General features: G+C 44.9%; 1 protein-coding gene across 1 annotated transcript; it reads right to left on the bottom strand.

Annotated features, from left to right (window-relative positions):
* Positions 1 to 38,366: 38,366 nt before the first annotated feature.
* LOC146784152 (E3 SUMO-protein ligase KIAA1586-like) lies at positions 38,367 to 62,541 on the bottom strand. Its single transcript, XM_085632909.1, is given in 4 exon segments — positions 38,367 to 39,259; positions 42,218 to 43,716; positions 58,144 to 58,457; positions 61,573 to 62,541. Coding segments are annotated over 4 exon segments (3,675 nt in total).
* Between the last annotated feature and the right edge of the window lie 9,548 nt (positions 62,542 to 72,089).

Below are 72,089 nucleotides of genomic sequence, written 5' to 3'. Positions count from 1 at the left end.
CCGCACTGGGAATCATTCCCCACACGTCCCCGGGTCGGAAAATGTGTCCGACACGTCCTCGGACGATTTACCTTACAAACGTGAAAAACCAAGTCCGACCTAGGAATCACGATCCATCCCGTGCGTCCGAGGTTACAACCGTATGGAAAAAACACCGTCCGCACCGAACTCCTACAGCAACCATGGAGACATGTGCCCGCATACGCGCCCAACACTCCCCCCAGCCCCCGTACGTCCGACACGTACCCCCCGTATATGTATACCCCCACCCGTCTAGGTACACCCCAGTACGTTCCAGTCGAACCCCCACCCCAGGACGTGTCATAGCCCCGTCTACCCACACCCCAGTACGTTACAGTCGTACCCCCACCCCAGTACGTGTCGTACCACCGTCAATGTACACCCCCCCACCCCAGTACGTGTCGTACCACCGTCCATGTACACCCCCCCCCTGTACGTGTCGTACCCCCCGTGTACCTACACCCCAGTACGTGCGAGCCACACCCCCACCCCAGGACGTGTCATAGCCCCGTCCACCCACACCCCAGTACGTTCCAGTCGTACCCCCACCCCAGTACGTGTCGTACCCCCCGTGTACCTACACCCCAGTACGTGCGAGCCACACCACCACCCCAGGACGTGTCATAGCCCCGTCTACCCACACCCCAGTACGTTCCAGTCGTACCCCCACCCCAGTACGTGTCGTACCACCGTCAATGTACACCCCCCCACCCCAATACGTGTCGTACCACCGTCCATGTACACCCCCCCCCCTGTACGTGTCGTACCCCCCGTGTACCTACACCCCAGTACGTGCGAGCCACACCCCCACCCCAGGACGTGTCATAGCCCTGTCCACCCACACCCCAGTACGTTCCAGTCGTACCCCCACCCCAGTACGTGTCGTACCACCGTCAATGTACACCCCCCCACCCCAGTACGTGTCGTACCACCCGTGTACCTACACCCCAGTACGTGCGAGCCACACCCCCACCCCAGGACGTGTCATAGCCCCGTCTACCCACACCCCAGTACGTTCCAGTCGTACCCCCACCCCAGTACGTGTCGTACCCCCCGTGTACCTACACCCCAGTACGTGCGAGCCACACCCCCACCCCAGGACGTGTCATAGCCCCGTCTACCCACACCCCAGTACGTTCCAGTCGTACCCCCACCCCAGTACGTGTCGTACCACCGTCAATGTACACCCCCCCACCCCAGTACGTGTCGTACCACCGTCCATGTACACCCCCCCCCCCTGTACGTGTCGTACCCCCCGTGTACCTACACCCCAGTACGTGCGAGCCACACCCCCACCCCAGGACGTGTCATAGCCCCGTCCACCCACACCCCAGTACGTTCCAGTCGTACCCCCACCCCAGTACGTGTCGTACCCCCCGTGTACCTACACCCCAGTACGTGCGAGCCATACCACCACCCCAGGACGTGTCATAGCCCCGTCTACCCACACCCCAGTACGTTCCAGTCGTACCCCCACCCCAGTACGTGTCGTACCCCCCATGTACCTACACCCCAGTACGTGCGAGCCACACCCCCACCCCAGGACGTGTCATAGCCCCGTCTACCCACACCCCAGTACGTTCCAGTTGTACCCCCACCCCAGTACGTGTCGTACCACCGTCAATGTACACCCCCCCACCCCAGTACGTGTCGTACCATCGTCCATGGACACCCCCCCACCCCTGTACGTGTCGTACCCCCCGTGTACCTACACCCCAGTACGTGCGAGCCACACCCCCACCCCAGGACGTGTCATAGCCCCGTCCACCCACACCCCAGTACGTTCCAGTCGTACCCCCACCCCAGTACGTGTCGTACCACCGTCAATGTACACCCCCCCACCCCAGTACGTGTCGTACCACCCGTGTACCTACACCCCAGTACGTGCAAGCCACACCCCCACCCCAGGACGTGTCATAGCCCCGTCTACCCACACCCCAGTACGTTCCAGTCGTACCCCCACCCCAGTACGTGTCGTACCCCCCGTGTACCTACACCCCAGTACGTGCGAGCCACACCCCCACCCCAGGACGTGTCATAGCCCCGTCTACCCACACCCCAGTACGTTCCAGTCGTACCCCCACCCCAGTACGTGTCGTACCCCCCGTGTACCTACACCCCAGTACGTGCGAGCCACACCACCACCCCAGGACGTGTCATAGCCCCGTCTACCCACACCCCAGTACGTTCCTGTTGTACCCCCACCCCAGTACGTGTCGTACCACCGTCAATGTACACCCCCCACCCCAGTACGTGTCGTACCATCGTCCATGGACACCCCCCCACCCCTGTACGTGTCGTACCCCCCGTGTACCTACACCCCAGTACGTGCGAGCCACACCCCCACCCCAGGACGTGTCATAGCCCCGTCTACCCACACCCCAGTACGTTCCAGTCGTACCCACACCCCAGTACGTTCCAGTCGTACCCCCACCCCAGTACGTTCCTGGCGCACCCCCAACACAACCTCCTAAGTACGGAGCGCACCCCATGCCCCAACATCACAACCGCATGTACGAGTCGTACAAAGCCACACACAAGGACCAAATCGTACAACCAAATGGCCCATGTACACACCGTACACACGCTCAAAACGCACGTACACAACAAGGACAAAACAAAACAACTCAACAATACACCATTCGAAAGGCACACAGCCACTAAACATGGCCAACAACCACTAAAATAACACAATCACTGACCTGCAACTGTCAAAAACAAACAGAGGCCCAATACACCACCACTCCTTATAACACACCCACCCAAAATTCAAACACTGCCACACCCACCCATGGACCAATGAAAAGGGCCCACACACACAAACCATGAGCCTTTGCAACAGACCCACTGCTGCCAGACACCACAGAACCAGACTACAAGTGACACCACATCTTACACTTGCACACCTTCACACGACCACCCTCACAAACACCCTCTCATCACATTCACACACACACACACACCCATCCACACCCCCCCCAACATCCACACACCCCCCACACCCACACCATCCCCACCCACACCCCTCACCATGCCCACTACCAAGAATCCAAAGTTCAGTCACCGAGAGTTGGAGGTCCTTGTTGATCAAATCCTCAGAGTCGAGCCACAGATCTTTGGAACATTGGTCAGAAGCACCAGCCAGGCAGCCAAAACAGCCATGTGGCAGACCATCGTCGATGCTGTGAATGCTGTTGCGGACACCAGGAGGACCAAGCAGGATTGCCAGAACAGGTGGTACGATCTGCGGAGGAGGGTCAGAGCCAAGAGACAGGAGGAACACGACCAGGCCAACGCCACCGGAGGAGGGCCCTCCCGCAGAGCCGTACAGTACCATCCCTGGGAGGAGAGGGTGATGGCCATACTGCCGGTGGAGGCAGTTGAAGGAGTAGAAGGACTCCGAGACCCGGGTGAGTACACAAACAACGCACCTCACATGGGGGGAACTGCAACCACAACCAAAATTAATAACAGGCACGCAACCACCACAAGCCATCGCATTACTCAACCACACTCCATGAGCAGGCACATGCCACTGCTGCCACCATGCCCCATGCACCCAGCTGGACAATGTCAAGTCACAGGCCACAGAAGACAACAACACATGACACGGTAACCCAGATGTCGGGAGGCTGGGCACCAAGAATCACATAGTGCGACTCCAAAGCAGACAACAATGCCCTCTGCCCATATGGCCTAGGTCACAGGCAGACAAACACTGTGTCCCAACACAGGAATGACTTGCCAGCAAATGGCGGACGCCTTGCATCAACACATGGGGGTGAAGGCACTGTTTTGCACATGCCAGCAGCTAATGAACAGCCAACAGTGTGAAAGAGTGGCAGCACACACCACCACAGCAGCAGCGCACAGACACACAGCAGACAAAATGGGTGCCTGGAGATCAGAAACAAACTCACATCAACAGGCCAAGGGCCACTCAAAGATCTGCTAACAGTGTGTGCCCAGGAAGCTGGGCCAAGGTGACAGAGGGTGACACACGGAGGGAGGGAGAGGGGGACACAGAGGGAGGGAGAGGGGGACTGAGAGGGAGGGAGACGGACAGAGGGAGGAGGCTGACACACAGAGGGAGGGAGAGGGGGACAGAGAGGGAGGGAGAGGGGGACAGAGAGGGAGGGAGACACAGGAAGATGGACAGAGGGAGGAGGCTGACACACAGAGGGAGGGAGAGGGGGACAGAGAGGGAGGGAGAGGGGGACACAGAGGGAGGGAGAGGGGGACTGAGAGGGAGGGAGACGGACAGAGGGAGGAGGCTGACACACAGAGGGAGGGAGAGGGGGACAGAGAGGGAGGGAGAGGGAGACAGAGAGGGAGGGAGACACAGGAAGATGGACAGAGGGAGGAGGCTGACACACAGAGGGAGGGAGAGGGGGACAGAGAGGGAGGGAGAGGGGGACAGAGAAGGAGGGAGACACAGGGAGAGCAAATCAGTCCTGTGGTGTGTGGGAATGTCTGCTCGTCAGCAGGTGGACTGCGTGCATGTAGACAAGGGTGGCCAGTGCCAGAACCCCCCCTCTTCATCATGGCAAAACACAGGGCCATGTCACAACCTGTACACGAGCACAAGGACAGCCACCTGCATCATATAAGTGTGTGGATCCACTCCATGTGCACATGTACAGTGCTACAAGGAAGGCGCAAATGCATAGCTCGGCACACATGCACACTCCACTGCTGACTGCAGTCACACTTGATGCAGCAAGTAAGACTGTGCCACACATAGTTAAAGGGGCCAAATTGGTGCCCAAGGGACACACACATGCACAAGTGCACTGTGAGTGGAATGCAAGACAGATCCTAATTCCAAGAGGAAATGTGCCAACTTTGTAACGGATGAAACATGGATGTTGCATGGATCCAAATTAACATTTTCTCTCTCACACACAGGTCAACGTCGTGCTGCACCCCCCAACACTGGGGGGGAACACTCACAGGACCCGGATCTGCAGGAGACCGATCCCACCGGCAGCGACCACTCTCACCACTCTGCGGACGACCCCGACCGACCTGGCCCCTCTGGTGTCCAACCACCTGCAGCACCTGCGTCAGGTACAACTGTGCCAACCGCCACCCCCACTCCTGCCACATCCCAAGAGACACCCAGGATCCCTGCCCCAACACCACAATGCAGCCAGGCTCGCCAGGAGGGACACGGTGTCCCGGGCACCCAGGAGGAGGCAGGCGACAACGCCAATGCCACCCCTCAGGGGTCCCGGAGACCCGATGTGCCCACAAGTGCAGGCCAGACGCAAGTGGGCAGGGGTGGTGGGAGTGGAGGACGGCGGAGGCGCGAGCCTGACCAGTTGGCTGGGGATCCGGTATTTTCCCATGTCCGTAACATCCTGGACTCATACCGGCAGGACACCACGGGCATGGCCCAGGTTGTGTCCGTCCTCGAGGGGATCAAGGTCCAGCAGGCCCAGCAACATGCGGAGCTAATAGCCTGTCTACAGCTACACCAACGGAGGATGGAGGACAGACAGGCTGAGCAAGTGACGGCGTCCCAGGGGATTCACGCTGAACTCCGTCGGATGGCCGACACCATGGCCGACCCTCCCTGTGCCAGAAGGCGGAGAACATCACCACCCACAGGGAGGGATCATGAGGAGGAGGAGGAAACATCCGACGGAGCATCCCAGACGTCGTCACGGCCTGCTGCTGAGGTTCCCCGCAGGAAGCCGGGTCGTCCACGGAAAGGACCGTGAGGGTGGCTGCTACATCACCATCTCCCAGGACACCTGGCCTGGCACCTGGCCCACTGGAGCAACAGCATCACAGCATCAAGAGACATTCTCTGCCACATGGCCCTGCTGGTCACTGGCTGACCAATGTTGACAAAGACTGTGGCATGGACTCTGAGGATTTCCAATGGCAAGGACACCAACTCCCCTACTGAACTTTGGATTCCCTAATCCCGGAAAGCCCCTCACTTTGTCCCCCCCCCCCCCCAATAATAAATCACACTATTAAGAGTAGATGCCTGCTGGTAGCATTATTACCTAACATGTGTCTTGTACAGTCTAAACATGCCTGAGTCATCTGTTCACTTCAACCATCCACACCCTGGGGCCTGAGTCTGGCACAGGACACATGGGTCACAGTTTATTAGGCAAGACAGACATGGAGCACCATACACACCCGTGATGGTCAGAACCAGCTGAGGGGGTGGCCGAACAACCGTGCTGACAGACACATTGAGTACAGCAACAGTCATGCGCAGAGGTCAGGGATCCTGGCCCGTGTCCTGGGGGGCACCCAGGTACGTGTAGACAGGTGGCAGAACCATGTCCTGCAAGCTTGAGTCCGGTGGATGCAGAGAATGGGGGCCTGGACAACGTTGGATGCATGGGGATGGCACATGTCACACTACCCACACAGTCATGGACATCATGCCCAATACACAGTCTCAGCACACACACACAGCTTGCATCTTGCCACTCGACACATTGACACATAGCCACAATCAGGGAATACCATGCCAGACATGCAGGATGCACCGTGCCAACACACCAGCATTGACTGAGAAGAGGCACCTTGGAGGCATAGGGACACCTTTAATAGTCATGTTTTTGGGATTGCAGAGGCAACTTGAAGTACACATGAACACATCATGTGGAGTAACATGTGGGTCCAACACTGGCACCCTCCTTCTGCAGCACAAATGCGTGATAGCCATGGAACTGGCACACAAGTGTCGGCTAACAGCTAAATACCCACAGCTGCTCACGGAGAGACTGCCATACACCATACATCCGCTGATGTGGAAGTCCCACGCCATGTCAAGACAATGTTAACCGTATGTGTCCGAGGGCAGTGTCACACACATTGATGCCTTCATCACAATCCACTATCCCATCACTGATGACTGACAACCAGGCAGCCCATCTATTCAGGTGTACCCAGCTGCATGTTGTGTCCCATGGGGATGCCACATGTCTGCAGAGGAACCAAACCCCGACCGGGGCAGTGTGCACACATCGTGAACAACTGCCACACCCAATACACCCCAGATGCATCCCTTACCCCATGGAGACTTCCAAACGTGTCCGTGCCTGTAACGCTGAGTCAGCCCACGATGCCATGTCCATGAGGAATAGCAGTGCCACAACAATGCAACCAGAAGACGGCATGCGCAGGTACCTGGGGAAGAGAGACACACAAGAAGTCAGCCACAAAAAGCACAGCCACTTGCATGTGCATTGACTCGACACATGTATGGATGAAAAAATGCTAGGTCACAATTATGAGTGGGGAAATACTACCATCACTGCCACCATCACTCCAGTGACACACCCACGCACACCTCTGACTCACGTGCCATACATGCAGGTGGAGACACGCATCACAACACATGCCACACGGGGACCAAGGCGTGCACACTCAGACACTGGTACTCACCACTAAGCAAAGAAGTCGCGTATGAGCCGAGTCCGGATGTCCTCTTGCGGCTCCACATCCTCCACATCACTAGCCCCATTGCCAAGCCCTTCGTCCTCCACGGGTGGATGGTCCTCGTCATGTTGATTCAGGATGAGTGGCACAGCTCTTTCAACTGCCATGTTGTGCAGCATGCAGCAGACCATGAAGATCTTGCAAACCTTTGCCGGGGCATATGGGAGTGCGCCGCCGGTCTTGTGGAGGCACCGGAATCGGCTCTTCAGCATGCCAAACGTCCTCTCTATCACTCGCCTTGTCCGGCCATGGGCGGTGTTGTAGCGGAGCTGGGCCGGCGTGATGGGGTTGCGGAGAGGTGTCAGCAGCCAAGGCATGTTGGGATAGCCAGCGTCCCCTAAATGGAAAGCACATGGATATCGTTAGAACTGGCGAAGCGGTAGTGCTGCTCGGCCAAACAGAATACAGGACAGACAGACTGTACCCACCAACAACACATGCTCGTTCGTTGCGCAGCTGCATCATCATATCAGGCATCCCGCTACGCCTCATGATGTAGGCATCGTGTGCTGATCCTGGGAAACGAGCACAGACATGTGAAATCACCATGTTGGACAGACACACCACAAGGGCATTGATGGAGTGGTAGTGCTTCCGATTGCGGTATGCCACCTCCCGTGCGTGTGGTGGTACCAAACCTACATGTGTCCCATCTATGGACCCAATGACATGGGGCATCCCTCCCAGGGCATAGAAACCACGCTTGACCTCAGTCATCTGTTCAGGGGTTGGGAACTTGATGAAGTCATCCAGGTGAATCAACATGGCCTCCAAGAAATCATGCAGCACACCGCTGAACATGCTCTGGGACATGCCACCAACATGAGCTATGGTATTTTGGAAGGTACCCGTGGCAAGGAAATGTAGGGCAGCCATTACCTTCAGCTGGGGTGTCAGTGCCGTAGGATACCTGTGCTGCGGTTGCAGGTGTGGTGCCAGTCTCGCCGTCAGCTCCAGAATCAACGGTTGGGTGAAGCGGTAGAGCCGGATCCTGTCATTCTCCTGCATGGTGGCCAAGTCTGGAATTCTTCGGGCAACAGGAGGCGCTCTGCAGTAATTTGGAAGTGACAAGGAAGAGTGAGTGCACTACGAGAACAACTCATGTCTACTGAGCACATGTAAATCTGGCAATACACACATGCCACATAGGGAGTCAGGCATGTGCTACATGCCCAGGACACGTATGGATGCAAGGTGACACTCCTTCCAAGACCCAGCTACACACGGTGATTGAGAACCTCCCCATGCCACGCCATGGAAATAGCTGTGTCCCAGTGCAAGTGCACTGCCCGACGCAAGACAGGAGTGACATACACCCACACATCAGCAGAAGTGTGATGCCGATTGCAGAGACTGGCAGCGGAACACTTGAGCCACAGGTCACATGACATTACACTAGTCCAGCCCACACACCTTGCCATGAAGGTGCACATGTCATGACTCACCACACATTCCTTGTGAGTTTGCTGACATGGCCTTGTCACGCTACTCGTGTCCCTTGCATACATGTGCACCTCACATCCGAGAACACATGTGGCATGGTGTTGGGAACAGTGTGCAATGACAATCTACACACAGCCACATGTTGGTTGCTGCAACGGCTGCAGCTTTTGAGGGTGCTACAACATCAACCTGATGTAAATCCCGGACACATATATGGCATAGTCACATTGTGCACTGTGGGTAGTGATAAGTCATGTGTCATGACCCCTGTACCGGGCATCATGGGACACTTCCGTGTGTTGGTGTCCGTGCCATGCCAGTGACGCTCACCCCAAGTGCGCAGTCCCACATGCACACATGTCAAAGGAGTCAAGGGCATGCCTGGCACACATTGCACCCTCACACAGTACACATGTACAAATCTCATCATACATCTGGTGCCTTCTCCACTCAGGAGGCATGTTCCACATCACAGCCTGTGACACCTGTGCCCCACACATGTGGTAATGCACAGACGATGCCTTGATGTCCATTCCTGGACAAGTATGTCCATCCATGGACAAGTATGTCCGCCCTATTCCTACATGGGTGTCGCCTATCACCACAGTGATGTGTAAAATCCGCCGTACTGCTGCTGAGAGGGCCTGTGCATGTTCCCAAATCACTGTGGGAGTGCTGCCGTATGTGTACCCATCGTGATGGCGAGCGTAGATGCGAGTGTACGGTCCGTGCCACTACGGGTACGCATACGCGTGCAGACCCATAGTGATGGAGAGCGTAAATGTGAGTGTACGGTCCGTACCACTACGAGTACGCATACGCGTGCAGACCCATAGTGATAGAGAGCGTAGATGCGAGTGTACAGCCCTATCACTATGGGTCTGCACGCGTATGCGTACCCGTAGTGGTGCGGACCGTACACTCGCATCTACGCTCACTATCACTATGGGTCTGCACGCGTATGCGTACCCGTAGTGGTACGGACCGTACACTCGCATCTACGCTCACTATCACTATGGGTCTGCACGCGTATGCGTACCCGTAGTGGTACGGACCGTACACTCGCATCTACGCTCACTATCACTATGGGTCTGCACGCGTATGCGTACCCGTAGTGGTACGGACCGTACACTCGCATCTACGCTCACTATCACTATGGGTCTGCACGCGTATGCGTACCCGTAGTGGTACGGACCGTACACTCGCATCTACGCTCACTATCACTATGGGTCTGCACGCGTATGCGTACCCGTAGTGGTACGGACCGTACACTCGCATCTACGCTCACTATCACTATGGGTCTGCACGCGTATGCGTACCCGTAGTGGTACGGACCGTACACTCGCATCTACGCTCACTATCACTATGGGTCTGCACGCGTATGCGTACCCGTAGTGGTACGGACCGTACACTCGCATCTACGCTCACTATCACTACGAGTACGCATACGCGTGCAGACCCATAGTGATAGTGAGCGTAGATGCGAGTGTACGGTCCGTACCACTACGGGTACGCATACGCGTGCAGACCCATAGTGATGGAGAGCGTAGGCATGCATGTACGGGCCGTTGCCATGCATTTGGGGTGCCCTAGGGCCCCCACACGCACCGTACCTGTGTGTGATGCTCCAAATTACATAGGGGACAAGTATTAAGGCCTACATGCATGCTGGTTGTCATGGAGACCAAGTTCAAAATTCGAAATTGTTCTGGAAGGTGCACAGCAGAAGTCAGTTGGAATTCTTCTACTTTGTTGCAATGTGTTTGTGGGGCTGACATCATGCAGGAGAATGAAACCGATAGAGAACCCACAGACTGCTAGGTTTGTAGGGATTGGTGGAAACATAGGATGCAAATGTGAGTGACCAATCTCTCTGTACTCCTGTGCATGAGACTGGGCAGAAGGGCACATATAAGGCAGCCAGGTCCCATGAGGGAGCACTTGCCTGCACATCTTTGCATTCGTCGACCCAGCTGCTGCTACTGATTCCCTGGAACCATGTCAAGGGCTGTGGAGAGGACACAGCCATTCACCCTGGAGGAGAACATGGCTCTGCTGGATGTGATCCTCCCACAGTACTCCATGCTGTATGGGCGACCAGGGTATCAGGGGAGTGCATAGGCCACTGCCACAGACTGTCCCTATGTGGTGACTGTGACTTCTGCCATTGCGTCCAGGTGTATCACACATGCCATGTACTGTCGGGGGGGTCCCAGGGGGGGGGTGCCTGATGTCTCCCAGCAGTGCCCTGAGACAGGAGGGGTGGGGGCCTATCACTCACAGCAGTGCCCTGAGACAGGAGGGGTGGGGGCCTAGAACTCACAGCAGTGCCCTGAGCCAGGAGGGGTGTGTGCAGAGTCCTCCCAGCAGTGCCCTGAGACAGGAGGGGTGGGGGCCTATCACTCACAGCAGTGCCCTGAGACAGGAGGGGTGGGTGTGATGCACAGTGTGAGCCTTGATCATTGATTGTGACATTGCCATCATTCCACCTGTGTACCCACTGTGGCACGTAGTGCTTTTTCCCTCACCAGGGGATGATGTCCCTATGACAAAGGTGCAATGCGTTGGCTGCATGACATGCCTTGTTGTAACCAGCTAATTTGTACCCATATGTCTCTCTGTGACATGTGGCTGGTGTATTGATGTGGTGTCACTTGTTCCTCCTCACAGGTAGGCGCCACTGCCAAGGAGCAGATCTGGCTGACCGCCGTCAGTGCCGTGAGGGGTGTGGATGGTCGGAGGTGGAGCCTGCCCCAGGTGAGGAAACGCTGGCAGGATATCCGGTGCTGGACGCGGAGGATTGCACGGCTCCTGCTGGGGGACTCACCTGAGAGCCACAAGAACCGCGGCCGCCGCCGTCTGAGCCACCTCCACAGGCGTGTGCTGCCGGTGGTCTTTCCAGACCTGGAGAGGCGCTTACAGGCGATGCAGCAGCCGGAAGGGGGTAGGTACATGTGTGTTTGTTGTGTGTCACCGGCATTTGTAAGGGCACAGTAGCATGAATTCACTGGCAGGGTTTAAAGGTGCTGTGCAGATCCTGTTTGCCCCAGTATAGCGCTGTGCCCCTGCCACCCTTCCCCTCCTTGCAATGTGTTCCCTGGTCTGTGTGTAGTCACTCCTTCACAGGGTAATGTAGGCTGGCGCTTTGTCCACGGGAACAATGTCTGTAGCATCATGTGTGGGGGTGGGGTGTAACAGGTTGTGGGACATTGCCTGTGCACTGTCAAGTTCACTGCATGTGGGTTCCATGTCAGTTGGCACTGATGCTGACTCCAGACATTGGAGTTGGTCTCTCATGTGTCATGCCTTACAGCGCGCATGTCCCATGTAGTGGCCTGTGACATGATGTGCATGAGTGTGCGATACACATAGTGCAGGGATGGTGACGTGTGTTGCAGTCATTACCATTCAGTAGCATGTAGTTGCGTGCCCACTACTGTCCCCTGGGGCACCTTTTCCTCAGTGGTGTATGTGTCGTCATAAACGTGGCCACTGTCAGTGTCTACAGCGTAAGTTGTGCTCTGTGCCATTGTCCCCTGTCACCATGTATATAGACGTGCTATTTTGTACAGGTGTCCACTGTGCAGCCTGACCTGATTGTCCTTCTTCATACTCACAGTTGCCAGTGCCTGTGTGTCTTGTTATACTCATCTGAGGATGGGCACTGGTACCTCATTATTTGTACAGGCGCACCTTGGCTGTTTGGCGTCCAATCTTGCTTTTTGCCTGCCCCTGTGTGTATCACCCAGACTATGAGATGTTGGTGCCACCTGTGTCTCAACAATTTGCCTCGTGTAGGGTCTTGTTGGGGCGGGCAATGCCTATGTGTTAAATCCTGATTACCACTTGCTGGGTCTGGGCAGTGTGTGATGTGTCTGGACACACACGCAATGTGCAGTGACAGAGTCATGTTGTGCATGTTTTCAGCATTACCTATGCAGCATGTGTCTCAAGTTCATGGATATGGTCCCTGGTCATCGGTATTTTCGCCAACGCTGTGTGGTGCAGATGCAGTGCTGGATTGTCCCCAGGGCCTGGGTGCTATGTCAGACTCCTTTTCCTGTGTTTAGCTATTGTCTCATGCTCTCCATGGTATTTCAGTGGCATGGTGGCTCAACCAACTGTGTGTTTCATGCCCTACATCGGTACCCTGTTCAGTAGATGTTAGGGATCTTCCTTTTCAGGCCATGCAATGTTACCTATGTAGATTGGACTCATGTGACAGATGTGTACAGGTGTCTGATTAATTTCTGTCTCTCCACCCTGCCCACAGCATCGTCGGGGGACACAGAGGGAGACATGGACACAGACCAGGCGGAGGGACCGAGCACCAGTGCCAGCCGTGACATCGGGTCTGGCACATCGAGTGGTACAGAGGCGGAGGAGAGTGTGGCCGAGGACCTGTCGACTGGCACATCAGACTACGAAGCTGACAGGTCCGGGGACGATGTCTCCGAGTGGGCGGAGGCTGCACCAGCAGCTGACAGCGGAACAACACCTCGCACCGCCCCCTCAGTTTCCACCAGCCGCCTCCCACTTGCTCGTGTCCCTTCCCAGCGTGCCCGGTCACAGCATGTCTCCTTCCTGCCAGGCACCGCACCCCCTGCCCCTGTCTCCACTGCTGCCGCCAATGCAGAGTCTGTGGACATCCAGCGGCAACTGCAGGTTGGTCAGGCTGCGATCCTTAATGTCCTCCATGCCCACGGCAAAACCCTCACCAACATCGAGGCTTTCTTGGAGGGCATTCATTCATCGCAGGCTGACCAACGCAACTTGCTGAGGTCCATCGACTCCACACTGACTGCAGCAGTGGGTCTCCTGCAGCGCGACCTCCCCCCACCTACCCCTGCCCCATCCACACTTCCCACTCCCATGCCTGTCCCACGTACACCCAGACGTCGGCATGCACCCACATCAACGGACACGGGCACCACACCAGCAGGGAAGGTCCACCGCACTCCTCCTGACACGCACACACAGGGTGAGGTAGGCACACCCACTGGGTCGGGGGGCAAACGTGTGACACGCAGCCATAGTGGGAGTCCGCATTCCACCCAGTCCACTCCCTCCAAATCCCCTCCCCTCAGCTCTCCTGGCCACATCTCCCCCAAGGACTCCTTCATGGCCGCTCTGTCCCTGAGCCCCACAGTTACACCACCACGCAAGCGGTCAAGGAGGTCCCCGGTCAGGGTGGTTGAGTCTCCCCCCCTGTCTCCACCCTCCCCCGGTGGCGCTGCGACCCATCCCTCTGACCCCCCCCTCCTTGGGGCCTGAGGTCCCTTCGGGTGCAGGGGACTCCCTGGAGGACCTTGCAAAGGTGTGTAGTGCCATCCTGGCCTCCGCCTTTGGCACTGACCCACCCCCTGTGGTGGAGTCCTCCATCCCTGCACCCACAACGCCGCCCCTTTGCCCTGATGTCCCTGCGGTGCCTGTTGCTTCCCCCCCCCCTGATGCCCTCACCAGTGTGGAAGACGATGCCATTTGACTGTGCAGGCAATGTAGGGGACACGCATCCCACTGTGTCCCCCATCCAGCTGAGAATCATTGACTGCCCTATGGGCTTTGTGAAGATTGAACTGCCTGCGATCCACGGACATTGTGCTCATGCTGAATAAAGCGTAATTTTGTTTTCATTATCACACTACTGCTATGCTGGTATTGGTGTTGGTGGGGCTGCTACATGGTTTTGGGTGGTGTGTAAGGGTTTGGGTGTGTGGGATATGTAGTAGTGTACTGCTCATTGGTGGGACCCTGTGATCTGTGTGCCATCACAAGGTGTTGGCTAACTTTCTTTGTTCATGTAAGCAGTTACTGCATGGTGCACTTGTCCCAGGGTGTATTCCTTCCTCTGTGTACCCAGCTTTCTTCCCTGCAGGGTGTTCCCAATGTTTAGCGCAGAGCTGTGTCTACATGAGCTGTGTGTGTGACGGAGCCCTTCTACTTTGGCCATGCATGCAGGGCCATGTCTCCACCTGCGACAATCGTGGCATCCTTGGTGATCACTGTACTTGTGTGTGGAGTCTGTTGACATGAGTTCATGGGGACATGTTCCCTTGTAGCCAGTATGCATGTGGATAATTCTGGCCTCACACACATGTGTTACACCCCTCCTGTCTCAGGGCACTGCTGGGAGTGATGGGCACCCACCCCTCCTGTCTCAGGGCACTGCTGGGAGGACTCTGCACCCACCCCTCCTGTCTCAGGGCACTGCTGGGAGGACTCCACACCCACCCCTCCTGTGTCAGGGCACTGCTGGGAGGACTCCACACCCACCCCTCCTGTCTCAGGGCACTGCTGGGAGGACTCTGCACCCACCCCTCCTGTGTCAGGGCACTGCTGGCAGGACTCCACACCCACCCCTCCTGTCTCAGGGCACTGCTGGGAGTGATAGGCACCCACCCCTCCTGTCTCAGGGCACTGCTGGGAGGACTCCACACCCACCCCTCCTGTCTCAGGGCACTGCTGGGAGGACTCTGCACCCACCCCTCCTGTCTCAGGGCACTGCTGGGAGGACTCCACACCCACCCCTCCTGTGTCAGGGCACTGCTGGGAGGACTCCACACCCACCCCTCCTGTCTCAGGGCACTGCTGGGAGGACTCTGCACCCACCCCTCCTGTGTCAGGGCACTGCTGGGAGGACTCCACACCCACCCCTCCTGTGTCAGGGCACTGCTGGGAGGACTCCACACCCACCCCTCCTGTCTCAGGGCACTGCTGGGAGGACTCTGCACCCACCCCTCCTGTGTCAGGGCACTGCTGGGAGGACTCTGCACCCACCCCTCCTGTGTCAGGGCACTGCTGGGAGGACTCCACACCCACCCCTCCTGTCTCAGGGCACTGCTGGGAGTGATAGGCACCCACCCCTCCTGTCTCAGGGCACTGCTGGGAGGACTCCACACCCACCCCTCCTGTCTCAGGGCACTGCTGGGAGGACTCCACACCCACCCCTCCTGTCTCAGGGCACTGCTGGGAGTGATAGGCACCCACCCCTCCTGTCTCAGGGCACTGCTGGGAGGACTCCACACCCACCCCTCCTGTCTCAGGGCACTGCTGGGAGGACTCCACACCCACCCCTCCTGTCTCAGGGCACTGCTGGGAGTGATAGGCACCCACCCCTCCTGTCTCAGGGCACTGCTGGGAGGACTCCACACCCACCCCTCCTGTCTCAGGGCACTGCTGGGTGGACTCTGCACACACACCTCCGATTTCAGGATATGTGCGCTTGGCACATACACGGTGGGGGTACGCACAATGCATTCGAGGTGAGGGTACGAGTCTACTGACACTGGTGTGGTGGGGGTACGCTCCGTACGTCCGCGGGTGTGGGTACGGGTCGTACTTACACTGTTGGCATGGGGGGTACGCTCCTTGCATTCGCGGGTGGGGGTACGGGTCGTACTTACACTGTTGGGCTGGGGGGTACGCTCCTTGCATTCGCGGGTGGGGGTACGGGTCGTACTTACACTGTTGGGCTGGGGGGTACGCTCCTTGCATTTGCGGGTGGGGGTACGGGTCGTACTTGCACTGTTGGGCTGGGGGGTACGCTCCTTGCATTCGCGGGTGGGGGTACGGGTCGTACTTACACTGTTGGGCTGGGGGGTACGCTCCTTGCATTTGCGGGTGGGGGTACGGGTCGTACTTACACTGTTGGGCTGGGGGGTACGCTCCTTGCATTTGCGGGTGGGGGTACGGGTCGTACTTACACTGTTGGGCTGGGGGGTACGCTCCTTGCATACGGGGTGGGGGTAGGGTCCGTACATATCCGTCCCCACGCTATGTGATGTTTGTGCGGCCCGTACCCAGGCCTTTGCCACGTGGGTGCGATCCGTCCCGCCATTGTTGGGGTGACGTGTGTGGGCGTGGTCCGACTCGTACCCACGCTCTTCAGGCGTGGGTACGGGACGTACCTGTCTGGTTGTGTTGCCGGTTCGCGTGGTGACGGACGTCCGTTGTGGCGGTCGCTGGCTTATCAGGACACGCCCCCACCCCCTCGTGGTGACCAGGGCATGGGAGTCAGGTATGTCCAGGCCATGTGTGGTGTGTGACTTATGTGGTTGTTTTGTGGCCTGCCCTGGTCGTGCCACCCCCACCCCACCCCACTTTCCCCCCTCCCTTAGTTATTCTGACCTTCTGCGGCGTCTGCGTCGTAACCTGTAGAGGAGGTGTACTGCTATGAGGGCAGGGATGACTCGTAGGTTCGGGTCCATGTCTGTCCGTCGCGTACTGGTCCTCCTTGTTCGCGTCGTCGTCTGTCCGTCGCGTACTGGTGGTCCTTGTTCGCGTCGTCCTGATTTCCCGGCAGTTTTTGGCTGCCGCAAAATATTCACCGTGCGGGGTGACGTCGGTGCGAATCGTGATTCCTGGGTCGTGAATGGCTGGCTGCGAGCGTCCCGACGTCAGGTCGGCGCTTTCCCGGATCGCATTGGTAGGTGTTTTTTGTTCGGTCGGGCTTTTTTACGAATCGTACGGTAATGGTGTACCCGTGCGAATCGTAATTCCTTGTTTGTAAAAATTGTCGACCGGGTACGCGTCGGGCGGAGATTATGCTCCGTCCGACGGTTCGTACCCGGTTTTTGCCGGATCGTGATAGGCACCTTGATCTACCAGAGTAGTAAATGTGCTTTGAATTTGCATATCAAATTCTGTTTTCTGCTTAGAAGCACACCATGAGGCTGTGTGCGCACAGGAATTGTGGCCACAGATATAATTTGTGTTGCAGTTGTTCTGTAAAATATGCACTTGCAGGAAAGGGGCAGCTTGTTTTTTTTCAACTGTGGTGGATAGCACTGTGCACAAATTAGTAAATCACAAATGAGAGACAAATGGAAAAACATTTGAAATTAATAAAAAGTCAAAAAAAAATTTTTAAGGAATTATAATTACAAAAAGGATTTTTTTTTTAAGTTCCTTGCAGGTATTGCTGAGCAACAGTGAAAAAAATAAAAATGCCTTTAAGGACAAGAAAGAGGAAAGAAAAGCAGCAACAAGTATATCTGGACAAAACTGGGAAAAAAAAAATAGGAGGAGAAGCTGGTGATGGCAAAAAGAAAAAGTCTACTGGTAAGCAGAGCAGAGATTTCTTAAAAATGATTTTCAAAAAACAAAAAAATGGCAAAAATAACTGTAAAACAAACAGTATTTTATGTACAAAGCAACAACACAGTCAACAGCAAAAAAAAAAAGCTAATGTACAATCAGAAGTATGTCAAACTGATTTAACACGAAAATTAGATTTTAAAAACATTCGTCGAAAAATGTTTCATAGAAGAGTGATGGTAAATTTGCTAAAGGATGTGAAAAAATATAAGAAAAAAACAAAATTTATTAAGAAAAAAAAATTTATAGAAAATATTGTAAGTAAGGCTTTGGAAATAAAAAGAACTTTTTATTCTAATTTTGAATAGGATGCGTAGATTAGATAAATTAGTGAATGCAATGAAGTCACAAAGCAAAAGGAAAAGAGAAGTGAAAAAAAGTAACTATTGTAAAGTGTTCTTGGGAGAATGGAAACACAGTTCAAGTACTGAACCATTTTTTAATGAAGAGAGTTATCTTCAAAGTAATAGTTTGTTGCATGCAGTTGACACCAATGGTAGAGCATATGAAGTTAAGGATGGTTGTGTGATGGAATAAGAGAAAATGGTCCCACAAAATGAGGAAGAAGTAATGGCTGCTGAGGCTATGGGGAGACGTCCAAAAGCCCCAGTATACACTTGGAACTGTAGTAGTATTTGTACTGTGCGTCAGGAATCTATTGATAAATTACGTGACTTTCTAAGAGAATATAGTAAAAAGAGTGTAAAACAGAAGATGAAGGTGCTTCAAACACTAGATCCATGCAGAGTGTGAGAAAATACTGGTTTGCAGGGACATTCTCTGGCTTGTCTATCTAGAAAAGTGTGTAAAAGTGTTTTTCATCATTTTAGGATGCTGGCTGTTCATCATACTGAAATGAGAAAGTTTGTGAGAACATTGTATTTTGCTAAAAGTCCAGCAGTAAAGTTGAATGAGTTGAATAATGCTCTGTTCCGTGGATCTGTATCAGATGTAGTGAAGGTTACTGATGAGATTCAGTTTTGTTACTTTGGTCCAGAACAAGAAAGTGCAGAAAAGGACACAGTAAATGAGGAAAATGAGGAACAGAATGTAGAACTCATTATTACTAAAAATTTTGAGGATGAAATGACAAAATTTACTATCACCTCTAATGAAAGACCAAATATTACTTGTATTTGTTGCCGCAGAAGTCATTATAAAATTCAAACAAGGAATGTTGATCTGTATAAAAAAAGTGAAAATGAAGATAATTATAAGTGGAAGGATTTTGCAACATATATATTTCTTGAAAATTGTTTTGAATTGGGTGAAGATCAGCGTATTTGTAAATACTGTTATAACAAGTTAGAAGAAAATAGAATGCCGACCAGAGCTGTACATAATAATTTAGAATTGGATGCTATTCCTGCCGAACTTTCTGAATTAAATACATATGAGTTTATACTCATTCAATGTGTTCATCCGTTCCAGACCATAGTACGTATGGAGCCCAAAACTGGTAAATTACCTCCTTCTGATTTACTGAGAGGTTTAAAAGGAAGAGTGGTGTATTTGCCCTTGGATTTGAAAAAAAATATGGAAACTATTGATGCAGATACTTTGGAAACTGAACCATTAGTAATTCTGGTTAATGGTGTACCTACAAAGAATAAGAAGATTTGGCAGGAGCTGGTGGATGCACGAAAAGTACAAAGAGCAAATTTGTATTTGAAAAAAAATAATAAATGGTATGAATCAATTTATATAGATGAAGAAGAAGAAGATTTACAAGAAGACACAGAAACACCAACTGGTCAAATTGAAAAAGTGGACAAGTCAAAGGAAGAAGAAATTTATGAACATTTTAGCATACATCCTCTTCATTCAAAAGAAGTTATGGGAGACACTATTGATCTGTTTCAGATGAAGAAAGCAAAAGGAACTCCCGTGAGTGTATGGGAGAAGAGCTTGGAAGCTCGATGTTTTCCTCAGCTGTTTCCTACAGGAAAAGGTGGACGATACGATGAACGCCCAGAACAGATTCCTGCTTCTGAGTATCGGACTACAAGATTATATGCAGAAGATCCAAGATTTCGTCAAAGTATTCCTTATTTGTTCCATCTTTTATTTGAAAGCGACTTGTCTGCATTATCTTATGCAGTAAATCACATTTTAAAAAGTGGAGTACATTTACAAAATGTGTCTGCTAAGGATTTTATGGAGAAAGTGCAGCACCGAGATGATCATTTGGAAACACAACTGATCAATCTGATGGCTTGTCAGCGTGGGACAAATGAATATTGGTACCGACGCCATGGTGAATTAAAATGCATGTTACGGAATTTAGGAACTCCTACATGGTTTCTAACCCTAAGCTGTGCCGAGTACGCTTGGGATGATTTACTGGATTTTGTACGAGAGGCAAATTCAAACATTAAAAACATTGAATACAAGACAGCAGGAGAACTGTGCTCATTGGATCCAGTTAATGTTTGCAGATATTTCAATCATAGATTTGAGGCTATGATGTCCTTCATCTGCAATAAAAAAAATCCACCACTTGGAGAAGTTGTGGATTTCTTTTGGAGAAAAGAGTACCAGGCAAGAGGTGCTCCTCATATTCATATGCTGTTGTGGATCAAGGATGCCCCAAAGTTTGGAACAGATACTGATGAAGCAGTGTTATCTTTCATTGAAGAATATGCAACATGTGCTATACCTAAAAGCACAGAAGAGAAAAAGTTTAAAGAACAAGTTTTACGTTTCCAAAGTCATCGGTGTGGAAAATACTGTCGACGGAAGTACAAGACCAAAGATAAATTCTACACAAAGTGTCGATTTGGATTTCCTAGACCTGTTCTTTCAAAAGGAAGAGTCAACAGTTTTATGTCAGCTGTGCGACATACTATAACCAGAAATCTCCCAAAAATACCTACAACCTAAAAAGAAAAGAAGAGTCAAAATGTATAAATGACTTCAACCCAGTCATTTTATCCATGTGGAATGCTAACATGGATATTCAGTATGTCGCAGACAATTCTATTGCTGTTGCTCGGTATCACTAAATCTGAGAAAACAGAATTGAAGGAAATGTGGGAAGAGATTTCTCACGAGAAGACTGTCAGTAAGAAGCTGTACAGTTTCAGTTTAAAGATGTTATCGCATCGAGAAATTGGATCCTACGAATGCTCAGATAGGTTATCATCTGCAAGTCTTTACTCGAAATCCAGAAGAATAATTTGGGTAAGCTTAGGCCTTGCAGGAATGAGAAATCGGGTACTGAAATCTGTTGGAGAAATTGAATATTTGGCCGAGAATGACCCAGAAAGTACGGATATTTTGAAATCAAACATGTTGGACACATATTACCCAAAGAGAAGTCATCATCTTGAGAACATGTGTCTCTATGAAGTGCTGCAGAACTACATTTATTCACGAAAAGCCACAGAAGACATCAACAATGGAAAATATAAAGTCATTGGTGAGGAAGGATGTTTGGTGAAGCAAACAAAAGGAAGTTTGATAAATCACAGGAAGCTCAGTTGCGAAACTACTGACAAAAAGGAATTTTACTACTTGGCTCTTTTACAGCTGTTTAAACCATGGCGTTCAGAGGACGAACTACTGGGAGAATTTCAAAGCTATGAAGATTCTTTTAATGCTAGCAAAGACAGCATAGAATGCAGTACTTTCACAACTTATGTCTAAATGTTAAATGAAGAAAATGAACAGGAAGCAAAAATTGCGGCTGAAGTAGCTAGAGACAGTTCTCAAGACAGCCAAAGTTCAGGAACACTTAGTCAAGATCCCCTAGGACAACCAATCATAGAAAATGAAGCTGCAGTAGCCATGACTGAAGTAGAAACGGCTATGAATCAAGCACAGGAAGATTCAATCGACTTACTAAATCTGGAACAACAACTGAATGAAGAACAAAAAGAAATTTATGAAGAAGTCACCCAAAAAATTGATCATGGATTACTACATGAAAAGAAAGAGTGCTCATGCACATCATTTGAACCAATCAGGATGTATGTGAGTGGACAAGCTGGAACTGGTAAAAGTTTCTTAATAAAAGTCATCAGAAGCTACCTACAGTAAAAAACAGCTTCAAATTTGTCTTGTGTGGTAACTGCTCCAACTGGGTTAGCAGCCTATAACATAAAAGGAATTACCTTACATCGCTTGCTAATGTTACCAGTGGAGCATGAGAACAAAATAGAATACCACAAGCTAACTGGAGAAGCATGCCTCGAAGTTTCAAGAGTGTTGAAGAAGATGCAAGTTCTCATTATTGATGAGGTGAGCATGGTTTCAAATTTAATGCTTGCCTTTGTGCATTTAAGAATGCAACAAATTCTTAAGAGAGACTATGACGTGTTATTTGGAGGTAAACACGTCATAGTTTTTAGAGATCTTTTACAGCTCACTCCAGTTAAAGGACAACCAGTGTTTAATACTGTGACACATGAAGACACGAAGAAGTCATTAAGAAGCATTGGTAATGCGAATATTTGGTAATTCTTTGAGTACAAAGAACTCACTACCAATATGAGACAAGCAAACGACGAAGATTATGCAAATATTCTGAAAGATATCAGAATTGGACTACTCACAGAAGTTGGCAAAAAAGCATTACAGAGTCGGTTGCTACATAACTGATTTCCAAATGAAGAAATAGTTGCAGAGAAAATATACCAGAACATTGCAGAAAAAAATACTGTAATCTTCTTAATGCCAACACTACGTGAGTGCTCAATATTCAATGAGGAACTTTTGAAATTGGAAAAGGAAGAGATTAAGAAAATGGAAGCAGAGGACAAAATTCAGCATGAAAGAATTACTTTTACATTAACAGGCAAACTGAAAAATAAATTGGATTCACTAGAGAAGAACATTTGCAAAACAGCTGGATTAGAAAAAAATCTATATGTTTGCATGAATTGTCGAGTGATTTTAAGGAGAAATTTGGATGTAGAAAAAGGTTTAGTGAATGGAGCTATGGGAAGAGTTGTGGGTTTTATTAATTATCAGAAAAAAGAAGGAATTGAATGTTTAAAAATAAAATTTGATCAGATAGAAGAAGTTAAAGACATTTGTCGTTTTTCAGTTTGTTTCATGCTTGTGAAAGACTTGTATGTACGTAGGAAGCAGTTTCCATTTTCTCTAGCATATGCTGTAACTATTCACAAGTCTCAAGGATTGACTGTAGATAGTGCTTTTGTAAACATTGTTTCTACTGTGTTCAAAGAAGGTATGGCATATGTTGCTTTGTCACGAGTGAAAACATTATCTGGTTTACTTATGATAGACTTTGATGACTCAAAAGTTAGTGCTGATACAAACTGTGTAAAGGAGTATAATAGATTAAGAAGAACCTATGCTCCTCATTTAGGTCAGTATCCTGTGATTGAAAAACATGTTGTTTGTCGGAAAAGGAAATTTGAGAACATCTGTAATGTGGATGAACAGAACAAAAAAAAAAGGACAGTGATGTGATAGCAAGGAAAAAGAAAAAGGACAGTGTTGAAGAGGTTGTTGGTTGCCATTTTGAAAATAGCTCTGGTGTCAACTGCTATGCTGAATGTTGTATTTTATCTTGAAAAGTTGCTAGAACAGATAATAGTAAATCATGGAAAAAGATTGTGTTCTCTGCTGAGTCTCCTTTTTGAGAAGCTGAGTACTGATAAAACTGAAATAGAAAGTGCTTCTGATGTTAGAAATCTTTTAGATGTATGTTGTGGTTCTACACAGTTTAAAGAAAATGTCCAGCAAGATGCACAGGAATTCTTAATATATATTTTGAGTGTACTAGAAGATGAAGGAGTAGAAGTAGAAAACTTATTTGGTGTCTCTTACAAATGGGAACATTGCTGTGAAAACTGTATGAACACATGTAGTAGTAATGTTGATTCAGAAAGGTTCATATTTTTACCATTACCACAAAGTAAATCAGTGACTTTTAGTAAATTAGTTAAAGATGCCAATCACAACATGGAATGTTCTGAATGTAAATCAGACAGGTTTTCCACATTATTTTTACAGAAATATGGTCAGTATGTAATTTTAATGATGCAACATTGTAGAGCTGATGGTTCAAAAGGGAAACTTTAATTAAGAAGTTTACAGGACAGCAATTATCAATTTCTGGAAAAACTTTTGTTACAGTTGCAATAATTTTTCATGAAGGATCTACTGTAACTTCTGGGCATTACACAGTTTATCTTAAATGTGAAAAAGGCTGGACACTGTGTAATGATTCCCAATTGATTTTCAAGCAACGTTTGCCTTATGATTTACCCAATTCTTATTTAATTTTTCTGAAACCTAAATTTTGAAAAATAAAAACTGCATCTGAAGAAAGCATTTTTTGTATTTTTAAAGGATTATAATTGAAGATATCACTTAAAAAGGATTTTAAAATTACTATTTGGCCTAAAGGAAAAGTAATAAAAACAATTGTGGACTCCTTTGACAGAAATTATTTTGGCATGTGTGCTTTTGCGACAAGGTTTAAAGACGGTTTGTCTAGAAAATTTTTATTCATCTAGAGAAGTACTTGTAATATATATGTAATATTTCTAACAAGGTATATTTTAGTGAGGAAAGTTTTAGGACTTTTTTTAAGCAATCTTTCAGATTGTTTTTCTTTTGCCCGCTGTTAAATAATGAATACAATTGTTTTCACTATTTTAAGTGAAAAATAAAAAATTCTGAAAACAGCAAAAAAAGGGCAAAAAATTGCTTTGTAAAATATGTAAAAACATGTAATGCTTTTTGTAATGTATGATTGAATATTAATACTTTTTTTCTTTTTTTGCAGAACTGGAAAGAAAAAAAAAAAAAATTCTGTTCCCTTGCAAAATACTTTAAATATTTTATTTTTTTTAAAATAAGTGAAAAATATTAGTATTACTCAATCCTCCCTTTTCATGCTTCCATTTCTTCACCTCTTTCTGTACATTAAATTAAAAAAAAAAAAAAAAAAAATTTAAAAAAAATTCCCTCAAAAAATATTTTGGGGGTTTAGTTCATAAGGGGCTCTTAAAAGAGCCCTTGAGTTAATGGAGGGAAACAGGAAGAGAAAAACGAAAAAAATGAAAAAACATCTATGGCCTACTGCACTGATGCGCATCAAATTTTCTCAAGACTGGTCTCACACACAGAAATAAGTTGATCGCAATCAGTGCAGCGTGTGGACAACCTCGCAAAACAAGGTGGTCCAAAACGAGGTGTGGAAGAAGGCAAAGACACCACTGCAGAAGAAGTGCTCGGCTGAGCTGCCGAAGATGTGCTCGGCTGAGCTACTGCAGATGTCGTCGGTAGAGCAGGTGGAGGGTTTGCTCCAGAAGCTCGACGAAAAGTCACTGGATGCATTTTGTCAACATGCCTCAACATAGTGTGAATGCTAAAAGAATATTTCTTGTTAGGATTCCCACGTGACAAGACTTTTTGACAAAGTACACATGTAACTTTAGGTGCATTTACCTTTTTTTGTCCCTCTGGGAAAGTAAAAAACTGCCATATAAAGCTGTCTTTCTGCTTCCTGCTCCTCTGCCTCTCAAGAGTGTCCTGGTCACTGTCTGAAGATGGTTGCTGTTCAGCCATTGTCTCTCAACAACAGAATAGCTCCTTCTCCAAAGGAATCAGAACTAATAATGAGGGGAGTAGGTGTGGTTTGGGAAGAATCTGGAACTGAAAGTACTTCAAACCAATCAAAAGTGATGATTGTTGATCACATGACTTGCCATGAGGGGATTGGGTGTGGTGTTGAAACAATCAGAAACTGAAAGTAATGATAACCAATAAGAAGTGCTGTTTTATTATGCATATACCCGAGGTGCGCGCACTGCGCAAGCTCCGAGCGTGCACCTCGTGATTACGTATGCGCGAACGCGTAGGAGCGCATGTGCATACGTCATATGCGCGTACGTAGCGCGCATACATTGAACACGCGTATACGCGACCGTTATTGCGCGTAATTTTAGCGTATGCGGAAGTAAACCACGTGGAGCGCTTAGGACGCACGCATGCGTACGTACGTACGCATACGTACTGGGTGCGCGCTCCCAGCGCGCACTATGACGTATATATGCGTACGTAAATAACGTACGACGGTATTCATAAAAACTGTACAAAATTGTACTAGGAGCGCGCTCAGAGCGCGCACCCCAAGAATTTATATAAAAAAAAAAAGTGGAGAAAAATTAATTGCAAAAATTAAAAAAACTGTTCAACTTTATCCTAATTGAAATTTTATTAAAAAAGCAAAAACAAATAAAAAGATACAGATAATATGTAAATGAATACATAGGAATTTTATTTTTAATATAACATTATTTTTTTTTAATTAAATAATTCAAAAATTAGCATTTAAAAAACCGTACAAATTCACTGAAAAAACCAAAGGTTTCACACACGTTATAGTTAGGAATTAGCATTTAAAAAACCTTGCAAATTCACTGAAAAAACCATAGGTTTCACACATGTTATAGTTAGCTGGACATTTCACTCGTGAAAAACCAATGAAATTCCCCCGTTATAGTTAGTTCAGCGAACTATAACTCGCGCCCCCGCAATGCACTGCTGATGATGTCACATATTACATCACTCATGACATGGTCAGTGACATCACTCATGACATCTCAAATGACATCACTGATGACATCATCCTTGTGACAGAGTGTCAGACCTCCTCTCACCCGAATATAACCTTTGATACAAACATTCAACAATAGAGACTAAAATTTTCAAAAAAATGGACATACCAATACCAGTTACAACAACCTCTTCAGTAATTCTAAGATCCACATACACATCCACTCATTCACCAACAGTCCTGTACAGTCACTCATACATGTACTCACTCATCATTTGTGCTCATATACCTGTACATCCTGTTACACAATGCCTCACATCCACAGAGTTACTGACACACATAGTCACTCATGAAAATAAAGAAAAAAACATACATTTACTTGCATATACATTTATACACACACCACCACACTTACTTCTACGGGAACTTACACATACTTAGTCTTTTAAACAATCACTTATAGAAACACATATTTATTCATACAAGAACTCTTTCAATCTCTCACTCTCACATATACTCCGTTATATACACCAATAGTCACATATACTAGTTTAAAAAATATGTAGTTACTCATAGAGACACTATTGAGACAGTCATTCACTCACTAACACACCCATGCACACACTCATCCACCCATACAGTCCTGCAGACATGCTGTCTTCAACACATACAAACAGTGAGTCACTCATTCATGTACCTATGCAGTACGCAATACCCCCCACCGAACCATACACACACTCGCACTGATATTAAAAAAAACAACTAATAACCTATATAAACACCCATGTAGCTACTCACCAACCCATGCAGCCACTTATACACAAAGTGAGAGACTGATAAAGATATTTACATATTTAAACATTACTCACTAAGCCATGTATTCACTAAGATACACTTAATCAGTCAGTTATACAATCAATTTTTCAAAAACAAATCATCCATTTAGACACTTATATACCCATTGATTCTTCCATCGTCCTTGAGATATACATATATAAAACATATTTAATTTTCAGAAAAATACACATTCACTGGATGATGTCATCAGTGATGTCATTTGAGATGTCATGAGTGATGTCACTGACCATGTCATGAGTGATGCAATATGTGACGTCATCAGCAGTGCATTGCGGGGGCGCGAGTTATAGTTAGCTGAACTAACTATAACGGGGGAATTTCATTGGTTTTTCACGAGTGAAATGTCCAGCTAACTATAACATGTGTGAAACCTATGGTTTTTTCAGTGAATATATATATAGATAGAGATATATAGATAGATAGAGATATAGAGATAGAGATATAGAGATAGAGATATAGAGAAAATATAAGAGATATAGACAAAATATAACTCACACGACCGCAATCCTCTGCTGATGCTAATACTGTATTTAGACACTTATTTGCCCATGTCTTCTTCCATTAAATTTTAGCTATACATATATTACAAATATTTTTTTTTCATAAAGACACATATGTCATCAGCAGAGGATTGCGGTCGCGTGAGTTATAGTTGCCTGCACTAACTATAACGGGGGAATTTCATTGTTTTTTTACGAGTGAAATGTACAGCTAACTATAACTTGTGTGAAACCTATGGTTTTTTCAGTGAATTTGCAAGGTTTTTTAAATGCTAATTCCTAACTATAACGTGTGTGAAACCTATGGTTTTTTCAGTGAATTTGTACGGTTTTTTAAATGCTAAGTTACTTTACGCCATTCGTGGTGTGCGCGCCCAGTTAACGCAGTTCGTTCCGTGCGCGCACGGTGCACTTCGCGCGCCCACTTTACACAGTTAGTGCCGTGCACGCACGGTGGTCACGCGGTGCGCTGCGCGCACCGCGTGCCCACGTTACGCGGGATGGGCCATGTACGCACGATGCGCTTCGCGCACCGTGCGCACATGGGGGACATATTATGCGCTTCGTTGTGAACGTTATTCATTTGTACTTTCCATTACATTACATAGGCCATGCACAAATGGTGCTCTACAGGCACCATTTGCACACGGGGTGGGGAAAGTGTGGACATTTTTTTTTTTTGTATAACATTTTTACCATACGCGTACGGTAAGCGTAATCGGCGATTTTTGTTTTTTTGGCCTTGGGGGTTGTTTGGGGACACATATATGGATGCTGGGTGTTTAAGAACTGAATATACTCCCCCTGTAGATGTTTTTTGTCTTGGTTTTTGCAGCCCCCCTCAGAGTGCGAGAGAGAAAATGGCGGCCGCCGCTTCCTGGTTTCGACCGATTCGAATGTTTACTTAGATCGAACAGCCAATCAGAATCGCGCTCGCGCACATCACCGTACGCGTACGGTAAGCGCACCGTAAGCGCACCGTAAGCTGGCTTAGATATATATATATTGATTTAAAGGCTATTTTCTCAGAATCTACTGAACAGATTTACACCAAACCTACAAAAGGCACTTCCGTGACCTGTAGACTACCTCTCTGCCAAATTTCAAGGAACTCTGTTCAGCCGTTCGGGCTGTGGTTGTGTCTAAAGGTCCTATGGAAAAATGCATGGGAAAAATGCATTTTGGGACCCCCCTTTTATCTCAGCCCCCGCTTGACGAATCCCCCCGAGACTTTGAGGGTAGGAGCGGAGCGCAGCGCCCCACCTATTTTGAAAATTTGGCTAGGATTCGTCGACCGGCGCCAAAGTTATTCAAAATAGAATGTTGCGGTTTTCCTATGGAAACAGGGTCCTAACTATAACTACCTACTGGCGACCGCCAGTAGGTAATAGATATAGATATATATATATAGATAGATATATATAGATAGATATATATAGATAGATATATATAGATAGATATATATAGATAGATATAGATAGATATATATTGATAGATATATATAGATAGATAGATATATAGATAGATATATAGATATATATATATATAGATAGATATATATGTATGTATGTGTGTACATATATCTATATATATATCACCTACTGGCGGTCGCCAGTAGGTAGTTATAGTTAGGACCTAGTTACTATAGGAAAATGTCAACATTCTAGTCGCAATAACTTTGGCGCCGATTGATGAATCTTCGTGAAGTTTTCAAAACTAATTCTTTGTTGAGATCAGCTCCTATGTTGGAAGTTTGGGGGTGATTCGTGAAAGGGGGCCGAGAAAAAGGGGGATCCCAAAACGTGTTTTTTAAATGTTAATTAACATAGGAAACTTTAGACAAGGCTACGGGTCGAAGGGATGAACGGAATTACCCCAAATTTGGAAGGGAGAAGGGTCTTGGTCTAGAAAGCACACTTTTTTTATTTGGTTTAAATCTGTTAAGTAGTTTTTGAGTCGATATTTGGGAATTCTGCCATCTGATTGGCTGAGGCATTACGAGCACGACCTTGCTGGTGATTGGCTGCAAGTGGTGCGAGCGGTTGCAACTAGGTAGTGTTGGCCGCCATTTTGTGATTCTGTTGAAGCGAGTAAGGGGGAAAAAAGGGAGAAAAAAGTGGGAAAGAGGAGGGTAGGAGCGCTGTGAGGTTTGTAGGGTGGGTAGGGTGTGCTATAGAGGGAGTGTGAAGCGAATTATTTATCCCTACTGGTGTGAAAGTGGTGTTTTGCCCACTGTGAGATGGTGCTGAGGTGAGGTGCCGGTACACTCTGGGATGAAACCGTGCATCTAAACCGTGAGTCGTGCTGTAAAGTGATGTGCTCTGGGCGCTGTAGCATAGTGGGAGCTGTAGCATATCTATGCAAGTGGTGTTAGTATGCGTTTAGAGTATAGCGGGAGTGGGAAGCAAAGTACTTAGTGGTATCGGTATGAAGACTCTGGGATAAAACTGTGAGTGTAAGTCGTGAGTTTATTGCTGTAAAGTGATGTGCTGTGGGAGCTGTAGGATACTGGCTGCTGTAGCATACCTGTGTAAGTAGTGTTAGTGTGCGTTTATTCTATACAGGGAGTGTGAAATGAACTACTCATCCCTATTGATCTGAAGAGTCGAATGTAGTGTTTTAGGAAGCAGGAATAAAGGAATTATTGTGAAGAATATAATGCAGAAGGTTGCAATGCCAGAGAAGGAAAATGGTAAAATGAGTTGTGTCTAAGAAAGTAGTTGCATGTAATAAAGGGATGAAGTTAGAAAATTATGTAGAAAGTGTCTTTATTTAAGTGCCATAGTTGGACCCACTGGTGCAAGAGCTAGGGTATCCAGCTGATGCAAAGTTGAACCACTTCTGCTGTATTCAAACGTAAGCTCCGGCATCGGTGAATTGTATATTACATGTTACAGTTGCATGTGAAATAAACATTAGCTATTAGACTTGAATGACTCTACATTCTATAAAGAAAATAAAGGTAGGATACGATTACCACATGTATCGTTAAAGAAAAGAAATAAATAAAAAAAATTGCAAAATGTAGTCATCAAACTTTTTATGTACCTTGGCAGTGCTATTTTGTAACAAAAAATTAACAACAGTAGAATAGTTGGTAATCTGTTGTACAGTAGATTCAATGTGGTGCATGTCAGAATTGGTACTAGTTCTACCCACATTGGAACCTTGAGGATGAATACAAACATGTCGCTTCTGAGAAGCACATTCAGTACCTTTGTAGTTAAACCGTACATTATTGTCTTCAGCTGTTTCAAAAAAACATTCTTGTGTAGAGCTAAGGCATCAAGCTTAGACAAACTCCAATTGCTTCTGCTGTAGTCAAATCGAAGCTCCTACATCAGTGAATTGCACATTATATGTTACAGTTCTATGTTACCTACAGAATAGCTATTAGACATCAATAAATACCTTGTATAATGAAAATAAAGGTTCCTAAACAAAGTCGTCTTTTTACATTTTTATCGTGAGGTTCTGAGCAGAGGCTGACTTTGAATACAATTGTGTGAAAGGACTTTGTGAATAACAGGCAGGCAGAGAGGTGTGTGCACAAAGAATAGACGTGGTTTTTAAATGGGTGTCGGGTTTAGGTTAATTTTGGAAGTAAATAGCGTATTTGCATAGGCCATACATCACCGATTCCTGGTTAGACTGGCGACGTAAGGGGGAATAATGAGGATAGAGTTCAAATGTCTGAGTATACTTAGAAAGTTATTATATCAAAGTAGTAGGATTGAAGTGTATTACAGAAAATTTTAAGGAAAATGTCGAAGATCTAACAAAATCCATTCAAGAATAATGTGAGTTTCTTACAAGTCTTGGAGATTCCAGTCCAGAAGTTCTTCAGCTGCTTGAGATGCGTAATGATCCAAGAGGCTATTGTTGCCATCGTGTGAGAAAAGCAAAGCGATCCAATTCATATCCTCGAAGGGACAGTAATGTTCCTCGAATGTTGGAGCGGTAATTTGAATGGGCAGGCAATCTGCGATGTTGAGAAAGGTCGCACCTTACAGGAGATCTTTCGCAGCTGCACAGAAATCCCATTGCGCTGCGATTCCTTTTTGCATTGCATTCGCCATTGCTCTGCTGCCAGAACAATCATGTTCATGGTTTTCAAGATACTCCATTACCTGCTGGATATCTGGAGCGATTGTTGAGATGTTGGCAAGGCATACATCCATTCACCAGTCGAATGGGCAAGTTTGCAACCAAATGATGGTTGTACACATATTGCATAAGTGTAGATAAATGTTATGTTGTAGCTAGCTCCGATAATAGATAGAGGCAGGCTGCCGAAAAGTTTTTCCGTTTTTTTTACAGTATTGATGTAGCTTGGTGTAGAGGCGTATTCTGTCGGACATAGTTGTTACCATAGAGAGCGTAGCCATTTCTAGAAGTAGAATTAGTAGTAGGATGGCCGCAAAGAGGATGAGAATTATGGGCACTATTCCTGGTATTCCAGAGATGATCGAAAGAATGTCTGAATGTGGTCTGGTATTAAAAGAAGAACAGTTTGAAAGCGTGTTAGAAGGCTGTAGGAGACCGTGTTAAAAAAGTGTGCCAGACCTTGAGTGTGACATGTGTTGAAAATTGGGTAACAATTCACAAAGTGTAATTGGCGGTTCGTATTTAAAAAGGAGTGTATTTTATTTGAAGTTTGTGGTATCTGCAGTTGATAAATTTCTTTTGCAGAAGTGAGGGAGACTTCTGTTCTGAACAAAGGTGCTTTTAGTTTGGTTTGTTTCTTGAAATGTGTTTTCAAACTAGGAATTGAAGGCCAAGTGGAAGTTTGGGAGTTAGTTTGTGTGGGTGGGAATAGATATTGCCAAGGAAGTTACTGTGTTTGAAACAGTAAGGACATGCGGTATGCTAGCTCATGTTCCGTAGGAGTGTATGTTATTGAGAAGCAGATAACTGTCGTTAGAAATCTGTGTGAATGTTGGTGTGATTGTGGGAGTTGGCGTCCTTTTAAGAAAGGACGCAAGATTGGTGGCTGTAAGCTTAGAAGCGCCGTGTAGTTGGACATTCTTGGATAGTAATGAATGACTGCCATTGTGGTCGCACTATTCACCTGTGAGAAACATTTGTATGCTCTTTAAGACAGCGATATGTAAATGGAATAAGCCACTGCTCGTGAATAAACGCACTACCTTATATAATGACATTCAACATGACAAACAATATGTGCACGTAGCAGACTCAATGACACTACATACTGTGGGAACCATGGCTAGCCATGTATACAAACTAAACATGGCATGGCACCTCTGCCTCACTATGCAGAATGCGGGGAGAGATGAGAGCAAAGTATGTGCAAAGGTGGCAAGTAATTCTCGATTATAAAAGTATACAATGCAAAATCTTGAGGGGATGTGCCAGACAGACTTGAGTATGCAGAGCACAGACATGTACATGTCAACATACACTGATGGTCTATTGAGTGAAGTGGACAGTGGACGTAACCATGATAGTACAGTCAATAGGGAAGATTACGGAATGGTAGCGCGTACGTGCCTCCGCCCCCCCCAAAAAATGTTTAGGGAAGTGGGCTGGCTCGCCATATGCAAGGCTAGCGTAGGGGTATGAATAAAACGCACGTTTCTTTGGGTGTGGTTCTCTTCCGGATTGGCGAATGTGTCTGCCAGATCTGTGCAGCTTACACCGCCACAAGGCTGATGCTGTGAGCGAAGGTGGGTGCGTGAATGATGTGGGTGCGTGAATGATGCTCTCAGCCTGCTGGTACTCAGAAACCGCCATGGCTGCTGTGACGCATATATGCCCCACAGTTCACTTTTCGACACCGCTGTATGTGAAAGATGGCCGACCACGTGCTGGCGGAAGGTACTGGGATGAGGTCTGTGAGCTCGGAAGGCTCCAAAGATTAACGCTGGCTACCGCGACACAGGCACACAGGGCCCAGCCTGAGGCCCAGGAGCGTGGAGTGCTCTGTATAATAGTAACACAGTAGACCGACAGTGGAATGGTGTTTTGATACCATAGTGGACGATGTTAGAACTGTATCTGAGAATGGAGATGAAGATATTCCCTTCGACGAGCTGCAACCAACTCTGGGTCCCAACAGTGGAACAGTGTCTTGATCCCATAATGGATGATGTCCGATATTACCTGCTGCTGAGTTTTCAGAGCACTCCCTCCGTTGAGGTGATGGAGAAGGTTGTTCAAAACTTTGTATACCTCCTCTATTTTGCATGAAAGTATTAATTGAATAACCTACTTATTATAATTTACTAATAGTGTGCCGTGATATATTAAAATTAACCAACCTGCATACACAAATTACACGTGGGCACTTGCTATTTGCATGGCAAAATAACTCTAATAACTAACATGTACGCATATTAACAGTAGTATATGTAATAATTAGATATTGCATACTTTATGTTGCTTTTGTGACGTTTGCACCTTCGTGGAGGACTGGAAAGGTGAATATACTGCTTTAATTGTCGCTATATGCTAGGAAAATACTAATACATAAAGGGATTAATGAGGGTATAACATTAGAAGCATCATTTCTTTGTATTAATTACTCTCTTGTGTTTATTTCGCTTAAGTTGACATTTTGGCCGGTCGAAAACATGGCGGCAGAGACCGAGTTCAGAAGTGGCCACCGTCTCGTGATCCGCGAAGTTTACTGCGCAGAATCGGATGGCTCTGTGAACTTCCTAACAACCTCTGTACACGCCGTTCCTGTCAAGGATAGGTTATTGGTGGACTGCCAGAAAGACCCCGAATATTAGAATCTGGTATAAATGAACAATGGACCTTTTAAACTAGAAGTCGAAATATTGCAACAATTGGAATTAGGTCATAACCGGAAACATATCAGCAAAATCCATGTGAACCTGGACTATACAAAATCGGACGTTTTCTCCCGACCAATTGGAACCTCTCTCTGCCCAAAAATGTTTCATGTTATCCCGAAATTTATTATAAAAGAGTAGTAGATTAGGGAGGGGCTATCTATTCTTTCCAGACCTTTTCGATCACATTCGGCGGTTATGACTGCACACCCTCTTTAACCCCACAGGCGATGACGGATGCTGGCACGATTTCTGGTTCTTTGATGATCTTTGGGATTGTTACGTGCTGAGCAAAGGACTTTCGGACTCTGAGATCTGGTCTACTTCTTTGGACAATTTAACGACAAAATTTGATTATTGTGAGCCAATGAAATCGAGAAAACCCAGATAGCCAGAATAGGTCAATATGGTGTTCTGCGACTTTATTAAATTGATCTAGAAAATCTAAGACTTGAAGAGACAAATGCTAATTTAATAAAATTTTAGATAAACAAATATTGATTAACAGAAATTATGAGTTTGTGGTTCTTCGTTAAAGAGAATAGAGGATTCTGAGTCTTAAATGTGTTTTAGCTGGTTCTAAATCACCATCAACCAATCCAACTATTTGGTCAGATCGACCAAGTGGGCGGAGTGCCTTGATCTTTACAATTAGGAATCCTATAGGTGGCGAATGTTAATGTATATGATGTAAGATAACTTTTCTTTCCCTATAGGTTATAAGGTACTTCCACCCACATGTCCAGCGCATCATTCCCCCTCCTGTGTGCAGGCCTGTGCATGAGAAACGTGCGAGTGTTGGTGTTATGGGCCCCACCAATGAATGCGTGTGTGAATGAGTTAGTGTGACGGCGGGTCTGCGACGCAGGGAAGTTAGTTGCGTTCTCACTTTTTCCCCGAGTTGTTGTTTGCACTGGATCAGTTTTTCCTGGTAGCAGAGTTATGGTTTTATTGCATTGGTTTGGTGATTATTGCTTGTAGATTGCTTATTTGATTATTGATTGTGGATAACTATTGGTTTATGTATTAACACTCTATGTTTAGTCGCGTTGCGTTCCATGTTGTTTGGCGACTTCTGGGATGTAGGAAGTCGGATGTTTGTAACGATTCGTAGTAGAGCAGAGGTAAGCGCTGTTCTCGGGAAAGACGGGATTGCTGTTGCCCTGTAGGAACACGGGGAAAATGTGTAATGATTGAAGCTGCACGACGCATTGTCTGGGTTCGATTCGGTAACATCGTCGTGTGTTGCCATTAGGGACATTTTCTGTATGAGAGAAGTGTATGGTAGCGAAGGTCATCTGTGAAAGTACGAAGAGTCCAAAAGGTACTCTGATTAAACTTATCACTGGAAAGGTAATAGGTGTTCTCTAAGCTTGTTAGAAGGATAAAGTAGAGGGAAGTGCTACTTTATTAACGAATGAAATAATTCTGTAGTAGGGCAGAGGTAAGCGGCGAGCGCTGCTCTCGGGAAAGACCGGATTCTGCGTGAATGAACTACATTTTCCGTATGAATGTGTGTAAATGAAATAGCATTCAGGTTAATTGTGAAACTCTGGTTTTAATTCTCAGGAGCATTGGGTCTCCAACAGGTGTTTTATTTCTGGAGAAACAGTTAGCTAATGCTTGCTAGAAGGTGAAGTAGAGGGAAGTGATACATTATCAATGGAATTAATGATTCCATAGTAGGGCAGAGGTAAACGCTGCTCTCGGGGAAAGACGGAATTCTTGTGAGAAAGGTCAGGACTATCCTTTGTTAGCAAAACAGATAATGGTGGCGTTTTTATGTTGTTACTAACAGAATTTTACTAAAAGGTGAATGTAAAAAGTTTACCGATAAATTTTGTAAATGAGGGGTCAGCAGGAGCAGCAGCAGCGAGAAAAGCTGATGTCGGAAAGACCGCGCTGAGATTGGTCCGTCAGTAAGAGACGTAGACGCTCCAGATTGGTGCGTTAGTGTATGCCGCACTAGGAGTGGAGAATTACAGGGTGACATAGACGCCCCGGATTGGTGCGTTAGTGAGAGTCGCGCTGGAATTGGAGGATTGCAAAAGTGACATAGACGCTCCGGATTGGTGCGTTAGTGTGAGTCGCGCTACGATTGGATAGAACAAACAAAATTGTCGTAGAAGAAAACTAGTGATACAAAAATAAAGAGAAAATGATGTATTGCGATCCACCAGAAAAGGAGAAAAAGTCCTGGTTCAGTAAAATCAAGAGCATATTTAAAAAGAACAAACCGATTGTGACTAGAGAGGGAAAGATTCTCCCTCCAGCGAAATCACCTGCATCTTTTATGATTACGAAATATGGTTATCATACATGTATTCAGTGCTTAATTTGTAAAATATGAAGTGCAGGTGCTCAAATCTTTGTTGGAGGCCACACCTACTTTTCTCTGGCTCCACCCACTTCCTCCATTGGCTCCACCCACTTCCTCTATTAGCTCCACCCACATCGTCAACTGGCACTGCGAAAAGACAGATGAATTTCAGAAAGGGAGCCTTCCTCATGGTAAGGTTTAGATAGGAGGTTTCCCTGCCCTGTGAACATTTTGAAACAGATTCAATCAAAAGTGAGTTTAAAGCACACGTTTGGAATAAATTAGCTGAGATCAATAATGCATTGAAAAGGGACAATTCCAGTGCTCTACGTGCTGATTTGGGGAAAGGTCAATACTGGGTAGGGTATGCCCTTGTTAATAGCGAGTCTATACAGTGACTGAGTGAGTCTAAGAGTTCAAAAAGATGCAACTTTTACATAGCTTATGTGACAAAATAAACCAAAATGTTGTGAAAACACTTGTCTAAACAGATAAGCGGAATAAAATCATGAAATACACTTGAATGAGTCACTTTGTCACTTCCAGTGGCCGAAGGGGTTTGGGATTTCTAAATAGCAGAGTTAGTATTCTGTTACAGCAATTACTTTTAGAGAAACAATTAAAAAAGATGATGAACAATTGGGCATGTTACTATAATTTACTCCCTGGCATGGAGCTATATGTGCATTTATTAGACATTCAGAATAGTAAAGATGGAACTTAACTGGCGTTTCCAAATGTAGTTCCGTAGCACACAGACAAGAGAGATGAGAAAAGGAGGCATTTATTCAAAATATTACTTTTTATTAAAAGATTTGTATCTTAACAAAGCACAGAAAAATGTAATTAACCCCAAAAAGTCCTATAGGTAAACAAGCCAAAAAAATAGGTAATTGCTGGCTGGGCAGTGTCTCAAGTCATACCTATCAGTGCAAAATGGCTATCGTGCCATACAAATAATAAATAAAGACAAAATAACTAAAACGAAAATGCAGATAAATACCGTCAAATAAATACATGTTCTAAAATGGAAAAACGAAAAAGTATTGTCTTATAAAAACAAAATAAATAACATATATAAAATAGAACAATAAATATAACATCCAAACAAGGAAGAGACATAAATATATCAAAATATTAAATAAACTGACACTGTCAACAAAGTGTTATAAATGCAAATAAATAACCTATATAAACTAGAACAATAATTAAATATCCAAACACAGTAAAGCCCGCTGTCTAACTTTTTCAAAACATTGCAATGACCTGTTTTGTCAGTTGGAATTGGCTAGCATCTATTTTTCTAGAAAAGTCCACAAACAGTCCAAATTGCTTGTGCATAAGTCTTCCTCTTTCCTTGCTTTACTCCTAGTGTCATCAGCTGCCCTTCGTCCTTTTGCAAGCCATGACTGAACATAGGGGATGGGGTTGAATCTGTTCAACGGTGGGCCAACAAGATTTAAAAACATTAAAGAACATGTTGTTTCAGTCAGCAACGATGCTCTTGTAGATGTGCAAATGAGATTCATTTGAGAAAAGCCCCGCTCACATTCTGCAGTACTGATAGCAATAGTGTGTAAGGCCATCAAAAGCTCCTTGAACTGCCTTTTAATTTATTTTCCTCCAGATTCCTTAAACTCTCTGTAAGCACGTATGGTTTCTCGACTGGCAATGTTGAATCTTTTACACAGAGACTCAATTTCACTTTCACCATAAAGAACGGGTAGCTCATCAGGCCAGTACTGTTTGTATAAAACTTTCACTTCGCTAATCAGTGTATCATACTCAGCCTTTTTGTCAGTAGAATTAGTACCTCCTGTAGACAACAAACGATTTCTTAGATTTTCTGCAAGGCTACGAAAAAACTGTCCCTGTTCAATGATTTTGTCAGTGGTCTTTCCTTTGTGCAGCATCACACCTTGGAATATATTTTCTTCTATGCCCTTTTTACACTGTGAGAAGTGCTTCCCTTGCCTGTCTACCATTGCCTCAAACACTGCAATTTGCCGACAAATAGCTCGATGAGCATCAATGATTGTAGAGTCACGCTTCTGTAACTCGAGTGATAACTCTGATAACTCCTGAAGAGCATCATACATGAGGCCAAGATTAGCAACAAACTGTATAGATGATAACCGCCTTCCTAGGCCTGTGTACATATTTCGTGTGGAACTGTCACGGGAACCATTATGGGGAAAGGGTTAACACCGGGCACAGTGTCGGATAAATACTACTTGCAAATTGACTCCCAATAAACATGCATATCACTCATTCTATTAACAACCATCTAATAATATACAACAAATACAAATAGTGGAATAGATAAGCATACAGGCTAATGAATATGTGATATATCTCTTTTATTCTTACAAAATATAAATATCTGTTTTTTACGTTTTCTGTTTTTCAATTTCTTTTTTTCACAATAAATTCATTTTTTTCAACAATACATATGGACAACAATATATCTGCAAGTCATCATCTATGCAGATTGATTCTTATTTATACAGTATAAACTATGATAGATTCATAATTGATTGATCATAAGAGGTGTCCTTAGCCTGCTAGTGTTAATCATATTGATAATTCATTATTTCTACTATGATTGTTTTTCCTCACACACACTATATACAAGAACTAAAATCCAAAAAACCAGTGAAAAACTTTTTTTTGATTATCTCAACTTTATACTCAATTGTAGAACAATGAGCACATAGGCGGTCGATTGACACAACGCGTTTCGGCTAGGCCTTCGTCAGGAATCCGCTCTGAGTTTAACACTATATGTAGAAAATAATAACAACAAGAAAAAACATATGTATCAATTAAAACCCGTTTTATGAACTGTTTAAGGGAGTCAATGTAGCAATGATAATTCATTAACATAAACAATGATGAGCTAATTCATTTGAACTATGATATCCCCTCCCAACGTCTCTCAGCTCTGCACCGATCCCAACACTCTTGATAAAGAAATTCAGTTACCCAGATTCATAGTGTTGAAAAAATGGGGAGAAACAATACCATTTAACTTTTAGCTATACTTAGCAAGAACCAATCTGATAGAAACCTAGGAAGTATTGGAATAGGGTGCTAACAAGTATTCTTTGTTGTTGCACAGGGCGAGTTACTCTACTTTTACAAAAATGGGGTGAAACAATACCAGTTTGCTTAAGTTGTACCAAGCATGTCCAATCTGATGGAGACCTGGGCTATGCTGGAATTGGGTACTAACAGGTATTCTTTTTTGTTACCCAGGACGAGTTTCTCTACTCTTACAAAGGGTGTTAATGGGAGATGTTTTTCTTGGTATATGCCAGTTAAATTGAAGTTAAGAACACTGAATCTCTAATCTTGCTTTTATATAGTTATGAGAGATGAGAAAACCATACTGACCCTTGTTATTCCAATAGATTATTTTCGTGTGTAGTTCGAAGTAATCGGTTGAACCCAGTTTATATCCTTATTTAGGGAGACGAATGGTATACAATGGTTCTAAAGAAAGACAGAGATGTGTGACTTAGACTGAGGGATGGGAGATAACTGATTATACTCTATTTATTACGATATGTTGGTCTAATCTTTGGTACGCTTAACTAGAGTACTTACTTGCTTGAAAAGTGTTGCACCGATTAAACAACTGATTTCTTGCCAAATATGGATGTCAATGGTGCGCACCTTTGTTTTTCTGTCTTCGCAGATAAAAGCAGACCTAAGGAAGTGGATATATAAGCGAGTGTACTATAGCTGCTCACTTTTATCTACAGTTTATTATATAGACGAAAAGGCTCTAATACTATACCTAATTCGTGTTACCTCTGAAAAGATCTGTTATTTACCCATTTGTTATCTGTCTAAGTAACCCAATAGCTGCACAGATATCATTGTAATTCATTCATGTGTATTTAATACATACCTTGATTATGTTATCCTGTTCTCTATGTCGTTGTGGTAAGTCTTTGTTGCGTCTGTTGTTTCCCCTTCATATCGGGCTCTATTTAATCGTCCTGTTGAATAGCGTAAATAGTTGTCTATAAGTTTTAAAGAAATTTCGCCACAGAAAGTAAAAACTCTCCTTGGGAAAACACTTTATAGTATAAGAATCTTCAACTCATACTGGTTAGCTTCCCTGTCTGCAATCGATATTCAACTACCGGAGAGCATGTGTCAATAAGTTTAATGCTGCTGATGTGATACAATCAACCAGCGTTCGTATCAGCACGTGCACAAACCGTATGCCTATTGGTTTGAGTCTAACTCGGAATAAACTGTTAGCACTCCGTATTATCTTTCCTTACCCGGTCGGGTCTTGAATGGGTGGATATCTCCTCTCTGTTTGGCTCAGCGTCCTCTTCTGCTTCGTCAGTGATTATAATCACCGCCATTTTGGGTCTATTTACCTACGCCCGTGTTACGTACGTAGTTCTAACGTACTCGGTCATGCGCATGGAGATAGGACTAGTGGTTTGGTCGAAATAACAACCTACGCCATGTTTGAATGGTTATTTTATAACTTTATTGTTCCTGTCTAATTTATGGATAGAAGTATCACTATCACTGTTGATAATTCAATTCGTATTTGTTATAGAAACTTATGAATGTGTTATATTTTATATATATCCTTTGATATTGGAGGATATATGTTGTAGACAGTGATACAATTTGTTTTTTCGTTTGAAGCTTACGACGTTAAAGAGAGAGTCCATTGTTTCCATGATATTAAGATGTTATTGCCAGGATCTCTTGAGCTAAAGTGGTTACTCGTTTCTACACTACATTCCTATATGCACTGACCTCTTTATTCCGCTTATCAACCACTATGTGTTAGATCAGTATAGCCAATTATATTTCTTTTTCTTTTCTTTTTCATAACCTTGAATTGAAGACTGGTATAAATTTAATTGACTTGACTGTCATCATGAGTATCAATTATCCATTATTTTTAATTGCTTGATCCCAAGGTATTTCTTGGTTCAAACCTGATGTAGCTGTATTAAGGATGAACATCCAATAAACCTCTCTCATTTTTCTGATCTTATCCATCTGTTCTCCTACGCGGGGCCACATCTTTTCCAGTATATACCACTTAATGTCTTCTGGTGTGTGTCCCAGATCTAGGAAGTGTTGCAACTGTCACGGGAACCACCATCAGCTGCTCTAGTAAAGTGCTTGTAGAGAGCAGGGTAAGCGTTCCAAACAGCCTCTACTGTTCTGAAGCTTGATGCAACCCAACGAGTATCTAACACTCGACCTATTCTGCAAAGCTGAATGTCAAGGGCTTCTGCACATTCTTTTAGCTCCAAACGGTTTTTTACAGATGTGGCAAATGGAGAATAGAGCTTATCAAGTAAGTTTTTGAAATGATTTGTAGCGCCAATATCTTTCATGACATCATGAACGGCAAGTTCCAGGCGATGTGCTGAGCAGTGCCAGGCTACAATATTGGGGGAGATTTTTTCTTGCAACCTCTTAACAACACCACTGTGGCGGCCAAACATCACTGAAGCTCCATCACAGGCAACTGAAACCAGGCATTTGGAGAGAAAATCCTCACTGATGTTAACTGTTTCTTTTTTTAGTGCAGATAGTAAACTGTTTACTATGCCGTCAGCTGACAAATCACTCAGCTCAATGAGGTCAACAAAAATATTAGCTGGGGAGTCCATGCCAGGTAGCTGCGTTCGCATGTACACAATTAAGGAACTTTTCCTATTTAATGCAGTGGCTTCATCTAGTAAAAGACTTACTTTTGGGGAAAGTTCAATAATTTTGGTAAATATCTTCCTCTTCATTTCTGAGGATATGTGGCGCTGTATGTTTGAGCAAGCTACATTGGAGTGCAAAATTCGCCCCATATCAAGTCCATTCAACTGGTGGCAGTCTATCTCGGTTTCAAAACCATACGCTGGTCTGTTCCGCTTTGCTTCCTTATAAGCTACTCGGAATATTCTAGCTGTTGCTGACATTTGTAAAGATTGCGCTTTTGCAGTTACTTGCAATAAAGGATCTTTTTTTGCATTTTCTAAGATTTTTAAAGTTGCAACATGAGCCTTGCTTTGTGCATGTTCTCCAATCTTTTTCCTCAATGATTTCTGCTGTTGGTCTTTATTGGTGCCATATGCCTTTACAGTAGACTCAGTCCATTCTTTGGACAATTTCATTCCCCTGGATTTTTCAGCACCAAGATCACGGACTTGGCGACACACAGAACAGCCAAGGTTAGGTCCCTTAACAATTAGCCATGGATGCTTGCGTTGGAAATACATTTTTTGGTCATGTTTCCAACCTTTAGGGAGAATGGCTTTCCTAAAAACTCTGTCTGATTGTGGCTTAAGTGATCTGTCAAACTGTTTGCTAGTGCTTGGTGTTTCCTCTGTGTCTGTACCAATCTCCACAGCATGATGCTGCTCATCTCTAAGAGGACTAGCTTCTGTCTTTCCTTCTGTAGAGATTATAACGCTGCTACTAGTAGTGGTGTCACTCTCATCTAGTGCCTTCGCTCGCACTTCACCATGTTCCTTGTTCCCTTCATCCATTGGAACTACATGATCTTTTTTAGCAAGTTTGCTAGCAGGCTCCTCATCATCTTGGGGTTTGACTTTTGTGAAGTAGCTTGAAATCTTCTTCTGTCCAGTATGTGACATTCTAGGGAAGCAAAGTGAAAGAAAACACGCTAGACATGTGCGAAGTGTGATGTCAATTCATCTAGGTAACAGGCACAATTAATATTTATTTGCAGTTTGCAACAAAGACATTTATCTCTGCATTTGTACAGCTATTACCATGACTGATTATAAGAACAACCCAAATGGATCCTACTTTGACTACCCAAATTCAGGCTTTTTCCAACTCACACATACACCTGCCTGCCCTGCAGCGCTCACCAAAAGACATACAAAGTCTGTAAAGTTTGCCTCACTTTTAATTTTTGGCCTCTGGTGGTATTAATACAAAAGCAGGGTGAGGTGGCAGTGTGCAGAGTTAGTTACACACTGTGATTCACAAAAAAGTTTGATTAATCAACACTCAGGGATAGACTGGGAACCCAAAGCAGCCCTGGCAAGTTTTGTTAGACCACCAGCGGGGTGCAGCAAGAAAGCGCAGCAAGCTTAGAGACTGCTAGAGATGTTTGGAAGAGAATTCTACTCTCAATAACATTTTGTAAAAAGAAAGACAAAAATTGCGCACAACACATTTTACAGTACATATTTCGCTGTATTAAGTTTCAAAGCATAGTAAATTGCAAATGATGACCTAACAACCACCCGGGCCAGAAAGCATGGAAATGTCACACAAGCACCCAGGCCATAAACCGTGGAAATGTCACACATAAGCACCCAGGCCATAAACCGTGGAAATGTCACGCATAAGCACCCAGGCCATAAACCATGGAAATTTCACCCATAAGTACTTGGACCACAGTGAAACGGTCAAAGGAGTGTGAATTTACTAATTATGACCACCTGTATAGTACACAATAAAACACACTGCGCTATGCTACATAAAGGCAGCTATGTGATTTACCTTACACGCAAGCCGCATCCCTCTGCAGCAGGTACATTACCCTTCTAAGCTTCTTATGACGATTCAAACGTGTGACCAGAGATTACAAAGAAATAGCTTCAGGGATGCATTCACTACCTAAACCATCGTAGCTACATTACACCGAGACTTGCTGGATATACACATACATCTCTTTATTATATAATTTGCCTAAGCTATATTAAACTGCATCCGGTTAGTGGCAAAGTAACCTAGAACAACATTACTGACTTTTTTCCTTGTCTAATTCTTCGGACGGCGGAGTTTGTAAAAATAATGCATATGCACCGGAAGACCATATTATTCTGCTTCTGCTCATGACACTGACTTCATAATGGCTAAGCAAAGTCTCCCCATTTCCCCACCTCTTTAGTTTGCGGTCAATCTACTTCCAAAAAGGAGGTTACCGGAGTCCATTCGTTCCATTCCCAGCACTACTATCATTAATACCAAATGCTTTTAAATGGGCATGCATTATCTGGTACGGAGTACTTTAACTTTTTCTTAATTGGAAAGATAAAGTCAATGAACTTTTGAGCAAGGCCAGGGTGCAAAACTTTGACTTGGAGAGTATCAGCACTTCTCAGTAGCAGACAGGTACGCTGGGAAGGGGAGTACCTGCACTTACTTTTCTCATTCCAAGCACTGTTAACACACCCTTTGATGTATGCCACGGTCTTATACTAATATGTATGCCATGATATTATACTAATCAATCACACAGATGTCAGCATCTCGTTCTTCGCCTAATCTCCTTTACAGTGAGAGCAAGCATGACCGCGTTCCCCTTTCCATTACACCAAACTCGGTTGTCACCCCACGTGACGCAAAGCATCCATGCCGTGATGAATTCATACAATTCAAATCACTCAAGTGAACCTTCCAAGACCGACAATGAGATCTGTCACGAAAGTGAATCCCCGTAATTAATCCAAGCGGTGACGTGACTTCCTCGGCCCATTGCTGCTGTAAGCGAGCATCTCATACATACTTGAGCTCTCACTACCATCGGGCCCGGCTGTCAGAGACTTTTATATGATGTCTGTCTGGGGTTAAATTATTTGATGCGGCCCCACAATCAATTTTACACAGCGGATAGTGTGCGTTCCTTAATTCTTTTTGGGCAGAAATGTCCCCTCCGTGGCGCTGGAGAGCATGCTAGCCTGCCCTATGTTATACTGCTGGTAAGGTCACCGAATGTCATGAAGCCTTCCTGAGTTTTGCCTCCAAGAACATGACAATGTTGCCTCCCATTTGATGAATTACGACCTAGAAAATCGCTTTGAGGTCAGGAGGGGCACCCAAAGTGCCTGGAGTTTGAGGTCAAGTGAGTGTGGATCATGTGTGCTTGGCTAACTGGGCACAGAAATCCATCTTGGGATTCCTGTGGGTGGATTCTTAATCAAAATTTAGGGCTCAATTGAGGCTGCCCATGTACCTTGTTGTTTAACCTGAGAGGTGGCGGCTCTTGAACACTCCTGAACTCCCCCCCACAGTTATCTCAAGAGGTGGACTCCAGGGTCTAGAGGGTCAGGGCCCAGGGGTGATAGAGCCTCCCCTTTTTTATTTGGGAGTACCCTATAAATCTTCCTCTCTCTTCCCACAGCACTGACTATAATCTGTTTTCAGGAGCTGGCTGATGCCATAGCGGGCATTGGGCATTTCCCCCAGGGGCTGGAAGGGTGGGGGCGGTTTTGGAATGGTGGGGGACAGTTTTGTTTCTGGTGGACCTGCGTGGACGGTTTTGCTGCAGTATTGCATTATCGCCCCCGAGTAACAAAAGCAGCAGTGCTGGGGGCTGCTTAGGCAGCAGTGATTTACACTTCCAATCTGTCCTGTGCCCCCTCTACCCAGAGGCCGGTCCAATAAAATTACCAGGGCTCATTTGTGTTCTCAGTCCGGCCCTGCCAAGAGGGCTCTTCTAACTTTTCGCCGCTCACTGCCACTGCCACATCTGTGTAGCTGTCTGTAGCAAAGACTATGGTTGGATAAAACTTAGTGAAGTAAACGAACAGAAACTGCCTGGCAAAGCTTTGAGAGGATTTCTGTGGAAGACACCCCTGGCCTGCCCTGCTATGATCTTGCATTGATCATGTAGTAGGTAGTAGCACACAGTAACTGGTTGAAGGAGTCAGTCCCCAAAGGTTTCACAATGTTTATTAGTCAGTTTGCTTGGTTTATCAGCAACTCTAATGACCATTGACAGGGGATACATCCAGTGTGCCGGAGACATCTACTGAGCAGTCGGTCCGCTCTGTCACTCAAAAGAGAGTCCTGGTCACTGATGGTCCTGCAGTCTGATGGAAAGGACTGAATCTGATGGGGCGGAAGGTCTGGATGGCCAGGCACTAGGCCTCATCTTGTAAGCCCTGGGCAGATTCTCATAGCTTCGCTTTGCCATGGAGTACGCCTTCATCAGGCAGGAAGCACAGAAGACTAAGGGGAGTTACTGGCCCTGGACATGGACCCACAGTTCCTGAATGGGCAGTCGGTAGATCTAAACAAGAGACAGCACCCTTGTGGGCAAGGTACCGAGCACTGGGTGGGGCAAACATCCTTAAGGGTCTCCTACTCACAGATATTGACCTCGGACATTGCCACACACACATCTGTAGTGTCCAAGCTAGGGATCACCATCAAAGCCCAGTACTTTACGTCCGGCTGAAAGGGAGACCAATCCCGACACCTACGTCCATGAAGACTTGCTCTCCAGTTTACCTTTCACTCCCAAGAGTAGGTGTGGGCCATTTCTGGGCAGATATCCACTACTCAGGGAAGGTTGTAAATGAGATGGAGTGGAGAGATGTTACTTCATTGGTGCCAGGGAGTCTCTAGGGCTACAAGAGTGAGAGGAGTAGTTTGATTCAGTGAATGTACTTTAGGTGTATGTGTGTATCCAGCTTACTGGAGATTCGTGGTGGTGTTTTCTTTATATTTTGCTCATTTGTGCCAATGACTGTGAATAACCTTCAGAGTAGAACAAGGATGTGGCGTTACGGCCAGAGAGGCCGACATTGGTACTGGGGAACCAGGTTCGAGTTTTGTCCTCGACTCAACATCCTGTGATTCTGGTCAAATCACTATATCTTCCCGTGCCAAAAAAACACAAAAAAAATAAACAAAAATTAATGTGACCTTGTGTAATGTAAATAATGCTCTTGTATAGCGCTCCAATACATTCGGGTCGAAGTTTGTTCTGTATAAAAATGCAAAAGAAAATATAGGACAAACCTGGCTTGTGAGAATGTTTAATTTCTAAAATATATGATGTCGGGAGACCTGGACCCTGAAGCCCAAATGGAGGCACTTGGATTTACATTAAAGATGTCATGTCACTATGGATTGCTTAGCACATGGACCAGGAAATGTACATTCTCCTGTACAGGTAGCATCAACTAAACCCCTGCATTGAGGAGCGCCCCCCAAGGGGCATCACAAAGGAAGTGTAGGGACCGATTAAAAGTGAACCAAAAATAAGGCCAGAGTTCTCACACCACACAATCGCCGATGCCATCGCCATCTGTAATTCCAGGCAGGGGGAATAATTCCCGATTCAGAGATGATGGGAGACTAACATGAGGGGATAGGCGTTTATGCACCAATTCCTTCATATTTCTCTTCAATTCACAGCGTTTTTTCGCCACAAATTTCGCCTGCTTTGAGTAGGAAACATTTTCTTGTGAAAGAATCGTGAGCAATGGTGTTTCTGCGAGTTTTGTAATCCCGAGAGACTCGGAATTAGGTCCTAGTATAAGAACCGTCATCCATCCACCCAGCCCACCCAAGCAACCCACCCACCCACACATACATCCATCCATCCAAACTCACACACTCAATTTCACTTTAAAAGCATCCCAACCAATACAGGTTGCCAATGGTGGGATAACAGGCTTTGCAGTTCAGCGCTGTAATGCTACTGGGTTGCCTTGCGTTTCTCTGCTCATTTGTCTCCAGAAACTGTGCACCTGGACTGCTTCATTCTACAGCGACATTGAGCAAAATAAGGGGTTGACCTACACATTGCAGAGTGGATCGTCTGAGTTTCTGATGTCTCACATGTGTATACAGTAATACAGATATACATTTTAGGCTGAAGGGAGGGTCTCCTGTGGGGGTGCATTATAGGGGCAGCAGGGGTACGTTGCACCTCAGAGTTTCCAGGAAAAACTCGAGCTCAAGGTGTTACGACCAAGTTGCTTAAGCATGTCAAAGCGTGCCCTGGCTTTTCACTACCTCGACAGTTCCTGGTGTCATGTTTAACAATATTGCTGCAGGTGCAGGGAAACTATCCTGCAAATTCTACATAATCAATGACCAGAGCTGTTGCTAGAAGACATTAACTACTGCCCCATCCAGTCACAAAGAATACACGTATAAATGAAACAAGTAGCTTCTTTAAAATAGAAATTGCCAGTCGGCTATTTTGTCAACCATTACATCCCAAACCTCTTTACACGTCAGCACTGAGCACTCACAATCAATCGCCATTCTTCTAGCCCTGTCTGAAACTGCTTTGGCTTTGTACATACTACTCCCGCACCGGGTGATCATCTTTGAAACATAATTTCCCACGCACACATCACGAGAGTGAGACAATAGGCAGCCACGAACGCGGAACGCAGGCCGCACCACGGACAGACACACGGTATCACAGACAGTAGTGCCAGTGGCAAAAAAATGCCGTTCCACTTCCTTCAATCTTTCTTACCGTGTTACTCGGGTGGGCCGTGGCCGTGGGCAGTCCGGCTCAGGAATAAGATTATTTTAGGCGTGGTGCACGGTGCACCGAACGGTTCTGATTCACCGTAGTGTGACTCCCGGACTTAGCAGTGGGCACTGGCAGGCTGCAGTTGTGCTGGGGCGTGGCGGCGGTGGCGCGCGTGGGCAAAGCTGCCACGTGCTGCGCGTACAGCGGCCCCGCCCCTACCCCCATCAGAACACTCAACAGAACCCAGTGAGTAGTCCGACCCACAAATCCAGCCCGCCCCTGGCGCCCCAATAAACAAACCAGTGTGACGCGCACGCACGCACGCCACATGGCCCACTGAGCCCACCCACCCCACTCACTGACTGTGTAACATTTAAACAATTAAACCGGCGAAAGCCGAAAGTGAAACCGTTACCACCAGGCTGCGGCCTCTCTGCCGCCATGATCGATGGAGCCTGAGGACTGATCACACACACTACGCCACCAACACCAAGGCACCAATTTATTCTCTTTAATTCGCACCGTGCGGTGCGCGGCACGGCAGCAGCTAAAAATAAAATAATTCAAATCCGTACTACTAGTACTAGTAGTAGTGTGACTGTGTGAGTTAGTTTAGTCACTAGTCACTCTGTCTGTACTCTGAGGAATCACTCGAATGTCGATGAACTCACACACACACACAGCCGGTCAGCCGCACTGAACTCCTCTGACCTGCAGGCTCTGCCAGGTGAGGCTGCATGATTGAACACGCACAGCGCACACGCTGATGAGACTGAGTGTACACTGTACAGTGAGTATTTTAATCTAATTTCGAAAAAAACCTCAATGACGGTGACGGGCCGGGCGAGATGCGTAGACCCGGCCCTGTCAATTAAGTGCCGGTGCTAAGCACCGGCAAGCACCGGCACAAATTAAGCCCTGTACACAAAAGATGATGGAGGTTTGGCATTTCCAGAACATGGTTCATTTAATTTAGCGGTTTTGAGAAATCTGAGAGAAAGAATGATGAAATTAGAACCGAGACCTAGACCAACACAGTTTGAAGCATTCAAAGAATGTGAAGATGAGATGTATGACAGAACGACAACGGAGTGGCGGAAGGTATGGATATATGTTTGATAGATCATATGGACGAGAGAATCATGATGATAGAATGAAGAGATGGCGAAGTGTGAATATGACTGATGGGTTGTTTCCTATAAGAAATGTGGAAGAAACTACCAGTAGAATGTGTACGGAAAAGAGAAATAATACAGGATCAGAAAGTTATAAGTATGGTGTGCATGAGTCGGAGGATGATGTGCTTGAAGACATGTTTTATAAATATTCACCCCCATATCAACCAAATTCCACATTGACACCGAGTGCCCCAGTAAAAGAATCATCACAGCATATACAATTTGAAACAGTACCACATGAGGCAGGAAGAAATCATCCTTTTAGAGAAACAGAAAATACTCAAGTTAGTAAAATGGCTAATGAAAATTCAGCTGAATTGGCTAGAACTACTTTAGAATTGACTGAGAAGATTAGAGAATTAACTACAAATATATGGAGGCAGTAGCTGTTCCGGTAACAATAGGACCTGTAATGCCGATTTTTGATAAACAAAAGGATAGTGAGCATTGTCTGACGATTCCTTATAATGGAAACAGAGAAAATGAAATACAAAGACGAGATACAAGAGAAATTTTGTGGGGACAAACAGTAGGAATGTCTGAACAAAGTACTCCCAAAAATTTGACAGTAAATCAGAGTTTAGTAAATAGAGCAATAATGATGACAGAGTCAGTACCAGGATCACCAAAAGGAATAGAACAAACACGAAATTAGATAAAAACGTATCTCACTGATCCAGTAAAAGTTAGCATAGGGTAATTTACTGAAATGCACCGCTTTGTCGTGTGCGATTCAAGCACAGTAAATTTGTTAAGGAGAGATGTACTGAGTAAGATGAATTGCACCATATTTTGTACTCCAGATGGTATAGCATTTGAGACTCCAGATGAAGATGTACTGTATAAAATGACGATGGCTAATATGGAACCTGAGATTACCGAGGCATTTGCTGTATTTAACCCTGAAGAGCTGCCTCAAGAATTGAAAAAGACAGTGAAGGCGGAGGTATTGGATTTCACAGGAGAAGATGTGGGACTAACGAAAAATGTAGATACTGTAAAAGTTGCTCTAAAAGAAGGAGTAAGTTACCCAAATATTCCACAGTATAAATTGACACCCGAGATAATTGCAGGAGTTACACCTATAATAGACAGAATGATCAAGCAAGGTATTCTGAGAGAAATAATGAGCAGTCCATGTAATTTACCAATTATGGGTCTGAAGAAGCCTAATGGAACATTTAGAATAGTACAAGACCTGAGAAGAATAAACAAAATCGTTGTGTCATGTTGTCCCATTGTACCAAATCCATCTGTGATTTTGTAAGAGATTCCTCATGATGCGGAATGGTATATAGTAATCAATCTGTGTCATGCGTTCTTTTCCATACCATTGCATCCTGATAGTCAACAAATCTTTGCATTCCGATTTGGCGAAAGTATCTTGGCATGGTGCCGAATTCCACAGGGGTACACAGAGAGTCCCTCAATATTCAATCAGATATTGAAAAAGTCTCTAGAAAATTTAAAAATGCCTGAAAGTTCAGTTCTAGTACAATATATAGATGATTTGCTTGTAGCATCTAGAACTCGAGAAGCTTGTGTAGTGGATACCATTGCACTGCTGAATCATTTGGCAGATGGAGGACTTAAAATATCCCCATCGAAATTACAATTCTGTCAGAATGAATTACAATATTTAGGCCATAAAATTGAAAAAGGACTGAGAAAAGTAAATGCAGATAGAATCAAGATAATAAAAGGAATGAGAGCCCCAATGACACAAAGAGAAGTGAGAATGTTGCTTGGAATGGTTGGATACTGTCGTCAGTGGATAAGTAACTTTTCCCTGATTGCAAAACCTTTGGTAGGCTTAACCAGAAGTGATGTAAAAGACCCCATTGAATTAAATAAAGAAGAATTGATGGCTTTTAAACAATTGAGAGACAGTTTGTGTGAAGCACCAGCACTTGGTATGCCTGATTATGAAAAAGAATTTGAACTCTATTGCAGCGAAAGAAATGGATGTGCACTTTCTGCATTAATACAGAAACATGGAAAACTAAGGAGACCAATTTCATATTTCTCAGCTATATTAGACCCTGTAGCTGTAGCATGGCCAGGTTGTCTGAAAGCTGTAGTAGCCACTTGCAAGAGTTTGGAACAAAGTGAAGGAATTGTGATGGGATATCCTGTGAGAATGTTTGTACCTCATGATGTGGCAATCCTTTTAACAAGGAGCCGCACCCAGTTCATGACGCACAGTCGTCTGACTAAATATGAGAAAGTTATCCTAGGTGCAACGAATGTGAGCTTGGTGAGATGTTTGAATGTGAATCCTTCAACGTTACTGCCTGATGCTGAGAATGTGGAAGTCAGAGATGATGTGGATCATGACTGTTTGGAAGTGCTTGACTTCTGTACCAAACCCCGACCTGATATAAAAGATGTGCTTTTGACAGAAAGTGACTATGTGATGTTTGTGGATGGATCGTGTTTGAGAACAGATGAAGGAATTCTGAGTGCAGCATATGCAGTATGCACAGTAGCAGCTGTTTTGGAAGCATTGTGTCTGAAAGGAGTAAAATCAGCCCAAGTTGCTGAACTATTTGCCTTAACAAGAGCATGTAAGTTGGGAAAGAATGTGAGAGTGACTGTGATAACCGATAGTCAATATGGCTTCTGTGTAGTGCATGATTTTGGCCAAATTTGGTCACAAAGAGGATTTTTGACATCGAGTGGAACTCCTATAAGGAATGCTGAAGTGGTTGAAAAATTGCTTGAGGCGATACAGCTGCCTAAGCAATTAGCTGTTGTGAAGTGTGCAGTCCACACAAAGTCCAATGACTATGTATCGGCTGGCAATCAGTTTGCCAACGATATGGCTCAATATTGCGTACGAAATCAGAATTCAATAAATAGGGTAAGGAAAAGAGAAATTAATTCATGTCCCTTGTTATTATTAACACTGTGAATACATGGGAGGAAGTAAGGCAGTTGCAGGAAGAAGCAGGAGATGAGGAAATGAGACAGTGGGTAAAAGCAGGATGTGCACCACGGGAAACAGATCATGTGTGGGTTTATCGGGATGGAATATCAGTTATGCCTGATAGTATGGTGTCTGCCATGGCACGGATGTATCATGGACAAGCACATGTAGGAAGAGATGCAATGATCAGACTTTTTAAACAGACATGGTACAATGCTAAATTTAGACTTGTAGCTGAGTCTTTGTCAGAGATGTCTTGTATGTCAACAGTTCAATCCTGGAAGAAAGACAGTGGTAAGTCTGGGAACGATAGATCGAGAAGCAGGGCCTTTCACCAGAATGCAGATTGACTTCATTGAAATACCCCCCTGTAACAGGCTGAGGTATGTTTTAGTGATGGTTTGTCTGTTCTCACGGTGGGTGGAAGCATACCCAACGAGAAGAAGTGATGGAATTACAGTAGCCAAGCTATTATTAAGAGTTCATTCCTAGGTTTGGTTTTCCAGTCACAATTGAGTCAGATAGAGGTAAACCTTTTCATAATGAAATCATGAAGTTGATTTGTGAAGCATTGAATGTACAACAGAAACTACATTGTGCCTATCGCCCAGAGGCTTCTGGTGTGGTGGAACAAGTAAATGGCACCACTAAAAACAGGCTGGGAAAGATGTGTTTAGCCACAGGTTTGAAATGGCCTGATGTCTTGCCTCTGGTACTCATCACTATTAGATCAATTCCAGATAGGAATACAGGTCTGAGTCGCCATGAAATTGTCATGGGAAGAGCAATGCGACATATCTTCATACCAGTCAACAAGCTATTGCCTATATCTGATGACTTGGTGTTGGATTATTGCAAGGGGTTGGCTGACTCCGTTCATTCTGTGTTCCATCAGATTGGATCCGATGCCACCACTCTTGAAAAGAAGCCAGCTCATGATTTGAGCCCAGGGGACTGGGTGAGAATAAAAGTGCACAGAAGACAAAACTGTTTGGTCCCACGTTGGGGAAAACCACGTCAGGTGATCTTGACCACGACAACAGCAGTAAAATGTGCAGGAGTGAAGAACTGGATTCATGCTAGTCACACCTTGCGAATTCCTAACCCCGTGGATAATAATGAGGGAGAATACTTTGAAGAATCAGACACAAGCTCTGAATCAGAGCAAAGTCCAGCTATTGCACCACAGAACCTTCCTTTAAGAAGAAAGTTACAGATTTCTGACACCAGCTCAGAATCAGACACCGAACCCATCCAAGCACAAAAGAGAGAGAGTAAAAATAGTGAAGAGACTGTAAAATACATTTTTGATAAGACGGTCCCAAATGAAAGTTCAAGAGAAATTCCACCGGTAGTAATAAAATTAGATGGAAAGGTACCAGATACAGAGTGAGGGAAAGATTTTTGCGGAAGACCCCCCGAGGAGTCGTAGGGAATTTACACATCCAGTTAGAGGAAGGGACGGTTAGTCAGCAGGAAGATTGTGTGGAAGAACCATGAGGAGGGACAGAAGTAGGGAATAAAACAGAAGTGGTGGAAAGAAGAACAGTTAAAAGTAAACGTCACGTTGGAACTGAATCAGAGGACAGTGATGAAGTACCAGAAGGTCGAGTCCTGAGAAAGCGAGCATGGAGAACTGAGAAAAATGAAAAAGGAAGTAAGTTGAAAAGACAAGCAAGAGATGAAATTTGGCCCAACAAGATAAAAAGGTTAAGATACAGATTGACCCGAGTGAATTCATCTAGGGCTGAACAGGTAAATGAAGTATCTAGCCCACAGATATTGAAAGATGTGGAACAAACGACAGTAGAAGAAAATAAAAGAACGAGAAAACCTAACCAAAAGTATAAGTCGCCGGAATGGTCATATGTGGCATTGCCTGAAATAAAAGAAGAGGCAGACAGCCGAGGTGACTGTACCAGGAGTGGTTGAGTACGACGAAAAATCGGAAATCCTGAGAGTTATCTTGTCCGACATCGGAGAAGAGACGGATGTTCAGGAAATTCTGCAACAAGACTACGAAAGGAAAGTGAAAGACGATTAAATGCCAAATTGAAAAGATAAAAAAGGTTCAAAATGGAGAAACAATAAATTACCGGAAAAGACATAAAACTGAAAGAACCAAGTAGGTGCTTAGAGCCTTGGGTTAGACAAAAATAGTTGTGAAGTAGAAGAGGTTAAGTCAAAAGACACTGATCATTTTTTGAAATGGCAAACACAGAAAATAGAAAATGTAAATGTGTGTTCCTTAGAAGATGGTTCAAAATGTGTTGTTGTTGTACAGGATTATTACTGCTTCTGTGGAGTGTGTTTGCTGGTTTCATTTAAGGTTACACTAGAAACAATAGAAGGACATAGCGAGAATAAAACTAATGTAGAAAAGACTCAGAAGGTATATCCGACTAAAATAGATAGAAATTATTTACATAAAGATAGGTCTATAACTGATTTTTCTAACAATGTATTTTCAAAGTTACTATACGAATATGTGAAGACGATGGATGTGAGGGATTGCTACGTCTGTATGCAGTTGCCAGCGTCTGTATCTGAGGGAGTGACTTGCCATCACCTTCCAGTAACATATGGAATAACATGTAGTGTAATAGCAAGTTTGGTTTACAAGATAGGGGAATTAGAATATTATTATTCAGACGTAGATAATGTATTTTCACAAGTACCTGTAATTAACAAGTTGAATAAAGTAAAACCTGCAAAAGTGTTAGGTGAATTTTTCTAAGAAACTAAAGAATTAACATTAGAATCAATATTTAGAAATAATCTAACTTGCAGTTTAAAGAAGGAGGGGAAGGTTTTCTTGGATATGGTTGAAGAAATGAGATTGATAATGCAAAGGAAGGTACCTGAGAGAAAAGAAGAAAAGACAGTCTGGGATGATGAAAGAGAAAAAATTTGACAGGAGAAGCTAGTCCAACAACGGCTTTAGATTGGCCTCAGAAAGGGAAGTTGTGTATTAGAAGGAATCAAACTGCATATGATAATTATTTTGTAGGCACTAGTGATTGCCATGATACTTTTAGAATCATGGGTGGATGGGGATTTAAAGGAGGAAATGATCCAGTTTTCCCTGGACTATATTTTATCTGTGGGAATAAAGCATATTATCGATTACCAGAACATTGGTATGGCACGTTATCTAGGCCTGGTTTTCCCAAAGATATTCCATGTGGAAAGAGGGAAAGATGGTGCACATGAATTAGGTAGCCAACTAACACGTAGGAAAAGAGAATCTTGGTCAGAAATTGTAGGAGACATTTTTGGAGCGTTGATACCAGCAGTGTGAATATCTCTGAATGCACACAAAATTAGAAAACTGTCAACAGTAGTGGATCGCTTGTCAACAAGCACCGCTGGAGGATTTTTATTAGTAAATACTGAAATGGTTGCCATGCGTGCCATGGTAATGCAAAATCGACTTGCCCTTGATATAATTTTGGCAAAAGAGGGTGGAGTCTGTGGAATGCTGACAGTTCAACATTGTTGTACTTACATTCCAGACGAAAGTCAAGATTTGAAGACATACATTAAGAATATAACTGATTTGCATAAGGAAATTGTTCCACTGGAGGTTGAAGGTATTTGGGAAAAGATTGGGAAAAAGTTTTCTACTATTAAGAACTTCTTACTTAAGCTAGGTAGTACCTTTATTGGTAAAATATTAATTCCAGTAACGTGATTATTTTAGTATTAATTCTAAGACTAGGATGTTTATGTAGCAAGAAAAGGAAATTACAAAAACATATAAAAAGTGAAACTGTAAGAAATAAAGAGAAAGAAAGAAAAGAAAAAGAATTTGAAGAAATAGAATTAGAAGAGTGGAAAGACAATATGTATAGAAAAACAAGAGAAGAATAGAAAGGCGAAACAGTAATGTAATCTAACAAAAGATTAAGAGTATTAAATTAATTTCTTTTACTAAATTTTTCAGAATTTAAAGATAGTGTGGTGATGTTAAAAATCACCAAAGGGGGGATTGATAGAGCAGGTAGTGCAAAATTTTGTATATCTCCTCTATTTTGCATGAAAGTATTAATTGAATAACATACTTATTATAATTTACTTATAGGGTGCTGTGATATATTAAAATTAACCAAACTGCATACACAAATTACACGTGGGAACTTGCTATTTGCTTGGCAAAATAACTCTAATAACTAACATGCGTGCGCATATTAACAGTAGTGTGGGGATTCGGCCAGGGACAGACTCGTTTTCTTGTTCCAAGACTTGTTTATTAGGCCCAAATAAGAATCCAAGACAAAAACAAAGTTTTAAGGCCAGTCCATGTGATGTCACACTCTCTTGTTCGTCAGGTATTCAGTCTAAGCTCCCAGTGGTTGGTCCTCCACTTCGGGTAGGGTGAGCCGGATACCGTATGTGAGAAAAAAACAAATGACAAAAAAAACAACCGTCACTCTGGATTCTTCTGCGTTCTCATAGGTTGTCGGGGAAAGGAGTGGGGTAAGAGCACCCGAACCGCCACCAACGCCGTATACAAAACAAACGGGGATGTGAGAAACTAACACAGGAGAAACCACAACACGTCCGTTTTGGTAGGTTCTAGGGTTTACAGCTCTCCTCCCTCCCCTAGGTTATGGCCGCCTGCTGGGGACCCCGTCTTAAACCAGCCCTACACTCTGGAACGTACCTCTGGGAGCCACGCTCCCCGGTGAGCGTGGCTGGTGGTCTCCCGGTACCTGATCGGGTCCGGCTCCTGTTCTTGGTCCCGTGGATGGTGGTTCTGGGACTTCAGCGTCTCCGGGATTCGGTCGGCGTCTTCCTCTGGTTCGGCGATCTCTCCCCAACTCCTCCTGGCTTCACAGCTTCCGTGGTTCCAGTACGCGACGACTTCCTCCAGTCCCGTATTGGCTAAAAAGGGCGCTTCCTCGTCCTCCAGCTCTCTCATTGGTGCAGGAGGCCTGGTCACATGAGATGGTTGCTCCTCCCAGAAGAAAAAGGGTGTTGGATTAAAGGGGCCGCTGTACTTCGGATTTCGCGTATCCCATGGTGACTGTGAAAGAAGCACAAGCGAGACATAAGGAGGCATTTGGTCATCCTCCCCTTCACTTATCGTGTCCCCGGTGAGTGCTTTCTGACACATCCCCCCCCTAGGCAGTTCCCGTTCGGGGATCTGAGGCACACGGGACAGAAAGTCAGTGTTTGCATTACAGCTTCCTTTCCGATGCCGTATTTCAAAGGAGTAAGGCTGAAGGGAGAGGAACCCCTGAAGAACCCAAGCATTGTTCCCTTTGTTGCGGCACAACCATTGGAGAGGGGAATGGTCGGTATATAGAAGAAAGGGAGCTCCTTCCAGATAGTATTTCATCTTATCAATCGCCCATTTGACCGCCAGGCACTCCTTTTCAATAGTGAGATAGTTCTTCTCTCGTGGGAAAAATTTACGAATATAAAGGCCACTGGTTCCACTCCATTTTCAGTCTCTTGAGAAAGTACAGCACCCAGACCTGTGTCGGAGGCATCAGTTTGGAGGATAAAGGGGCGCTTGAAATTAGGGGATACTAACACCGGGCTGGAGGTGATGCTTTTTTCCAAATCGGAGAAGGCGTGGAGGGCTTGGGAAGAAGGCAATAGGAGGTCCTTTTCTTTAATCCCTTTTTGGAGTAAATCAGTTGTGGTGTGGCGATTTGGGAATAGTGGGGGATGAATCTCCGAAAATAGCCAAGTAACCACAGGAATGCTCGCATCCCTTTCTTCGTTGTGGGAAAGGGTGTGTTGGTGATGGCCTTGATTTTTTTCCAGTTGGGGTTCTATGAGCCCATTGCCGAAGAGATATCCCAAATACCGAACTTTCTGGTATGCAACCTTGGATTTCTTAGAATTAACATGTAATCCAGCAGATTGGAGGGCTTGAAAGACCCTTTGACAGTGCAACAGATGTTTGGGCAGTTGGGGCTATAAATAATGATGTCATCGAGGTATGCTGACGCATACCCTTGATGTTCTCCTACTACGATATCCATGAGGCGCTGAAAGGTGGCGGGTGCCCCATGCAGGCCAAATGGCAAGACTGTGATTTCGTAAAGGCCGGATGGTGTGGAGAAAGCTGTTTTATGTTGGTCCTGCTGGGAAAGGGGAACCTGCCAATAACCTTTGGTCAAATCCAAGGTCGTAATATATCTGGCATCCCCCAATCTTTCGACGAGTTCGTCCACTTGTGTTAAGGGGTAGGAGTCAAATTGGGTGATGGAGTTTACTGCCCTAAAGTCTATGCAGAAACTTATGCTTCCATCTGGTTTCGGAACCAGGACAATAGGTGAGGACCATCCGCTTTTGGAGTGTTTTATGATTCCAGATGCAAGCATGTTTTGTACTTCCTTCTCAACGGCTGCTCGCCGAGCAGCAGGAATCCTGTATGGTCGTTATCGTATAACTTTCCCCGGTATGGAAGGGATGGAATGTTCGACCAATGAGGTCTGTCCGGGTTTGTCAGAGAAGATGTTAGCGAAGGAGGAAAGCAAGGGATCTAGGGTCTCTCTCTTGGTAGATCCTTATTTATCTCAAGGTGAGAGAGATTAGTCTCTGCTGTTATCGAGACAAGGTTGGATCATGGGAGGGGACCTAACCACTTCTTTAACAGGTTTATGTGAAAAATCTGTGTTTTTGTTTCAGAAAGGTGGAGTTTGTATGTAGTGAGACCCACTTTTTCTACGATCTCATAGGGTCCTTTCCACTCAGACCGACCCTTAGGGATAGCGGTGGGTAATAACACTAAAACCCAGTCATGGATTTATAGGTGACGCCATTTTTTTCCTTTGTCAGAGAACACCTGCTGCTTCCGCTGAGCTTTCTCCAGGTTGTTATGGGCGAACTCCCGTAACTTAGACAACCTTGCCCTCAGACCTCTTGAATATTCCAGTAAAGCATGGGTTTCTTCCGGAGTCTCCTTTTACCAAGCTTCCTTGGTCATCTCGAGGAGAGTACGAGGCTGTCGCCCATACAGGAGTTTGAATGGAGAGCAACCCAGACTGCTCTGTTTTTGGCAACGGATGACACAGTGCCAAAGGCAATAGGGCATCCCAATCTGCCCTTTCGGCTCCCATCATCTTTTTGAGGGTTAACTTTATTGTACCGTTGTACCTCTCACATAATTCGTCGGTTTGGGGGTGGTAAACAGACGCTCTTATTTGGGTTATGTCTAGACTTTTGCATACCTGGCTCATTAAACGGGAGACAAATGGTGTACCTTGATCCATGAGGATCTCATGGGGAAACCCCACCCTTGAAAAGAGATACATCCATTTTTCACAGATAGTCACGGTGTTCTCAAAGGGAAAGCCTCAGGGTACCTGGTGGCATAGTCGATTACGACAAGGGCATATTGGTTGCTCTTTCGGGATTTGGGTAAGGGACCAATGAGGTCCATACCTATGCGGTCAAATGGTTTCCCAATGATCGGGAGAGGCTGTAAAGGGGCAGCGGGTGGTCTATAGGGGTTTTTCCGCTTGGCATACTTCACATTCATGACAGTATTTAGTTATCTGGGCGTGTACCCCAGGCCAATAAAAGTGCTCTAATATGGTCTAGCTGGCCTTCTGTGCCCCTGTATGGCCTGCTAGAAGTTGGGCGTGTGTGAAGAACATGACCTGTTCCCTAAAACTTTGGGGGACCAGAAGCTGCGTGGGGCCTGTTGGACTGCCTTTTCTATACAGCAGACCGTTTTCTTTCAGAAACGCGGGGTAGGTCGTAATAGGAAGGGACGCCTGCTGCCCGGTTGTCTGGAGCATGGGGTCATTTCTTTGGGCATAATGAAAGTTCGTATCCCCTTGCCATGGGGCCTGGGTGAGACAAACAGTTGTTTTGGGGTTATAGTTTTTAACTTTCTGGCTAAGGTATTTCATAAATTCGGGATGGTCAACCCCTAGTATGAGTTTTTCGGGTAAATTTGGTAGGACCCCTACGATAGCTGGAAGTTCCCTCCCGTCGGGCGTTCTAGCTTTTATGGACGCTGCTGGGTAGGTCTTGATATCTCCGTGCACGCACCTAATGGGTATGTGGCGTTGGGTTATGATATCTTCGGGTTTGACTAAGCAACTCTGGATGACAGATTGTCTACACCCAGAGTCTAGGAGAGCCCTAATGTGCACCCCATCAATAACCAGACTTACATAGAATCCTGTGCCCATCTCTTTGGTGTGCAGAACCTGATGTGGAAGATAGCTAACATCCATAGGTTCGTCAGTGTTCCGTTTCTGGGGACAGAAACGAGCTATATGCCCCCATGCCCCACATTCAGAACACTGAGGCCCTTTTGTGTTAGGCACTACAGGTTTGGAGGGACGTATTTTATCCACTTCAACCGGGGGTTTGCCAGTGTTTTTCTTGTCTTGCTTGTTGGCTGGGGCTCGTGGCTTGTTCTCTCCTTCCCATATGAAGGTTCTTGGCTGTGCTCTAGAGTATGTAGCGGCCATCTCTATGGCCTGTTCTACCGAAAGGCCAGTGTGCTGCTTTAACCACCTCTGTGTGGGATATGGTAGGACCTCTAAAAACTGTTCGAGGTAGATCAATGACATTATCTCCTCTTTAGTGTGTTCTTGTGGTTTGAGCCATTTGTCCGCAGCTATCTTTAGTTTATGAAAGAGGGTTTTGGGCGTATCTCCGGGGTTGCCCTTTTCTCTTCGGAAACGCACCCGGTATGCTTTGGCATCGAGCCCCAGGTGATCTAGGATGACCTCCTTTATCTCTGTATAACTGGTAGTACCCGTGGGATTTGCTGCCTGATACACGGCTTGGGCTTCACCCGTTAAAAGGGGAGCCAAAAAGAAAGGCCACTTGTTTTCGGGCCAGCCTGATGCCTGGGCGGCCCGCTCAAAATTTGTAAGAAAAGAGTCCGGGTCATCCCCTGCAACGTACTTCTGTAGTACGATATTAGGAAATGGAGATGGGGACCCCTGGCTTGGGTTTGCCTCTTTCATGGCCTCTTCTTGTCGGTCAGATAGCTTATATAACCCTTCCATTTGTTGATTCATGGTCGTACTGAACAGTTCTCTATCTGCTTGTGCCGATGTCATGTGTCTTTCGAGAGCCCATTCAAGTTTTGAGTGGCCGGCAATAAGTTGTTGAAGGAGGTTCTCCATTTCCTCTTACAATGGACAGAATCCCAATTCTGACACCATGTGTGGGGATTCGGCCAGAGACAGACTCGTTTTCTTGTTCCAAGACTTGTTTATTAGGCCCAAATAAGAATCCAAGACAAAAACAAAGTTTTAAGGCCAGTCCATGTGACGTCACACTCCCTTGTTCGTCAGGTATTCAGTCTAAGCTCCCAGTGGTTGGTCCTCCACTTCGGGTAGGGTGAGCCGGATACCGTATGTGAAAAAAAAACAAATGACAAAAAAAACAACCGTCACTCTGGATTCTTATGCGTTCTCATAGGTTGTCGGGGAAAGGAGTGGGGTAAGAGCACCCGAACCGCCACCAACGCCATATACAAAACAAACGGTGATGTGAGAAACTAACACAGGAGAAACCACAACACGTCCGTTTCGGTAGGTTCTAGGGTTTACAGCTTTCTTCCCTTCCCTAGGTTATGGCCGCCTGCTGGGGACCCCTTCTTAAACCAGCCCCACACTCTGGAATGTACCTCTGGGAGCCACGCTCCCCGGTGAGCGTGGCTGGTGGTCTTGCGGTACCGGATCAGGTCCGGCTCCCGTTCTTGGTCCCATGGATGGTGGTTCTGGGACTTCAGCGTCTCCGGGATTCGGTCGGCATCATCCTCTGGTTTGGCTATCTCTCCCCAACTCCTCCTGGCTTCACAGCTTCCGTGGTTCCAGTACGCGACGACTTCCTCCGGTCTCGTATTGGCTAAAAAGGGCGCTTCCTCATCCTCCAGCTCTCTCATTGGTGCAAGAGGCCCGGTCACGTGAGATGGTTGCTCCTCCCAGAAGTAAAAGAGTGTTGGATTAAAGGGGCCGCTGTACTTCGGATTTCGCGTATCCCATGGTGACTGTGAAAGAAGCACAGGCGAGACATAAGGAGGCATTTGGTCATCCTCCCCTTCGCTTAACATGTCCCCGGTGAGTGCTTTCTGACAAGTAGTAAATGTAATAATTAGATATTGCATGCTTTATGTTGCTTTTGTGACGTTTGCACCTTCGTGGAGGACCGGAAAGGTGAATATACTGCTCTAAATGTCGCTATATGCTAGGAAAATACTAATACATAAAGGGATTAGTGAAGGTATAACATTAGAAGCATCATTTCTTTGTATTAATTACTATCTTGTGTTTGTTTCGCTTAAGTTGACATTTTGGCCTATCGAAAACATGGCGGCAGAGACTGAGTTCAGAAGTGGCCACCGTCTCGTGCAGCGCGAAGTCTACTGCGCAGAATCGGATGGCTCCGTGAACTTCCTAACGACCTCTGTACATGCCCTTCCTGTCAAGGATAGGTTATTGGTGGACTGCCAAAAAGACCCCTGATATTAGAATCTGGTATAAATGAACAATGGACCTTTTAAAATAGAAGTCAAAAATTGCAACAATCGGAATTTGTTCATAACCGGAAACATATCAGCAAAATCCATGTGAACCTGGACTAACAAAATCGGACGTTTTCTCCCGACTTGGAACCTTTATCAACCCAAAAATGTTTCATGTTATCCCTAAATTTATTATAAAAGAGTAGTAGATTAGGGAGGGGCTATCTATTCTTTCCAGACCTTTTCAATCCTCTTTAACCCCACAGGCGATGACGGATGCTGGCACGATTTCTGGTCCTTTGATGATTTTTGGGACTGTAACGTACTGAGCAGAGAACTTTCGGACTCTGAGATCTGGCCTACTTCTTTGGACAATTTAACGACAACATTTGATTATGCTGAGCCAATGAAATAGCGAAAACCCAGAAAGCCAGAATAGGTAAATATGGTGTTCTGCGACTTAATTAAATTGATCCAGAAAATCTAAGACTTGAAGAGACAAATGCTAATTTAATGACATTTTAGATAAACAAATATTGATTAAACGAAATTATGAGTTTGTGGTTCTTCGTTAAAGAGAATAGAGGATTCTGAGTCTTAAATGTGTTTTAGCTGGTTCTAAATCACCATCAACCAATCCAACTATTTGGTCCGGTCGACCAAGTGGGCGGAGTGCCTTGATGTTTAGGATTAGGAATCTATAGGTGGCGAATTTATATGATGTAAGATAACTTTTCTTTCCCTATAGGTTATAAGGTACTCCCACCCACATGTCCAGCGCATCATTCCCCCTCCTGTGTGCAGGACTGTGAATGAGAAACGTGCGAGTGTTGGTGTTATGGGCCCCACCAATGAATGCGTGTGTGAATGAGTTAGTGTGACGGCGGGTCTGCGACGCAGGGAGGGTAGTTGCATTCTCACTTTTTCACCGAGTTGTTGTTTGCGCTGGATCAAGGTGCATCAGACTCTATGCTTCCGTAGCTAATTGCTGCACATGATTATTTGGCTTGGTTGACTGCAGTCCGTGGAGTACACCGTGATACAGCAGGTCGGAGCAGTGAAACGGGGTCTTGATTCTATGATTGAGGATGTCAGAAGTTAAAGTCTGTGATGATTTCGGTGTACCCCCTTTGACCAGCTGCTACCAACTCTAGGTCCGAACAGCGGTATGATGTCTTGATCCCACAATGAATGATGTTAGAACTGCATCTGAGAGTGGAGATGAAGGTACTGCCTTTGACCAGGTGGAACCAACTCTAGGTTACAACAGTGGAACGTTGTCTTGATTCCACAATGGAAGATGTCCGATATTGCATTCTGTTTAATTTTTACAGAACTCCTTCCGTTGAGGTGGATTAGACTCTGTGCTTCTGTAGTTAACTGCTGCACATGATTATTAGGCATGGTTTATTGCAGTTTCTGGAGTACACAGTGGTACAGCATGTTTGAACAGTGAAACGAGGTCTTAATTCTATGATTGAGGATGTCAGCAGTTAAAGTGTGTGATGATTTTTGTGTATAGCTTCTGATGAGGCACAACCAACTCTAGGTACCAACAGTGGAATGGTGTCTTGATCACACAATGGACAATGTCCGATATTACCGGTTGCTGGTTTTTCACAGAACTCCGTCTGTTGAGGTGCATCAGATTCTGTGCTTCTGTAGTTAAGTGCTGCACATGGTTATTGGGCTTAGTTGACTGGTATTGCTGGAATACACCACGGTAGAGCAGGTCCAAACAGTGAAATGGGGGTCTTAATTATATGATTGAGGATGTTAGAAGTTACAGCTTGTGATGATTTCTCTGTACCCCCTCCGATGAGGTGCAAGCAACTCTAGGTCACAATAGTGGAATGGTGTGTTTGATCCCACAATGGACGATATTAGAACTGAATTTGAGAGTGGAGATGAGGTACTCTCTTCGATCAGGTTCATCCAACTTTAGGTCCCAACTTTGGAACGGTGTCTTGATCCCACAATGGATGATGTCTGATATTACCTGCTGCTTGCTTTTTTCAGAAGTTCGTGTGTTGAGGTGCATCAACAGTCTGTGATTCCATAGCTAACTGCTGCACATGATTATTGGGCTTGGTTGACAGTAGTCGGTGGAGTATACTGTGGTACAGCAGGTGCAAACAGTGAAATGGGGTATTGATTCTATGATTGAGGATGTCATAAGTTAGTCTGTGATGATTTTTGTGTACCCGCACTGATCAGGTGCAACCAACTCCGTGCTTCCGAATCCAACGATTTGGTGTAGACTGCAGTTCGCAGGGTTCACAATTTAGATTGCGTGGTGATTGTTTAATTACAGAATCCAGTAGTTAAGTAATTAGAACGTCTATTGAAACATACACAATATTGTTTTAGTATACTTGCTTCAAGAAGTTTTTTTTATATCCGTTATAGGTTTAGTGAAATGACCAAAATTATATTGGAAGTCCAAAGGAACAGTGAATAGTGTAGACTGTGGAGAGATGAAATCCCAATTCGAATTGTTTTGATTTATTCATTGAAGAGTTCTCTGTAATTTATCTTGTTTTATTTTGTAAAGAGGGAGTGAGAAAAAGTATTGATGGTTGTGTGTGTGTGAGTACTGCTTTTAATTAACAATGCAGATAGTAGTGTTCACAATTCAGATCGAGTTACTATTGTAGATGAACGCAGTCCTGTAAGAGAAGAGATTGCTGTAGTGTGCTTTGTCTGCACCACTCATACACATCATTGCAGGCTCCGCACACATTTTCTTTGCTTCGTGTATTGCAAACCGTAGAGCTCAAGTCAATACCACGTGGCTGTGGGCCCTTGCTGAACGCTCGCTCTAGCCTATACTGCAGACTTCAGTGTCCACATTTGACATTGAGTCGGTATTATAGATGATGCAGTCCTGTGGGAAAAGACATTGCTCCAGTGCACTCTGTCTGCACCACTGATATGCATCATTGCAGGATCTGCACATGTTTTTTTTTCTTTGTGTATTGCACACTGTAGAGCTCAAGTGAATGCCAGGTGGCTGTGGGCTCTTGCTGACTGCTCTCTCTGGCATACACTGCAGACAGCAGTGTTCACAATTCAGATGGAGTCGCTTTTGTAGATTAGGTAGTTCTGTGGGAAAAGACATTACTCCAGTGTGCTCTTTCTGCAGCACTCATACACATCATTGTAGGCTCTGTACATGTTTTTTTTTCTTCGTGTATTGCAAACTGTAGAGGTCAAGTCAATGCCACGTGGCTGTGGGCCCTTGCTGAACGCTCTCTCTTGCCTATACTGCAGACTTCTGTGTCCACATTTGACATTGAGTCAGTATTGTAGATGATGCAGTCCTGTAGGAAAAGATATTGCTCCAGTGCGCTCTGTGTGCACCACTCATATGCATCATTGCAGGCTCTGCACACGTTTTTTTTAGTTTGTGTAGTGCAAACTGTAAAGCTCAAGTGAATGCCATGTGGCTGTGGGCCCTTGTGACCGCTCACTCTGGCCTACACTGCAAACAGCAGTGTTCACAATTGAGATTGAGTCGCTATTGTAGATGAGGTAGTCCTGTAGGAAAAGACATTGCTCCAGTGTGTACTGTCTGCACCATGCATATGTATCATTGCAGGTTTTGCACACTCTTTTTTGTTGCTTCGCTGATGACAAACTGGGTAGGTGAAGTCACTTTACGTATCTGTGGGTCCTTTGTGACTGCTCTCTATGGCCTACACTGCAGACAGCAGTGTTCATAATTCAGATTGAGTCAGTATTTCAGATGATGCAGTGTTGATGGTGATGGAGCGGGTAAAATGTTTTCTTTTTATATACCCAATCCATGTATATATGTTTATATTAAAATGATTAATGATTAATTATAATAATTAATAGTTTGATGTGAAAGAACTAAACCAACCTTATTAACAGAAAAAATACACGTGGGAATGCATTTGCATGGCTAAAATAATAGGTGAACTAAGTTGTATGCATATTAAAACGATAAATGTTGCTTGAGTAATGTTATTGTGATTTGCGCTTAAATAAACCAGCATTAACGTCTTTGGATGTTGCATATGGCTAAGATAAATGCATACACATAAGGGTATTAGCAAGGGAATAACACTGTTTTAATCATTTCCATGTATTAATTACGATTTTTGTGTTTCTTTGCTTAAGTTGACTATTCTGGCCTACCAAAAGATGGCCGCCGACTGAAAAGTACATTACTTCATCATTTGAACAATGGAGAAAGGCGCCTGCACTGATTTCGTTCGTGTCCCTTGTGTGACCTGTCAGACCATGCCCCTGAAGACTACCCTGGGCGAGGTGCCAATGCCCCTGAACGTGAAGAAAAATGTTACAATTGGGAATATGAACTGTCGAACCCGACTTGTTTTCAACAAACTGATACATTTAGGACCACGGATCTTTCTTTCCCATACATTTGCTTTGAGACTTTTCCCGCATGGGAAAATTTGAAAATGTTTCCTGATGTGCCGAGATGTATTTGAATTTGGCCAATCATATTCCTGTGAAATGAGAAATGTAACATTTGATAAGTAAATTTTAGTATAAATATTAGTAGACTAGAGAGTGGAAGAGAAGCTGCTGACGGAGAACCGATGATCAGAGATCCTTATGCTGACGGAGAGGACGGTGACTTTATATGATAAACAAGAACTCTGACGAATTTACTGAGGACCAGTTCTGACTTAGAAAACGACAATTAGCCAGAATAGGTAAATATGACAAAAGATGATATTGCATTATTAAGATTTAACCTGCATTTAAATTAGATAAAAGAAAATCATTATTTGAATTAATGTGTCGGGTGATTATTTCGTTGAAATGTTTAGTGATTAGTTTGAGAGTTAAAGTATCGTTGAACTAAATAACAACGAAATGATTCGATCGACCTTTTGATGGAGGAATCGTTAGGGTGATTCAGGAGAAGTGGTTTCCTTTATCAAAGAAAGCAGTTTGGTTCGGAACTGATGTCCCTTTGTAGGCACGGATAGTTTGAGAGAATAAATGTTGGTGTTATGGGCCCACCAGCATATGAAGTGTGTATGTGCGTGTGTCTGAGAATTCATTCTGTCCGTGGAAGTAGGGGGAAATTGAGTAACCCGAACTGCACCAGTATTTCTGGTAGCTAGAGATGGTTTTTATTGTTTTGGTTTAATGATTTTGCATGTATATAGCTTATCGATTATTGATTGGTATTGATATATGTACTAACACTATATGTTGAAGTCGTATTGAGTTTTATGTTGTCTGTACGGCTTCTGGGATGTAGGAGGTCAGGAATTGGTAACAGTTCCGTAGCAGAGCAGAGGTAAGCGCTGCTCTCGGGAAAGACGGGATTGTGGTTGCCCGTAGGTACACGGGAGAAACGTGTGACAATTGAAGTTGCACAACGCATTGTCTGGGTTCGATTCGGTAGCATCGCCGAGTGTTACCATTAGTGATATTTTCTGTGTGAGAGCAGTTTTAATGATAGCAAAGGGTTACCTGTGAAATTTTGGTCTTAGGTACCAGGAAACCAATTGGCATACCAATAACGCTTATCACTGAAAAGGTAGCAGGTGTTCTCTGAGCTTGAGTAAAGGACAAAGTAGAGGTATGCGCTGCTTTGTTAACGCGTGACATAATTCTGTAGTAGGACAGACTGTTCGCTGTTCTTGGAAAAGACAGGATTCTGTGTGAATGAACTACATTTTCTTGTGTGGAAGTGCGTGAATGAAATAGCATTCGGGTTAATTGTAAAACTCTCTTTTTATTTCTCAGGAGCATTGCGTTTCCAACTATGTGTCTTAAATCTGGAGAAACAGTTAATTGATGCTTGGTAGAAGGGTGAAGTAGAGGGATGTGCTACTTTATCAACGGAAGTAACGATTCTGTGGTAGGGCAGAGGTAAGCGCTGCTCTCGGGGAAGACAGGATTCTCGTGGGAAAGGTCTATTACTATTCTGTGGCTAGCGAAGCAGACAATGGAGATGTTTATATGTTGTAACTAACAGTATTGTAAAATTGAAACAAAGTCTACCAAGTAGTTTTGTAAAGGAGTGGTAGACTGGAGACAGGAGTCGGGAGCAGAAGCTGCTGCAGCGACTGCTGACTTCAGAAAGACCGCGCTGGGATTGGACAGCTAGTCAGAGGTGTAAAACGCTCTGAATTGGTACGTCAGTGTAAAACCGCTCTAGGATTGGAGAAGTACAGGGTGACGTAGACGCCCCAGGATTGGTGCGTTAGTGTGAGTCATGCAGGGATTGGAGATTGTGACAGTGACGTAGACGCGCCAGGATTGGTGCGTGAATAAGAGTCGCGTTGCTATTGGAAGAAAGGATCGTATAGTTGAAGAAAAGACTAAAGGGTTCACAAGAGAAAGGAAGATGTATTATCATTCACCTGAGAAAAAGAAAAGGTCCTTGTTTAGTAAAATAAAAGGATGGTTTGTGAAAGACAAAGAGATTGTGACTAGGAACGGACAGTTTCTTCCTCCGACAAAAACACCTGCATCCTTCATGGTTGCGAAATATGGATACCATACTTGCATTTGGTTAGACAATTGGGCAAAGTATACAAAGGAAGACTGAGTTTTAGCGTTTCCCGAAATTGGTTCATTTAATTTGGTAATTTTAAGAAACTTACGGGAGAGAATGATGGCCTTCGATCCGCGGCCTAGACCAACACAGTTTGAGGCATTGACTGAGTGGAAAGACGAAATGCATGAGCGAGAAAAACAGAGAAATGGCAGTAGATATAGATATATGTTCGGACGGCCAAATGATCGCGAAACTCATTGTGATCGAATGAGAAGGTGGCGAGACGCCAGTATGACTGAAGGACTGTTTCCCGTAAGAACTGCAGGGGAAAGTGAAGGAAGGAAATGTATAGAGAAGAGGCATAATGTAGAACCTAGAAGGTATGGAGCAAACGAGATAGAGGATGATGTCCTAGATGATATGTTTTACAAAAGCCCACCTCCGTACAGACAGGAATCAGAAACGCTGACCTCAGGTGCTCCCGTGAGGGAAACTCTGCGAATCATCAAGACAGAAGTTACGACTCCAGAGGTAAAGAGAAGGAATTCTCTTAGGGAAAGAGAGATGGAAAATAAGGATGAGAGTGAAAATTCGAGGGAATTAGCAAAAACCACGTTAGAACTGACAGAGAAAATAGGAGAAATAACTAAAAATCTAGAAGCAGTTACAGTCCCTGTAACCATAGGTCCAGTTATGCCCATTTTCGAGAAGCAAAAGGAAAGTGAGCATGGTCTAACAGTTCCGTATGTGAGCAATAGACAAGTGGAACAACCCCTAGTGAGAGCAAAGGAGAATCCTTGGAGACACACCATGAGTGAAGGTGAACTACATGTGTCAAATAACCCATTTTATAATCCTGATACTGTAGAAAGAAGCAGAATGGTAGGGGGGCCAATATTAGAACCACAGAGAATGACAGAACCAGGGAATGTAGAAAAATCAGTAGGTATAATTACAGACTAATTGAGCAAATGGCTGAAGGGCTTGCAAGGTAAAGAGAAGGAATCCCAAACCATTGATGTGGCAAAATTACGCATGGTGTTAGAAGAATTAATAGTAGGGACTATCCCCACGAGAAGCTAAAAAATTACCAGGATGAGGAACTGTTCTTCCTATGTAAGAGTGTCACTTGGAGAGCAAAGAATTTCCATGACAGGCTAGCAGAAATAGCAAGTGAAATGGGAATTGACATGGACAAGGTAAAAGCTTTACAGAAGCCTTACCGAGTGGATTTCACGGAAAAGGATATTGAAAATCTGAACACTGCAGGACGACTAGGGCAGATTAAGGACATAATCACAGTGTTGAGGAAAGGGGGAGATGTGGACAAATGGAAAAGCAGGTGGTAAAGGAACCGGGATGATACCTCAGACAGAACTTTTCCAGCATTTCCGATTAGAGAAAAGGAAAAGGTAGTGACAGCATTTCCCATGAAAGAGATTCCAGGAGGGGGATATGTGCATGTCCCATGGACAAGACAGGACATTTTGTCATTTACAAGTGACTTCCCTCGATTGCGAGAAAAGCCCGTCGAGTGGTACAGACAGGTGGACAGATTTGTTAAGCTGTCAAAGGTACTATGGATTGATCTAAATAGCCTATTTAATACAATAGTGCCAGCAGACTTATGGGCAGAATGCAAAATAGTCATAGATTGGCCAGCTAAAGAATACCCGAGAGATCCCAAAACA

The sequence above is a fragment of the Triturus cristatus genome, chromosome 11 (assembly GCF_964204655.1).
Source record: "Triturus cristatus chromosome 11, aTriCri1.1, whole genome shotgun sequence".
NCBI classification, from domain to species: Eukaryota; Metazoa; Chordata; class Amphibia; order Caudata; family Salamandridae; genus Triturus; species Triturus cristatus.
Note: the sequence above shows the minus strand (reverse complement) of the source record. Positions and strands in the feature narration are given on the sequence as shown.